General features: G+C 31.0%; 8 protein-coding genes across 15 annotated transcripts; 6 read left to right on the forward strand and 2 right to left on the reverse strand.

Moving 5' to 3' along the window:
- The first annotated feature begins 3,244 nt into the window (after positions 1-3,244).
- Positions 3,245-12,216, forward strand: LOC137808635 (protein STRICTOSIDINE SYNTHASE-LIKE 10-like). The gene is made up of 4 exons (XM_068609852.1): positions 3,245-3,542; positions 9,952-10,221; positions 10,977-11,196; positions 11,782-12,216. The coding sequence occupies exons 1-4, from the start codon at positions 3,292-3,294 to the stop codon at positions 12,073-12,075; spliced, it is 1,035 nt and encodes a 344-aa protein (XP_068465953.1). The 5' UTR covers positions 3,245-3,291; the 3' UTR covers positions 12,076-12,216.
- Positions 12,217-14,923: 2,707 nt separating this feature from the next.
- On the forward strand, positions 14,924-17,000 carry LOC137808636 (transcription factor bHLH91-like). Its single transcript, XM_068609853.1, has 3 exons — positions 14,924-15,919; positions 16,183-16,590; positions 16,676-17,000. Exons 1-3 carry the CDS (start codon positions 15,170-15,172, stop codon positions 16,766-16,768), a joined length of 1,251 nt encoding a protein of 416 aa, XP_068465954.1. The 5' UTR covers positions 14,924-15,169; the 3' UTR covers positions 16,769-17,000.
- A 713-nt stretch (positions 17,001-17,713) lies between these two features.
- On the reverse strand, positions 17,714-23,715 carry LOC137808637 (protein INVOLVED IN DE NOVO 2-like). 2 transcript variants are annotated; one of them, XM_068609854.1, is made up of 7 exons: positions 23,617-23,715; positions 22,176-23,110; positions 21,784-21,965; positions 20,095-20,184; positions 19,707-19,997; positions 18,999-19,208; positions 17,714-18,193 (listed from the first exon to the last, which is right to left on the reverse strand). In XM_068609854.1, exons 2-7 carry the CDS (start codon positions 23,095-23,097, stop codon positions 17,978-17,980), a joined length of 1,911 nt encoding a protein of 636 aa, XP_068465955.1. In that variant the 5' UTR covers positions 23,098-23,110; positions 23,617-23,715; the 3' UTR covers positions 17,714-17,977. The 2 variants fall into 2 exon arrangements, with proteins under 2 accessions (XP_068465955.1, XP_068465956.1); XM_068609855.1 differs by having other exon boundaries at positions 23,434-23,665.
- A 1,867-nt stretch (positions 23,716-25,582) lies between these two features.
- LOC137808638 (DEAD-box ATP-dependent RNA helicase 21-like) lies at positions 25,583-29,769 on the forward strand. Of its 4 annotated transcripts, none has more exons than XR_011080723.1 (3): positions 25,583-27,987; positions 28,196-28,301; positions 29,434-29,769. XR_011080723.1 is itself a non-coding variant. In XM_068609856.1 (2 exons), exon 1 carries the CDS (start codon positions 25,722-25,724, stop codon positions 27,936-27,938), a length of 2,217 nt encoding a protein of 738 aa, XP_068465957.1. In that variant the 5' UTR covers positions 25,600-25,721; the 3' UTR covers positions 27,939-27,987; positions 28,196-28,411. The 4 variants fall into 4 exon arrangements, 2 of the variants coding, with proteins under 2 accessions (XP_068465957.1, XP_068465958.1); XR_011080724.1 differs by having other exon boundaries at positions 25,600-27,987; positions 28,236-28,301; XM_068609856.1 differs by lacking the exon at positions 29,434-29,769 and having other exon boundaries at positions 25,600-27,987; positions 28,196-28,411.
- Positions 29,770-32,607: 2,838 nt separating this feature from the next.
- On the forward strand, positions 32,608-33,728 carry LOC137808639 (uncharacterized). 2 transcript variants are annotated; one of them, XM_068609858.1, is made up of 2 exons: positions 32,608-32,811; positions 33,070-33,728. In XM_068609858.1, the coding sequence occupies exons 1-2, from the start codon at positions 32,730-32,732 to the stop codon at positions 33,531-33,533; spliced, it is 546 nt and encodes a 181-aa protein (XP_068465959.1). In that variant the 5' UTR covers positions 32,608-32,729; the 3' UTR covers positions 33,534-33,728. The 2 variants fall into 2 exon arrangements, with proteins under 2 accessions (XP_068465959.1, XP_068465960.1); XM_068609859.1 differs by lacking the exon at positions 32,608-32,811 and having other exon boundaries at positions 32,934-33,728.
- Positions 33,729-35,041: 1,313 nt separating this feature from the next.
- Positions 35,042-35,750, forward strand: LOC137808642 (probable calcium-binding protein CML16). Its single transcript, XM_068609863.1, has one exon. It carries the CDS (start codon positions 35,042-35,044, stop codon positions 35,522-35,524), a length of 483 nt encoding a protein of 160 aa, XP_068465964.1. The 3' UTR covers positions 35,525-35,750.
- Positions 35,751-35,957: 207 nt separating this feature from the next.
- Positions 35,958-44,520, reverse strand: LOC137808640 (putative phospholipid-transporting ATPase 9). Of its 3 annotated transcripts, none has more exons than XM_068609861.1 (12): positions 44,299-44,520; positions 42,661-43,302; positions 40,648-42,005; positions 39,996-40,106; positions 39,631-39,907; positions 39,455-39,543; positions 39,061-39,169; positions 38,428-38,640; positions 38,201-38,326; positions 38,001-38,099; positions 37,704-37,895; positions 35,958-37,037 (listed from the first exon to the last, which is right to left on the reverse strand). In XM_068609861.1, the coding sequence occupies exons 2-12, from the start codon at positions 43,051-43,053 to the stop codon at positions 36,402-36,404; spliced, it is 3,603 nt and encodes a 1,200-aa protein (XP_068465962.1). In that variant the 5' UTR covers positions 43,054-43,302; positions 44,299-44,520; the 3' UTR covers positions 35,958-36,401. The 3 variants fall into 3 exon arrangements, with proteins under 3 accessions (XP_068465962.1, XP_068465963.1, XP_068465961.1); XM_068609862.1 differs by having other exon boundaries at positions 42,661-43,071; positions 44,299-44,422; XM_068609860.1 differs by lacking the exon at positions 44,299-44,520 and having other exon boundaries at positions 42,661-44,227.
- Positions 44,521-51,857: 7,337 nt separating this feature from the next.
- LOC137805995 (vegetative cell wall protein gp1-like) lies at positions 51,858-54,628 on the forward strand. Its single transcript, XM_068605868.1, has 2 exons — positions 51,858-53,048; positions 54,283-54,628. The coding sequence occupies exons 1-2, from the start codon at positions 51,870-51,872 to the stop codon at positions 54,361-54,363; spliced, it is 1,260 nt and encodes a 419-aa protein (XP_068461969.1). The 5' UTR covers positions 51,858-51,869; the 3' UTR covers positions 54,364-54,628.
- The last annotated feature ends 2,488 nt before the right edge of the window (positions 54,629-57,116 follow it).

Consider the following 57,116-nt stretch of genomic DNA (forward strand, 5'->3'; position numbering starts at 1 on the left):
TATTCAACCAGAGTCGTACTTCAAAATACAATTTATTCATTTTAAAGTTGTGTTTTTAAACACAATTGATCCACTTTTATAAAAATTTAAACTTTATTTAGTTCTATATAAAATGAAGATAAAAACTACACCATCTTTACAAGTTTCCTGCAGAAACACACTCCTGTTACTTTTACTTTACTGTTATCATTAATAGGAGTTGAATGCATCTTTTTTTTTTAATAAAATTGGTTAATTTAGACGAAATCGAGCAATAATAAACTTTATAAAAAAATTATTAATATTTTATTCTTCTATGAAACATTACACTCACTTCTGAATTCTTAAGTTTAATTACCATGCAATACCAATCAAATATCAAATTCACCTAAGTAGTCTTATTTTTAAGATAAAGTAAATTAGTTTTAATAAATTGAATAAAACCTAACCCTAAATTAAAAAAAAAATGGTATATAGAAACATTTTGAAATTCATCATATTTACAAAAATTGACTTGACATATATCCACCACGTGTAAGATTTAAATACGCGAATTTAAAATTATTTTTATAAAAAAATCATTAATAAAATACTCCAAAGTCACAATTGGTACAACAGCCATCTAACAAAGATCAATCACCAATAAACTCTTTTTAAAATAATACCCAAATATTATATCTATTTATAGCAAATACTATTTATGCAACAAGAAAAGTGCGTAACCTTATTTATTTCAAACCATTAAAAAAAGTGACGAAGAAAATGTGAAAGAATGCATTTAGACTATCTTTACATTTAAAAAAAAAGAACAACACTAACATAAAAAAAAGTAAATAATTACATATTTATTTTACAAATAAAAAACATCGTAGAAAAATTATATAACGTTATCCAACATAACATAACATAATACATGCGATTATATTATGTTATATAATATAATATATGCGATTAATATAATTAATTATATTACATAATATAATAAATAATAATTCAATTTTAAAATAATAATAAAACTGTTAATAATAAATTAGAGTAAATAATCATAATAAATTTACAAAATATAAAAAATTAATAAAATAATAATAATAATAATAAATATAATAAAATTATAATAAATAAAAATTATTATTAATAAATTTATAAAATTAAAAAAAATTAAAAAATTAATAATAATACATTAAATGTATCATTACTAGAAAATAATTGAATAGAAATTAATTTTAGAGACAAAAAATAATTATTTGTTATATTGACTTTAGAGACTAAAAAATTATTGGTTTCTAAATTAATTTATATTATTGATAAATAGTTTCAAAAGTGGTATCTAATTAGCTTCCCATGTTTTAACTACTAATTATTTAGATTCTAAATTTGGTAGCAAAAAATTTACGGTAGCTAATTAGATATCAATTTAAAAATTATTTATTAATAATAAAAATTAATTTAGAAACCAATAACTTTTTTTAGTCTCTAAGAGAGTATCTAATTTGGTCATTATAACAACTAATTATTTTTTGTCACTAAAATTGGTTTCTATTTTCTTGTAATGTATAATAATAAAATTATAATTTAATATTTATTAAAATTAATTTATAATAAAAAGATAATTTATTTATTTGTAATTTTTAAAATTCAGTATAAAACATATTTTTTTTTATTTATCTCCACTTTCTATTCTTTTCTCCTTAATCTAAATAATATCATTTTCTATTTTTTTTCTTTTTCTTTCTTCTTCACTGGTCCACACCTTAAAATTGAAAATATTAGTATGAACAATTACATTAAAATGACATAATTGTCCAACCGTTAACAATCACCAAAATCATCCTTAAATGGCAAACCAATTCATCCCACCCAATATATTTTAAGCACTCTCATACTCATTCTTATGTTTTTACCTTTTTTTTTAATCAATGTGAAACTTCGAATTATTTTAAATTCCTAAAAATTAATTAGTTTTAATTATTTATCTGAGTTGTTGCTTGGGAAATAAAAAAACTTTTAGGTAATAGGAGTTGAAATAAGATTATGCAATCATAGGATAATTCAATGAAAGTACTAAGTGGTAAGAATCCATGAAAATTTCTAACATTAAGTGAGGGTGAAGAGTCATTTATGCTCAATAAAATGTATAAAAAAAATATTTTGTTACATAAGTTTCTTGGATGAGATTTACATTGGAGAGAGTAATTTGGTATGCTAACAACACTAAGAAAATCATTAAATACCATTTAATTTATAAAGAAAAAATAATTAGTTATAAAATTATTGGTATTTAAAAATAATTCTTATTTATTAATATAAATTTATAAAATAGTTTCTAAATTAGTATATAATATTAACTATCAAATGTTTGATTGTTAATTACTTTAGATTCTAAATTAATGATTATTTTAGAATATAAAATAGTTTGTAACTAAAACTTAGTAGTTAATGTGAAATATCAATTTAGAAACTATTTTATATATTTTTATTAATATTAGAAACTATTTAGATATCAATTTTTTTAAAAACTTAATCAATATAATAATTAATTATTTTTTATTTTTAAAATTAATTAATATTTAATAATTATTATCCTATAAGACTAATCTTATATAGTCAATTGTAAAGTGTATGTATTATAAAGATAAAAGTAAAAATAATCTTTTATTAAAATATGAATCCATATATGAATCAGACCAAACTAATTAATGCTACCTAAAACAAAACCAACATGTATACGAACATTTGATCTATTTTTTCATAAATTCAAACATAGAAATCGATAAAATTTATAATTTATTTATAGAGAATTATTTTATTTGTATAATAGGTTTTAATCTAGCGTGCTCTTAACATTCTTTATGAATATGCATAGTCTATCTAAGTATCATTTTTGTTAGTACATGAGTTTTGGTCTAATTTTTTCATATTAACTTTTTAAATAATATTTTTTTCATGTAATGACAGATGATTGTTGTTGTTTAAGGTGTCAGCCAAATTGATATGTCAAGTTGCATAATAATACTTAATACGAAAGTTTTATATATAAAAAAAAGTGTGTAATGTGTGTTTCAGAAGTAAAAAAAAAGTGAATGTAGAGAAATAGAAATAAATTCTGGAGAGGGAAAGAGAGAGGAGAAAGTGAAGTGAGAGTGAAAAATGATGGGAAGCAAGTGGCTATAGTTAATGCTTGATTTAGACTTCACATAATGTTTGATGAAGTCCAGGTACAACACTATATATATATATATGCCAGCATTCCAATATAAATACACACAAACCTCAAATTATTATTCATGTGATGTGAATATTCTCACATTTACAATGAAACTATCACTTCTATTCCTATTCCTATTCCAGTTTCCTCATTTTCTTTCTTCTCAAACTCCTTCCATTCTAGATGGCCTCAAATCCTATTCCCAGCTTGATCTTCCTTATTCCGTTTTTGGTTCTGAAAGTGCAGCCTTCGATTGCCATGGTAAAGGACCATATGTCGGAGTTTCTGATGGTAGAATCCTCAAGTGGCATCCCACAAACAAACACTGGATTGATTTCGCAGTCACCTCTCCACACAGGTATATAATTTTCATGTTAACTATTATTATACAACTTGATATCTCAGTTAAACAACTTGATATATCATTTTTCATGTTAAGTATTATTATACAACTTGATATCTCAGTTAAACAAAGATATCTCAGCTAAACTGACACCTTATATAACAACCATCGTCTTCACGCATATATACATACTTATAATTTGCATTGCATTTGCATGAAACGACAATGTTAATTAAGGAAAAACATAACAGAGGAAAAAAAAACAGTGTGTTGTGGCGTGTGTTGTCAAGAATGTTATTCCTTAGGACGGTCCCCGCCTTAAGAATGTAGAGGAACTGTCTTGTCTCCAACCTGAGACCAATGAGGGTGCTGCTATGTGCAAACCACAACCCTTCAGTTTCAGACACATTCATCTTAATTCTTCATCTTTCATTGTTTTCATACACCCACTTTTTTTTTCTTCATTTGGACCACAACTCAACTTTTCCTCAACAGAATTCCTTACACCAGTTTCATCCTTCAAATAGATCAGATTGACTTCAACATGCCCTGAAAAACAACAACTGTTCAACACAAAATATAGGACTTAAAAGAAAATAACAAAATTGATAGAAAGTATTAGTTGCCTATTTTCTTCTATTTTCTTTAATTGTTGTTAATTAAGGTGTCAGATTTTTATAATGATAACTAATATGAAATTATTTATAAAAAAATATATTAGTAAAAATAAAATTGTTTTAAAAAAAAAGTATGTAAAGTATAAGAAATACTTTAAAAGAGATAAACAGAACAAAAAATTCTCATTTTTTTTTATGAACAAAAAAATAATAAAATTATATGACAAAATGATCCAAAATGTGATATCTATGAGAAGGGTAAAAAGGGTCTCTTTACCTGTTCACTAGATTCCCCTAAGAAAACTTTGACATAGCATTCTGACATCTAAACATAACTTTCTGGGTCTACCACATGTAATACAAAAGTTTTCATGTTATCTATATATAAATGGTAATTATTAGTTAACTATTTATTTTGAAATTTTATCTTCTAAAATATGCACAATCCTTATTGATGTGATATTCAATATATAATATAATGTTAAACTATCATCAATCTACAATAACTTTTTAATAATTTTATATTAAGTTTTTTCTTTATATAATATATAATAAGTAAATTATAATGACATGATTTGAAATTGTGCTGGATTTATTTTAATATTTTCCATTTTTATCTTTACATCAACTTTCCCTTCATTATTTGAAAAACATAACATGTTAACATGTTGTATCTTCATATAAAATAGGTTGTTATAAAAGATACACAACATTTAACACGAAGGTATTTTAGTTTTCAATTCTCATTCACACCATTCTTCATTTTTTACCTTCACTTTACAACTTTATATATTATTATTTTATTGTTGTGTAACATTTTATTAAAAAATTGTTGGAGATCACACATCGACTAGAGATTAGAGCCTTTCATTGTATATAAGTGGGTGCAAACCTCAATCCTATGAGCCGGTTTTATGGGGTTGAGTTAGGCTTAAAGTCAATTTTGTAATATGGTATCAGAGCCATTTCGAGTCTATCCTAGCAAGTATTTGTTGGGCCTATCGTGCCACCCGCTATTAGGCCGCTATCGGACCACCCATAATATATAGTCCCACGCACGAGTTGGTAGTCTCAGCGTGAGGGGTGTGTTGAAATTGATATATTTCATTTTCTTCATTAACAAAGAAAAATTAAACTATTTTTCAAGAATGTTAGAACCAAATGGATATATTTAATTTTTTATTAAAAAATAAAAAATAATAATTAAACTATTTGAAGAATATTCCAATATTGTTTAGACTTATCTTAGTAAACAACTTAACTGATAAGCAAAAGAATGTAGAAGCAGAAATGATAATGGCTTAAACAGTGCATTTTGACAGTGGCCAGAACACATCCTGTGTTACAGTAGATGTATTTAATGAATTGTGGTGTGAAAATATAATTTAAATTTTCTTCAGTTTAACAAAGGGTTTGGAGTTTAATTTGTACTTGGAGAGAGAATAATTTATATGAAATCATGTCCTTGTCTTGAGAGTCCAAATCTACCTATTAATTAGAAGTACTTTTAAGGTGTCAATAAATGGATTTTTGTTTGTTTTTCTAGGTATCGGAAAAATAAAAGTTGGTATTCATATATAACAAGTACAATAATTCTCTATATTTATTTATATATATATATATATTTAATAAAAAAAATAATGTAATTACAAATGATTGTTATGGTCAGATATGAAGTTGCATAATATCCCACCCACGTGAAGACTTTTATTTAAAAAATATAACAAGTACAATAATATTATATAGTAAAAGTTAGGGCAATTTTGAAGAAAAAAAGAGTTTTAGTATTCGAGTTAAAAAGTTTGGGGTGTAATATTTAATGGGTGTATAAGATCCATCAAGAAGTCCTAGAAAAATAAAGATTTTTTTTATCAATGAAGAATTAAATTAATAAAAAAACACTTAAAAAATTTCTAACTCTTATATAAATATGTCTTTATAACCACTATAAAAAAATTATTAATTAAAAACTAATTTTAAAGACAAAAAATAATTAATCACTATGTTAACTAAATTAGATGCTAATTTAAAGACTAAAAAATTATTCGTATTTAAAGTGTTTTCTATTATTAATAAAAATTTATAAAATAGTTTCTAAATTAGTATCTAAATTAACTACCTAAATTTTAGTTACTAATATTTTAGATTTTAAATTGGTCTCTAAAATATTAATAGAGACTAATTTAGATTTTCTTGTAGTGAATTTACGTATCATCATATGATTTTTTTTATCAGCAAAAAACGAAGTATTTCAAGAATATCTTAACCTTTATATAAAAGACCAGAGACCCTTATCTACTGATCTCCTAACAAAAATTGAAAAAACCTAAAAGCAAACACCTCATACTTACCTGTCTCCTAGAAACATTGACTGACATCATATAAATCATAGGTTCAAAACACCAATCTGAGAATGAAAAACTTACACCACACGTTTTAACCTAATTTATACTAAATCTAAAAAAAAGAAAGATAAAGATGGTGATGTTTTGTGTAGAAATGAGAGAGTGTTGTTTTTGGATGAAGATGCAAGTTGAAGCTAAAGCCAGGCTGTGTGGGTCAGGCTTAGGGTTTTGTTGTTGATAGTTAACCATCGTTTTCAGTTTTAGAAAATTACACAAAAGCTCATTTATTAGAAATGCAGAGACCAAGTTCCCTCTCATGGCTCCATTTCATTATTGCTCTGCTTTTGCCTCACCCTCTCTTAACCCCACTCATTAATGAATTCACTCTTCTACATTTTTTCACTCCATTGCTTCAATTCAAATATCACAATTTTTCAAAAAAAAACCCTAAATAAAGGCCACTCCCCATGCAAACTCACTTCTTCACTACAACCACAAGGGTTTATGTGAGCTTGTTCAATGTATTTTTTTTAATATTATAAATGTATATTACGAAGTGAACTTTAAGTCTAACTCAACTCCATAAAACCAGCTCTAGGGTTGAGGATTGCACTCACTTATATATAATAAAAGGCTATAATCTCCAGTCGATGTGAGATCTCCAACAATGTAATATGTAATATGAGAAGGATAATCTAAGATATAATTATTTGAATCCAACCTTAAATAAAGTGACCCTATTGTTTACATGATTTTATTATAGAATAAAATATAAGAATAGATAATAATATAATATAATAAAAATAAAAATTATAATTATAATTATAATTATGGTTATAAAAATAATTTCTACATTAAAGTAGTGCATTTTTTTTCATAAATTACGATTTTAAATAATTTTTTTATAAAAATAGATAAGTCGTATCTCATTAATACTTATAAGTCATATCTTATGAATAAAATTTCAGAGTGTGAAAGTCATAACAAAGTTGTATCTATGGTACAACTTCCACTTTAAAGTCTGTCCTTAAAATACTATTGACCAATTTTTGTTAGATAATTTTTTTTTTATTAAAAATTATAATTTTGAAAAAAAAAACTTAATGAAAAAATCATGAAAATAAATAGAATAAATAATGATAATATAATGATGCTTATAATAATGATAATAATAATGATTGTAAAAGTAATGAGAATAGTCAAAAAGAGATGGAGTAAGAGTATCGAGGATAATACATAATTCCGTTTAAATTAATTTTACGTAAACAAAGCTTTTATCAGATTAGTATATAAAATGAATAAAAATATTTTCTCCTAACTCTAATTGAAGTATAAAATATTTTCTTTTACTTCTTTCGAGATCCTTTTGGAATGTGAATTAAATATAAGAATTAGCATAAAATTTATTTGAAACACGTATTTAAATAATATGAAATTTTAATACTAATTTTAAACCAGTGCAGTTCAGGTTCTGAGATTAAATATCAGAATAAAAAAATAATTCACAAAAGCCTTCCGTATTTTTTCTTAAAAAAATATAGATAAAAAGTTTTTAAAGCATGCCTTAGATAATTTTTGAATGCTGAAAAAAAAAAAAAAAATTTGAACATAATTTTTAAGTATTATGATAATTCGCAATTAATAAGCGTAAAATAATGTTACTCTGTAAGTTCATCTAAACAAATATTTAAAAGTATAGTAATTTATATTAAAAATACATTTTTAGTAGTAGAAGTTCAGCTCCTTATATAATGCATTTATTTATGTATTTAATATATATATATATATTATTTTATTGAGAGCTCTAATGAAAATTATCTATTTCTTTTATCTTATTTTTTTTAATATTTAATATTTTGATTTCTGAGAAAAAAAATTTTAATATTTTAATACTACTTTAAATTTAATTTAACTCCATAAAACCAATTAATAAAATAAAGTTTACACTAAATATTTTTTTCTCTAAGATGTTGAACAAGAATTAACATTTATGATTTCATAAAACATAAACATTTCCTAATATTTTTCGTATCAATTAGATAATCTTTTTATCTATATTTACTTTAATGTTTTCTCACTTTACTGCAAATAATTAAGAACAGAATAGAAAAATATTTAATATTTATTGATATGACAGTAAAGTGGAACAACTTTTTACACCATAGCATCAAACAAAAAAGTAAGGAGGATCATTATTATTTCAGTAAACTTTTCGAGAAAAAAAGTAAAAACCAAAATAGATATTTCATGAATTAAAATAAACTTATATATATATATATTTATTTATTTCTGTTTACTTTTTATTTATTATATTTAATTGATTGAATGGGGACACACTCAGGTTAAAATAGACTAAACATTAGCTCACCTTTTGGAAAAGCATTTATTTCATGCACTACACATTGAAATTTATTAAAAATCTTAAAAAAAGATCTTATGGCTTAGTTAATAACTCTCTCATCTGATTTTACAATTTTTAGTAAAGTTTGACTAATATTTGAATTTTAAGAGAAATGTGTTAAATATTTTTTTTAAAGACTAATGGATAGAGATAAGATTTTATTTGTATATTTTTTTTTATTAAAGAAAATTATACATGTGATTGGAAATTCAAAGATAAGATAAATAACTATCTTACTTTATGGATTGATTGAGATAGATTTAAAATTTAATATAGTATTAAAATTATTTAAAATATAACTTTCCAAGAATCAGATCACCCATAATTTAAATACATAATCTTTATAAAAGTCAATCACCCATAATTTAAATACATAATCTTTATAGAAATTGAGTATTTATAATCTCTCGTACATAGAAATTGATAGGTCTAACATGAGGAAGTTATATACTATATTTTTTTTTATGAACAAAGAACAAATAAATTAATTAAAAATGACACTTTAGGAGCATCCCAACTCTTATAAAAAATCAAGAGAAACTCATCTCCTAGGTTCTGGTAACAAGCAAAAGGCCTAGATTCTTTAGCACTCCCCTTTCATACTAAGACAACTTCTTCCTACATAAATTTGTTGGGTGACAGAGGGAATGCAACTAAAGTGGCAACTCCATAAAATCGATTGATGAGGTGAGATTTGCATCAACTTATATACAAATGATACCGTATTACGGAATAGATTTAAGTCTAACTCAATTCCATAAAATCGAATCATAAGATGAGGTTTGCACCCATTATATACAATGAAATGTGCTAATCTTTAATCGATGTGGGATCTTTAACAAAAGGAACGTTCTTGATTCCGGAAAGAAACATGAATTAGACCAGCATACCTTTGGCTCCTCCCTTACTTGTATACTATCTAATGTATATCTAATGTAGTTATTTCACTTTACAAAAACAAAATTGTTCATTCTATCAGTGTTGTAGGAAAACATTGGCAATTTGTAACATTTTAGGTATAATTGATTACTAATTTCGTTAGTTATTATGAGATTATGCAGGGACAAGAAAGTGTGCGATGGGTTAACAGACGAAAGCATGGAATCAATGTGTGGAAGACCCTTGGGTCTGAAATTCAACAATGTGACTTGTGATCTCTACATCGCAGATGCATACTTTGGTCTTCTGGTGGTTGGACCAGGTGGTGGTGTGGCTAAGCAGTTAGCCACTTCTGCAGAAGGGGTTCCATTTAGGTTCACAAATGCCTTGGACATTCACCCCCAAACTGGTGAAGTTTATTTCACAGATAGCAGCATCCTATTCCAGAGAAGGTAATTCCTCGATGCATATTTAATTAGTTATCAAGATTTTAACTACCAATTATTTAGATTATAAATTTGGTAAGTTAAAATCTTGATAGTTAATTAGATACCAATTTATAAATTATTTATCAATAATAGAAACTAATTTAAAAATCAATAATTTTTTAATTTTTAAAATAATCTTTAATTTTAATTAATATAATAATTAATTATTTTTATTGTTTAAAATTAATTTTTTATTTAGTAATTTTTTAGTATTAAGTGTTTTTTAGCTATGAAGCTCGGACACTCTTCTTAAATGGTGTGTCGGTGTTCGATACTTGTATCAGACATTGACACTCGTATGACACACCTGTAGAACACGTATCCGTGAAGTGTTCATAATTCAAAAAGTATTTGTTAGATTTCTGACAATTCTAGTACAGTTCTAACACAATTTAAAAAAAAAAAATACATTAATTTTTTTTTAAAATTAAACTTTATTGTATAAATTGTTATTATGATTATAAAAATAAGAAACAAATCTTTGTGAACAAGTCATGAAAAACATCTTTCTGCTCAAAAAAATAATCTAGAACATACTTGTGCACATAAATCTTTATTGTCAATTTATATAATTCATAATTATATAATATATAGATCAGTGTCTCCGTATCCTATATTTTAAAGATTTTACGTATCTTCGTATCCATGTCCGTGTCGTATAAGTATGTGTTACATAGTTTTTTTTAGTGATTAGTGTTGTGGTTTTGTGAATGAAAAAGGGTATACTTGTCAATAATTCTGAGCGGGGACAGAACTGGAAGGTTGCTGAAATACGTGCCCAGTAGCCAAAGAGTGTACGTGATGGTCAAAGGTTTGGCCTTCCCCAACGGTGTGGCGTTGAGCAAGGACAACTCCTTCCTTCTGCTGGCGGAATCAACCACTTTCAAGGTTTTGAAAGTTTCACTCAGAGGCAGAAACACCATACAAACTTTTGCAGAGGTTATCATACCATTAAACTCAAAGTGTCATTACTTTGATTTTAAAATTTGAATAGATAATAATAATTATTTTTAATTTTGATTTTAAATATCATTTATACTATCATTTTAAATATAATTTTTATGAGAATTGGTATAATTTAATAATTATCACTACGTAAAAATCACTAAATAAAAATTAATTTTAGAGACAAAAAATAATTAGTTGCTATAGTGATTAAATTAGAAATTATTTTAAAGACTAGAAAAATTATTAGTTCTAAGTGATAAATAGTTTCTATTAGTATCTAATTAGCTACCAAAGTTTTAAATACTAATTATTTAGATTCTAAATTTGGTAGCAAAAACTTTGATAGCTAGTGGGATACCAATTTATAAACTATTTAACGATAATATAAATTAATTTAGAAACTAATTTTTTTTTAGTATCTAAAATAATTTTTAATTTATTCAATATAACAACTAATTATTTATTATTTTTATTCAAAATTTTCTTATAATATATATGGTAAGACTAGATTTTCTTATAAGACTATTTAGAAAGATTTTATTCTCATTTAAAATTATATTCTCTCTGTTCACACAGGTTCCTCGTTCCCCAGATAACATAAAGAGTAACTCAAAAGGAGAGTTTTGGGTGGCTCTGAACAGTGGGAGGGGAAGGATCAATGGTTTTGAAAAGGAAAGAGAAGTTGAAACAACAGTGCCATGGACAACAGATCCTGTGGCCATTAAATTTGACTCAGAGGGGAAAGTGGTTGAGGTGTTGGATGGAGGATATGGAACACAGCTTAACTCAGTGAGTGAAGTTGAAGAACATGATGGAAGTTTGTGGATTGGTTCTGCTGTTCAACCTTACATTGCTCTTATCAAACCCTAGTTTTTCTCTTTCTTTTTTCTGTTTCTTTGTGTTTTCTTTCTCTTTTTTTTTTCTTTCTATTTCAAAACTGTATTTACTTGGATTCAGTAACATTGATTTGTTCCAATGTACAATAAAATTCTATTAATGAGTTCTGCTCCAGTGGTTAAGTACTTCCTACAATTCAGCTGCCATCCATGTTCTAAATTTTAATTTTAATTTGAACCCACCTATCAAAAGACAAAAACAGTCCTTTCACAACTAATATATTAATATTTGTGTTATATTACTTTTATTATTAACTTAAAATACTAATATATATTATTATATTGTTAAAATGAATTGTAAAGTAATTTTTTTAAGATTAATGATATATTTTAATTTTATTAATATTAATACTATATTTTAATTTTAGTATAAAAAAATATTAAAAGTCATTATTGAATCTTGTGAAGATGCTATCAATTAAGGATTGTGAGAGAGTATCTTTTTGTACCTTCATGTATTTCTTCTTTCAACCATACTTCAAAAAAATATTCAAATTACTTTGTCATTGTGGTTATCCATTGTAAAGAGGTTTCATGAGATAATAGGTTTCTTTCATGATTTCTTTTTTTTTTTTATTTCACCCTTTTTCTGCATCTTTGGTTTACCTCTTTATCTTCCAACCTTTTGATTCTTGCTATGAGTTCTTACTTGGTTGACATGTGTTAGAGAGAGTTATTTGGTAAAGAAGTATTATGAATTGAATTTAAGTCTAACTCATCATCACAAAACTAGCTTGGAAGATAAGGTTGGTCCACATTTGTATATTATAAATCAGTCTTATTACTAGACAATATTTAGTCGATATGAGATCTCAACACACCTTGTCACGTCAAGACATAGACATATTGAGCGTGAGACTAGATATTTGTGGGTTCTCCAACAACAACCCACTAGTGGGTATGATAGGTACAACAAATCTGGTTAGAATAAACTTTGATGTCATATTAGTAAGTGAGTTTATGTCTAACCCAACCTCAAAAACTGACTTGTAAAGTGATGTTTGCATCCTAGTTATATATTACGATTTGGTCATACTTTAGTGGCTATGTCATTTCTAACACACATCCTCACGTCGAGGCATGAACATCTCAAACATGAAATTAAATATTTGTGGGTGGTATAAGAGAAGTCTACTAGGGGAGGAGGACATATCAATCCCAAATGGATTATTTTATTGATATCAATCACAACAATTACATTCTCATAGTTCTACTTAATCAAAACCTTAAAAAAAAAGGAATAAAAATATGTTGAAATGAAGGTGAAAAAATTGGTCAAAGAGTTAAGAAATTAAAAGAAAATTCAAGTTTGAATCTCTTCAAATCTAGACACCAACTATTCATACCTTCTATGTAATCTAGATGTGTAAAACACCTAGTGAATCCTAATTGGCCTGTCTTGCTCTCCTCATGATCGACCTAGGATTTCTCTTGGACCAATGAATACTCAATTGAAATTAATTGAAACCCCATCTAAATTAAAAAGGCAAATTCTTCCTACACTAAATCTTTTTGAACTTGCACCTAACATAATTTTAAATTTCTAAAAATACTCTTCATTCTGAAAATGAAAATCTAGAATTAAAAATAATACATTCCAAAAAAAATAGATCTAAAAGAGATTATTGTATTTCATAAATAAAAATCTGAAAACAAGAATCAAAATTTCATTTCAGATAAGAAAATCCACAAATAAAAAAAAATGAGTTGGAAAGAAAAATCCAGAAACTATTCTGGAAAAGGGGTCTAAATGTATTTTTATATGTACCCATTTTATTTAAGGGCATTTTCGTCTTTTCATATTGAAATTGGGTGCATTGACATGGTGCAGGAAGCAATTGCCAATTAAAAAACTATAATTCTAATCCTAGTTTACTATAGGCCCATATACACAAGTCCAAATAAATACTACTTGGCCTAACTACATGTCCAATTTATTTGATAAATACAAATCCAACAAAACCTGAGCTATTATATACATTTTGTACAAACTAAAATTTAATGGAAGATTATAAGAGTTTAACCAATCTTAACTCTAATAAATTCTCCTAACCATACTCTATGGTTCATCCTTTTAATTAGAGTTGTCATGAATTATAATATTCAAGACCATGCAATAACCTATATGCATATTATTCAGTGGTTGTTGCATATAAACCAACTCTTTCTCATCCTGACGAATGTTATTGTGCCTTTTATCTGATAAACTAAAATACGTTCTAAACAAACCTATTTAACATGGTTTAAGACCAGTTTAATGAAGTTATATTCGATCTAATAACTTAATTCAGGCAACCTTAAATCCGCAATCTAATCAAACAATGACACAACGATTAATTAAAGAGGACTCACAGTGTACAATTAAACTCAGAAAAGTTCCAAATTTCTCCTAGAATTGTGCAACTAGCACACTGCCACGTTAAGTTCATCATTCTCGTGGATCTATATTCACCACTGTTCTAAATCATGCAAATTAAATGTTACATTATCCATGTACCGGTGAACATAATCACATGGTCAAATTATGCAGATTGGCAAAACAGTGTCACATTCTTGCTTTCTTGTAGGTACCTCATGCATAAGGCATTGGCTATTTGTTTTAATATTGCAATATTAATATCATATATTCCATCAATTAATAAATTTTATATATTGGCAAAATAGAAAAGCTGAAGCATCTTTGCAATGAGGAGTAGAATAGCAGGGTGGTGCTGTCTGCATCTGAAACAGTAGGGAGGAGATCACTTGGTGGGGTCCACATGACGGGAATCTGCAGAAGAAGTAACAGAATGAGACCCCTTTTGGTCATTTGCCACACTCACACCATTCCATGTATGGCATCTGCTCAGTACAGTTGAAAAAGCCTTCACAGTCTGTGTAACCTCAAAACCACCAAGAGAATTACACGTCCCCCACACAACCACTCTTCTTGCAGAAAAACTTCTATCACTTTAATGAAGTTTTCTTTAACTTTTGAAGATTGAAAAACAGTTTTTTTTTGTTGACAGGGTAGGGTGCCCTTTTGTTTTCTTTATAGAGGCAAAGATCAATCACTGTGTGGTCCAAACATGTACGAAGAAAGTAGTTGCTTTGATCCCAATGGGATGGTGGCAGAAGACTGTTTCTCCCAGATGGTTTCAAAATCAGAGGCAGTTATGTCTGTGAGTAGCATACAGCCCCAAAACACCTTTGGGATGGAAAACTTAGCCTACACATATTCCAGTGGAGAAGATGCTTCAGCTGTTGCTATGGAAATCATTGCACACCCCCAACAAAACTCATACAATCAAGTCAATAACTTGAACCCCCAGTTTGTGCAAGTGGTGAACAACCATGCTTCATGTGAGGAGCTTTATTCTTTCCCCCCTCACTCCTCCACACTTGAGAGGGGTCACCATGATCACCAATTTCCTTACTCCACACCAACACCAGATCTCCTCAACCTTCTCCACTTGCCAATCACCTTTGAAAACCAAAGCAGCAATCTTCCAAAACCCTCTGGCCCTATGGGAACAGCGGACAGCACAAACGTCTCCTCTGTTTCCTATGACCCTTTCTTGCATCTCAACCTGCGAGCACCTCCCCCAGCTCTGAGAAATGATTTTGCCTTTGGAGGAGGAGGGGGTGCCATAGAAGGCAGTGGAATTGCCTACCAAGATTTTGGAAATGGGGTGGTGGAGTTAACTCAAGATGTTGGGAAAAAGAGAGGGGGGAAAAGGACCAAGCAGTTTACCAGTACTACTACTGAGAGACAAAGGAGAGTGGATTTGAGTAGTAAATTTGATGCTTTGAAAGAACTCATCCCAAACCCCTCCAAGGTAACATTTTGAGTAAATTATACTGTTGAGATTCTGTCAATTAATAGACATTTTTTTTCTACTTTTTCTATAACACAGTAACTCTACAACTGTTTAAAACACATGTCTTTTTTCTAAGAAAGGTTGTTTTAAATGTTAAAAAATTGGTAAACTTTGAAAAAAAAAACTTATATTTAAACCCAACATTGGTTAAAGCTAATGTTTTTGAATCTAAAGAAAAATTTTGTTCTCTTTTTGTTTTGCTTTTGGAAACCAAACCAAAGAGTGATAGAGCATCCGTGGTGGGAGATGCTATTAACTATATCAGAGAGCTTAAGAGGACAGTGGACGAACTAAAACTCTTGGTGGAGAAGAAAAGGCACGAGAAACAAAGGGTAGTAGTGATGATGAGGCACAAGGTTGAAACTGAAGGGCAAGAGGACTCGAATCTCGACCCAGATGATGGTTCCTACAATGAAAGCTTAAGAAGTTCTTGGATACAAAGGAAAAACAAAGACACCGAGGTTGATGTGCGCATTGTTGACAACGAGGTAACAATCAAGCTTGTTCAAAGGAAGAAGATGGATTGCTTGGTGCATGTCTCACAGGTTCTTGATCAACTCAACCTCGATCTCCAACATGTTGCTGGTGGCCACATTGGCGATTTCTGCAGCTATCTGTTCAATACCAAGGTTTGTGTCAAATGACTATTGATCATACATGTGTGTGTTTTAGTGTTAAAATGGTACATATGATTGTTTTTTTGTGGTGGTGCAGATGTGTGACGGTTCTTGTGTTTATGCAAGTGCTATAGCCAACAAGCTCATTCAGGTCATGGACACAAGTTTGGTAGCAGAGTCACTCAATTGATTATCATTGCCATGATTCAGGACCAATAACAGTGTTCTGTTTCTTAACGTATCACCAAGTTACTTACTTTTGGTTTTTTTCTTTTTATGTTCTCTTTTTCCACTCTATGTTTAGTATATATTTGACCTAGGCATATATTCAAATAGATGGAGATTGGAGCTATATATTGGTTTGAATGATGTTATATTCTACTGTTAAAAAAAATCTAAGAAATAATAGAAATATTTTGTGGAAATTAAGATTAAACGTGTACACTTTTTTTTTTTAAAAAAAAGAGTCCTTTTATGTTGGATGATTTTTAAAATAGGTGTAAGTATGTTTTTAGTAGAGATAAGACGAGACTAAGTGATTTATTTTTCATAAAAGTTAAATATTCTTTTAAAGTGGTTTACATTTATTTAATTTTTCTTGTTGATAAAAAATAATATTTAGTTTGAAAATTTTAAAATGAATCCATTTTTTAAATTTGAAAAAAAACTATAGATGTTAAATCTTGTTCCTCAAATTAAATATTTTGGAATTAAGTATTTTTTAATTTGAAATATTAAAATCGTACTTTTTAAAAAAAATGGATGGACCAAAATTTGATTAATCATAAATTTTATGAACTTGAAATATAATTAAGAATTTTTAAACTTGGAATGCCTTTAAATAATTTCACTTTAAATTCGAATTGAATTTTAATTTTACAATCTAGGTATAAAATAATATTTAATTGATAAACATGGATATTATTATTCTTAATTTTAACAATTCACAAATTTTACAAAATAACAAAAGACTTAACACATCATTTCGTAACACTTAAGATGCTATAACACTTCTTTCAACTTATGTAAACAATAAAACAAGCTAAAAAAAAAGAAGATTAAACCAAAGTATTTAATTTATCAGATATCCAATTTAAAAAGAAACATATATAAGGAGAGATTAAATTTACAGAAGTAAAAGTTAATGAAATTATATTTATAATAATGTTTTTCCGAATGCAAATTTAATCATGTATAGAATACAAAATCAAAAACATTGGCAAGTAGATGCTTTAAAAAAAGATGAAGAAAATAAATTTTATACCATAATGCTTGCCAATAACTGGAAAACATACTAAAATTGGAAGTGGAGTATAAAGGAGTTCAGGAAGTAACTAAGCAGCATAAGAATAAGAATAAGAGAATAAGAATAGGTTATTAAAAACCTTTTTCATTCTCTCTAAACCCTCTTCAGTTTATTCAACAGAAGTTGTAGTCCTTCTTTCAGAGTTGCTCTCCTTCCCTCTTTGTAGTTCCATAATACTGAGGTTAAGTATCGCCCACTGGGATTATATTCATTTATCTCTGACAATGCCTGCACCACTGCTTTATATGCCCCTTCACCCAACTCTTTTTTCAACTCTTTCAGCTTTTCATCGTCATCTTTAATAATTTCCTGAAATCAGTAAATGCATAATCTGGTATCAGTGCCAACGGAGGGATTCAAAACTGCATCTCTAATTCTCTCAACAGTATCCCACAATCCTTGTTAGCTTGGTATACACTTATATTCTAAACTATCAGCATGAAATTCCTTTTATTTCACATTGTATCCTCCTTTATCAACCATCCCCTTCTTGTAAATACACTTGAGTAGTAAGGATCTATAAAGAGGATAGAAGTAAAGTACTCACCTCCCATGTTACACGCACCATCATTTTTAAATTTGAACATAACGCAGTAACAATATTTTTTGCAAACAAGTTTACAAGGAGAAAATGCCATCAAGGGTGGAAATGAACCAGGTTTAGCCTATTAACGTAGTTTCATTTTATAAGGGACCTTTAGGCTTTTTATAAAGGCCTGACTGTTTAACTCTGTGACATGGCGTACAAGGTTGTTTAAAAGTTTAAACCATTAGCAAACTGGCCTATATTCTTAGTTGTCATGTCATTCTTTTTTCAAATAGACTCATAACGATTTTAAGAAGTTGACTTTAAACCTAACTCAATCTTATTAAATCAACTAGATGATTTTTACATTCACTTATAGCATATACTATAAATTGATTTTATTTCTATTTGATGTGAGATCTCCAACTATCCAAAGAGTTTATTTGAAAGTTGGTTTTGGATGAAGAAGACATGTCTAAACAATTTTACGTATTACATTAGAAGTTATGTAATTTTATAAAAATTCATACAAAATTAGGACATCAAGTTTATGCCAATCTATTTAATAACTTTTAAAAAATTAGGGACCTTTTCTTTCCCTTCAGCCATGATAACTTTGAATGGATGCCAATTTGGGTTCTTTAGATGCTCTTCCCACAATGAGCACAGTTCTGAAGCTCTCTCTTCAACTTCCTCCTTCTTATATCTTTTCTGAATTGCTTTAAGGAACGGTCTAGTGTCAAGTTCTCCCATTCTCTTCAAACGGATGTTTCCTCGAGATGCTAGTTCTTTAATACCCTGCCAGTGAGAAAAAAAATGATTAAATCTTGAAAAGCAATACCAAGAAAGCTTTAAGAATTGCAAAATATTTTCAGAAAAAACACCCACGATAAAGGTAATGATGACATATAAGCAGAGAATGTCCACACAATGACAGTTATGTCTTGTCTGCATAATTAAATGAAGTAATGAATGGTGAAAAGCATTTCGAGTATTATGAGTCTATTTGATGAATAAACTGATAAGATTTTAATTTTACTCAAATCACTTAGCTACCTTGCTATGAATCATAAAAGTTAACAGCATGGTTAACCAGATAGAAAAAATGGAATGTATAAGAGCACATGTATTTCAATTCAAACGACACTTTAGACAGAAAATTAAAATCACCAAAAAAACACCCCCAGCCGTGAGCCAACTGAGTTAATAATGATCCTGGAATGGACCACATTGAGATGCTATTGCAAATTAGTTTGAAGAATCAGAAGAAAGATATATTTGAAAAAATATACTTACATTAACCAGTGCTTGTCGAGCTTCCTGCAGTTCATCATTACTCACACGCTCTCTAATAATTAATGTTCGGTTCAACTCATCTAAATCTTCAAGTGACTCTTCCTTGTCTATTAAATCCTTTTGTAAAGAATCTACCTTCTTCAGAAATTCTACACCATCATCATCATCTTTCATGTGCTTCAACACATTTAATGAGCCCTTTAATCGCTGAATCTCCAACTCCAGCTCTTGTTTCATATCAAGTTGTTTTTGAAGGCGAAAGATTTTAGCATGGAGCTGTTCTTTTTGTCTCTGTATAAATAGGAATTAAATAGCATTAATACTATCACATTCTGGTGTGGCACACATATATGTTAGGTTATTAACAAAGCTAAAAGGTAACACACACCCTTTGATCTTCTGCCAATTTCATAACATTTTCATTAGCTTTCTTGTGCTCCAGAGTAGCCATATGAACAGAGCTATTTTTCATTGCATTCTGCAAATCCAATAAATGCGGGCAGTGTTACACAAAGTCTTCCACAAGCCTTTTAAGCGCAATATTATTTTAGATGATTTCAAAAGCACAGAAAAAACACAGGTTATGTAAAAAAATTGATTTACATAGTCCTTAAGGAAAACCATTAATGGGAGTAAACAAATTAATAGAAAAACAGAAAACCCATTGCGTGAATATCTATGGGATACAACTGTAGATTGACCACTCCTATCCTCTCTAGCTTCTCAAAATTCCATCTCATTAATCCATGGCCTTTGCCACATTACCACTGAATGGATCTCATAATTTTAGTTATTACAAACACTTGCCAATTACTGTTTGATGTCAGGGCCATCCAATATACAGTGTCAGGTGATGCGCCTGTGACTTAACAAGGGGCACCATCACTTCATAGATCAAAATCACGGACACACAACACACAAATTACGAACTCCCATCAAGGATTGAATCATTAAATAGTATACTTTAAAAGTAAACACACCAGCAATCTTTTTTTTTTTGTGGGCAACCAGCAATCCTGATATTAACATGTTTTGGATTCAGGGCGTTCATCAGCATGAATATCAAATAGCAAACAGTTGATTTTTGTACAAATTTTATTACCCAAATGAGATTGGTTTCAAATAAGTAGCGAAGGATCACAACTTTGGTAATGTCAAAGTAAAATCATCTCAATCATGTCAAACTAAAATTATGTCTGATGATTTTGATTAGTGGATTCTTTTTAAGGTTATACCAAAATTGTGTCTAAGTGACACGACTATCAGTTTTATTAAATTTTAAAAAAAAATGTTTGTTTTTTAAATTTGAATATTGAATTATTAATTTGAATTTTTTTATAAAATTAAATGGTCATAGAGTTTTGTAAAAAGAAAAAAAAAATTATATAAAGAAAAAAAATTAAAAAATGAATTTTGTTCAAAATGAGGTAAAAAATTTAATGACCAATTCTGGAAGAGGATTGGATTTACCAAAATTTTAAAATATCAACCATTTTTTAATTAATTTTTCAGTTAAAAGATAACTAAATCTTTCTTAATTTTATAAAATTTGTCAAATTAATAATTCAATAAATTATTTCATTTTTGAAAAAAAAAGAATTTAAAAAATAAATAAATCAATAATCAAAATTATACAGGATGACACAACTTTATTTTGACATCATCAAAATCGTACAATTTTGACAACTTATTCAAAATGAATTGTGAGGTTGTCACAACTTTCTCAACCTCATTTTTTTCAAAACCAACTATTTTGGTAATAAAGGAAAAAATTGTTCCCACCAAAACAGTTTCATTTTATTATGTTCACAGTGATGTCAGAATATTTTAACCACACATTCATTTGAAAACAATTTTCCAACCTATAAATTTTCAATCATTAAACCCAATAAGTAAAATCTGAAAAATTATTGACCATGGTAACTAAGTCCTTCCTTGAAAGCTCTGGAAAATCTAAACATCAACCATAAAAATCAATCTACCAAAACAAAAATTGTATTTCTTCACTTAATTTCACATAAATTTCAATCATAGTATAACATATGAGACGTAGCAAAATGAGAAAAAAAAACTATACCTCCCTGATTTCTTTTTCCAGCCTTTTTCTTTCACTTTCATTCTGTGCCTCGCGCTTTTCTAATTCGATATTCCGCAGCTCAAGTTCCTTTTTCTGAGATTCTAGTTGCAATTTAAGCTTTTCATGATCAATTGAAATTTTTTTGAGGTTATTCATTGCACTTGACTGTATTTTCTTTATCTCTGAAGACAAGGAATCATATCATAAAACAATGTTGTTACCACAGACCAGCAGCATTTTAAAATAATAATCAATTGTTAAAAATATAAAATTGTATTCCAGCACAATGATCTTAAGAAATTGATATAGCAATGATAAATACTATGGTGCTAACCACTACAATGGTTCAAGTATATGCGTATTAGGTCCTAAGGCTCAATAAAAATATATACCAGCATTATAAGCTTGAAAGAGTTTATCTTTTTCCATCATCACAGAGTTTATTTTGTGTGTCGCCTCATGGCATCTCACTTCTATCTCTTTTAAGTGCTGGTTCTTGACCTGAATAATATTAGTCAAATTGGAGACAAGTTTATCCTGCCTTCGAGATTCTTCTTCTATAAGCTCAGATATTGTTTTTACATCAGCAATCGTTTGCAGATGTTCTCCATAGATACTGTTCCTTTTGAAGTCATCTGCTCGAGCAACCCATGCATAAAGGCCAAACTTCTGCTCCGAATTAGCAAACCAATCCTTTTTGCCATGATGATCTAATTCATATGCCCTTTCAAAAGCCAACGCATTATGTAAGCCTGGCCAGTCTTTACTAAATTCCACAAGAGCAGTTCCAGAGTGACCCCGGTAATTCCATAGAGCATTGACTCGAACAGGATTGAAACCCCTGCTTCTGTAGTCATCCCTCAACCTGGAACCACTTTCCCCAACACATCGCCCGTCAACTGTCTGGCTAGTTGGAATATTTACAACAATTCCAATCCAAGGCCACACAAATTGCTCATCACAATTAACAGAGGAATCACTTTCATCAGTCGGTTTAGAATCTTTTGCTGGAGCATCTACATCCACGAGATCCTTTTCCAAATACTTCACCAGAGCCAAATGATTAGCCTTGTCTCTTGCCTTTCTCTTCTTTGAACTGCTCTGACCCACCCCAGAAGCATGTTGAAGGAGCTCATTGTACAAATAATCCTGTTTCCTCTTTCTAGGGCAGTACGGACAAATGAAAGTCCCATTCTCATTCGAGGTTTTCACATTCTGAACTCCATTTCTCAGTTCTTCATAAGTCTTATCTTCATACTCACTAATTTCAGATTCACTCATATCAGTATCCTCATCAGAGCTGCTGTGAGACATCACAGTTCCTCACCTGAAAAAAAAATAAAATCAGTGAATGCTGTTCCATCGCTCCACAGACAGAATATTAAATATCATATTCACATCCTGAGATAAGCACTCGACTATAACAGAACTTTTATCACAATACATCATAGTTCATGCAATCAAAACCTCTATTACTTGACACATATAACATCATAGTTCCTTGAAATACGAAACTGAAAACTTAACACTGTAAATCTGAACAACCTGAAACTATCGCAAGTAAGAAAACAAATACAAGAAAAAAAAATGAATGCAGAAAGTATCATAACAAACCAAACCACTAAGATTAACAAGATGTAATAACTTCACCTCACCAAAAAACGGAGCATACAATATTCAAATGGAGCAGCATCGAAACATTGAAGTATTGATTACAGAAATTCCGAATATGCATGCGAGTTGATACACAGAACACAACGAAGAAGACATGAATGAGATGAATCCAAATATAACGAAAACAATTGGATGAAAATGCAGATACAAGAAAGTGACCTAAGAAATGAAGCTCCTTCGAAGTAAAAGGTGAAGAATGAGAAATGGTAAGAACAAAATGCGATTTGGGGGTTTTATACTCAACATCTTTTACTTGCTACTAACATCTATAAAAGAAAATGCAATTTATAATTTTGAATCATATTTTTAGGACAGTATTTGAAATTTATATAAATAAATTAGAAATATGAACTTATTTTATTTTATTAATCTGAAATTTTGAAGCTTATTTTCAGGTTACTGAATTCATTTTATTATGTTATATAAATATTTGTGTTGGTTTCTTAAATTGTTGTTAAATTTCGTTCTCAGTATTTTTTTACATTTTGTGTGTGCTTTTGTAAAATTCTTTTATTTAATTAAAGAAAAAAAAATGTGACAAAAACAATGTTGTTTCCTTTTGAACGTTTCCAATTCTAGGGTAAAATTCAGAGAGAGATGAAGATATATATGTATTGTGTTTTCTTTACAATCTTCATTTTGCTTGAAATAACATTGTTGCATTGTATTTAATTTTTTTTAAAACAATTTTTTTTTTTTTTGTAAAAAAGACACATAAATTTTACTCAGTTACTAATGATTGCTAAATTAATTAGTCATAAGTTAAAAGGAACCAATAAATGATAGATATCTAATCAAAAATAAAAATTTCGTAACTAAAATGAAAAAGAAGTTATTAGGGACTACGAACAAATTATGTAAATTTATTAAGACTAAAAAAAGAAATACACATGTCAGTTTTACTTAATTAGTAACTTATCACATAACAAACATGTCATTACTTTACATATGTCAATAAATAGTAGGACCAAAACGATTTTTTTTTGTTAAAAATCAAAAAAGAAAAAAATTGTATGAAAAACAACATAATTTTTTTACAAATTTATGTACGTAAAAGAATATCTACATCATACAAAAGTAATGGAGTGAACTCTTTATTCTTAGTTGAAAAATTATAATAATTTAAAATATATTGTTGTTTGTTATGATTAATTTGCATTGAAAATCTTGTTAAATGATTTTTCATCTTTCACATGTCAATTATTATTTATATTTTAGGTTTTTTATTAGAGAGGAGAATATTGACAAAAGATCTTTTCACATTCAAGTCATTAATGTTTGTTTTGGTATATGATGGTTGAAAATTATAGTACATTTGACTTGTTATTGCATGTGTATTTATAAGGTGAAAATGGAGATACTTGTATAAGGAACTCAATTTGAAATAACTTATCAAGTTAATATAATGATTAGAAAAAGATTTTGTAATCATTTAATGTTAAGCTCAAGTGGTAGTGAAGATGGTTTAGGTTGGGTGGGATGGTGGTTAAAGGATTGACTAAACTTTCTAGCTATGGTAGATGGTCTTGGGATTGGTGATGAAGTGAGAGGTATGTCAGGAGGTGGTGGTGGTTCCACAGGAAGGCGACTAATGCCTAGAGAGACTTCAACAACCTGAAATTCATTAGAGTTAGAATATTTTAGAACATCAGACAATATAAACTCATTTATCTCAACGCCTGTCCAACCAATTGAATATGAAAAATTACAGTCTCCTAAAAAATCCAACACATTATCATCCAAAATGTAAAGATGATACACAAAGTGATATTCAATCAGGTGTTTCATAGCGTTTATGATATTGAACTGGACTAGAGTGTCTTCAAACTCTATAGTCAGTGAATGTGTCTGCGTGAACATCAATCTTGACGCGGACTATCTTCAGGTAAGATTTGCCAAGATGATGATGGTTATTGCACCAAAATATGAATTTTCTCCACCCATGTTCAAAAGGTAGAAATCTATAAAAAAACAAATTTATTTACTTGAATAAGAACATATTCAAAAAGCCTTAGAAATTGAATTGTGCTTTTATTAACCTTAAATCGTAAACTCTAAATTTTTATTAACGAATTGAAAGACTACATTTATGAGTTTAAGATGACGAATAGAGAAATAAGTAAACACAACAAAGACATTGGCATAAAAGTTAATTTTAAGATAAATATGATTATTTATACTTTAACATCTAATATTTTAAATTTTATGTTGTGCCCTCACTCTCTCACTCTTTCTCTCTCGCTCACAATTTCAGAATTGCCACCATGAAGCGCCCAAACGACGACGTCGCCAACACCTCAACGGCGAAGCCAACATTCCTAACCAAATCCCAACGCGAGCAATTGGCCCTCCAGCGCCGCCAGGATGAAGTGGCGGAGCAGAAGCGGCGCCAAGAGCAGCTTCTCTCCCGCAACCACTCCTCCGATCCCAAACCCTCCTCCGACCGCCAAAGAGACAGAGACAGAGACAGAGAAAGGGACAGAGACCGCGACAAAGACAGGGACAGGGACCGCGAGAGGGCACGTGACCGAGACCGGGACCGCGAACCAGAACGCCGCAACAGAGAGAGGGAACGCGAAGAGGATAGCCGGGCCAGAGAGCGATCTCGTTCGGATAAACTGCCGGAGCGCGAGAGGACACGTGAGCGGGACCGCGAAGCCGAACGGCGCAACAGAGAGAAGGAGCGTGAAGAGGAGACCCGGGCACGCGAGCAAGCTCGCTTGGAGAAACTCGCGGAGCGCGAGCGCGAGAAGGAGCTTGAGTCTATCAAGGAGCAGTACCTGGGTTCGAAAAAGCCCAAGAAGCGCGTGATCAAGCCCAGCGAGAAGTTCCGGTTCTCCTTCGACTGGGAGAACACGGAAGACACCTCGCGCGACATGAACGCTCTTTACCAGAACCCCCACGAGGCTCAGCTCCTCTTCGGCCGCGGCTTCCGCGCCGGCATGGATCGCCGCGAGCAGAAGAAGCTCGCCGCGAAGAACGAGAAGGAGATGCGCGAGCAGATCCGCAAGAAGGACGGCGTCGAGGAGAAGCCCGAGGAGGCAGACGCCCTGCGCCGCAAGGAGGCCGCCGCCGATCTCTACGACACCTTTGACATGCGCGTGGACCGCCACTGGAGCGAGAAGAAGCTGGAAGAGATGAGTGAGAGGGATTGGCGCATCTTCAGAGAAGACTACAACATCTCCTACAAGGGTTCCAAGATTCCTCGCCCCATGAGGAGCTGGATTGAGAGCAAGTTGAGCCTGGAGCTCTTGAAGGCTGTGGAGAAGGCTGGCTATAAAACCCCTTCTCCTATTCAGATGGCAGCCATTCCCCTTGGCTTGCAGCAGCGTGATGTCATTGGCATTGCCGAGACTGGTTCCGGGAAAACCGCGGCGTTTGTGCTTCCCATGTTGAGCTATATCACCAGGCTTCCTCCCATTAGTGAGGACAACGAGGCTGAGGGTCCCTATGCTGTTGTCATGGCCCCCACTCGCGAGCTCGCGCAGCAGATTGAGGATGAAACTGTTAAGTTTGCGCAGTATTTGGGCATCAAGGTGGTGTCCATTGTTGGTGGACAGTCCATTGAGGAGCAAGGGTTTAAGATCAGACAGGGGTGTGAGATTGTCATTGCCACTCCTGGACGTTTGATTGATTGCTTGGAGCGACGCTATGCTGTTCTCAATCAGTGCAATTATGTGGTTCTTGATGAGGCGGATCGCATGATTGACATGGGGTTTGAGCCCCAGGTAATGGGTGTCCTTGATGCCATGCCTTCCAGCAATCTGAAACCGGAGAATGAGGATGAGGAACTTGATGAGAAGAAGATTTACCGGACCACTTATATGTTTAGTGCCACCATGCCCCCTGCTGTGGAGAGACTTGCCAGGAAATATTTGAGGAACCCTGTTGTGGTCACCATTGGCACTGCTGGAAAGGCAACTGATTTGATCAGCCAGCATGTGATCATGATGAAGGAGTCTGAGAAATTTTACAAGCTCAAGAGATTGCTTGACGAGCTTAACGACAAGACTGCGATTGTGTTTGTCAACACCAAGAAGAATGCAGATATGGTTGCCAAGAATTTGGATAAGGAAGGGTATCGCGTGACCACTTTGCATGGAGGGAAGTCGCAGGAGCAGAGAGAGATTAGTCTTGAAGGGTTTAGGACCAAGAGATATAATGTTCTTGTTGCCACTGATGTTGCTGGACGTGGGATTGACATACCTGATGTCGCTCATGTTATCAACTATGATATGCCGGGGAATATTGAAACGTACACTCACCGTATTGGGCGTACTGGTCGTGCAGGAAAGACGGGTGTGGCTACAACATTCTTGACTCTTCAGGACAGTGATGTCTTTTATGACCTCAAGCAGATGCTCGTTCAAAGTAACAGTCCTGTTCCACCGGAACTGGCAAGGCATGAAGCTTCAAAATTCAAGCCAGGATCGATTCCTGACAGACCACCTAGACGAAATGACACTGTTTTTGTGCATTAGAGAACTTTTTTTTAGGTAGCCACTTCTTTAGACGACATCAACATTGCAGGTAATATGAAATTTTCTGGTTGGGGTAATGAACATTTTGCCAGTGAGACACTAGCAGCCTGATCTGCTTAGTATGGTTATATGATCCTGCATAAAATTTATTTACAGCAGTCCTTCTATTCTTGTATCGCTGTCCTTGCTTGTATTCTGTTTAGCTAGAGCTACTATTCTGCTTATTAATTATTTCTAACTGGATTGATACTTTTTAGGTGACTGATGCGGTCTTCGGGATTTTGTCTGTGCCAACAGGTGTATCCTCCAAATATTTTAAGCTGAACTATTATCAGGCATCCTAGCTTTCATAGACTTGTTCAGGTTTAAATATTCTGCTACCTCAAATATTTGAAAAGATTTTGGTTTCTGTAACTTTTTCTTTCATGAAGTAAAAACGAGAAGCATGAAGCAAACATATTGGTGTTCATAAACATCCTGGAAGCATGCTCTTGGTGTTTTGCTAGATTACGAGTTATCTTAATATACTAGGTGATTTTGCATGTTGTTAGATGCAAGAATTATATGTAGACTTGCATTGTACCTAGCAGCTAACGATTTTAGAGTGAGGTTACTTTATATAATATGAAACCTTCTTGTGGAAGTGGAGGAGAATCTGATCCATGCACTCTCATTTCTAAAATTGAGCATAGCTTAGTGATGACTGATAATTGTTCAACTTATGCTTTGTCTATGTGTTGGTGGTGTTATTTTGTTGACTTAATATGTTTTGATTTCAAATCTTGAGGATGACCTTCCACTTTTGATTCTAATAAATTATTTTTTAAAACTTGTTAGTTCTTTTTGGTAAATTCAACCATGGTTAACTTTCCAGTGAAAGGCATGCAATTATGTCAAAATCTCAATTCAATAAATTCTATTGATACTTTGATTATAACCTTGACTTTGTGGTTATAAGCATAATTTGAATAAGTTTCTAGATAACCCTCCCTTGATGGAATCCTAGAGTGTTACCTTTGACGACCTTCATTCCATTAACAGCCTGACTTGAAAAGAATAATTTACTAATTGAGCTACGCATGTTATAGCTTATTGTGCATGCCAAGTAGCCATCAACAGGCTTCAACATTCATAACATGCCTTAAATTTTGTTTCTTAATGTTAGTAGAAATAAGTTAGTTAGTTCAGTGTTTACAGCTGTCAGCTAGTTCAGTTTGTACAGCTGTCAGTCTTTTAAGCTGATAGCTTATATTAGTTAAACCGTGCCAAGCAAAAGCACATAGTAGTTAAACGGTTAAGCGGTGCCTATAAATACATTGTTTTACTCGTATTATTGAGTATTGTGAAATTAATAAAATCTCAGTTAGTTCTTCAGTTAAGTTTCTCCAAGACTTAGATAAATTGATTGACATTATAAAATATTAGGCAACATGACACTGTCAAATTGTTTTATTTGGCGCTTGCAACTGCTAAATTATCATTGATGATCATGCAGAAGACAAGTCTATTGGATGTCAAAACAGATGTTACAACTAGTGATGGAAGATGCAATTGATGATTGGCTCCTTAGACAGATACATTGGCTCCGGAGAGAGGAAACAGTAGCCCAGGATGTAAGCATTGAGCCTAAACTTTATAAACATTTAGAGGACATTGTTTGCCAACTCAGAAAAATGAAGCTTTTAATACAAATAAAGAGTAGTGAAACTAGACTTGGTTGTCCATGGCCTGATTAAATAACCATTTCTCTGTTTGATGGTGTATCTAAAGCACTGGATATAGTTATAATGGGCTAATTGCTGTTTGTTAATAGATACCATGATTGGACAAAGTATCTGTCATATCCATAGTACCTCAATAGAGCCACGATGACAATGTTATACTAATTAAAGAATAGTGTAATCAAATAAGCCTACTTTAGAACTGGATTTCAAAAGTTCCCCTTAAAAATCTGAGCTTTTCATTCCATTATTAAAATCTACTGAACTGCATAAGTTGTGCATCATAAAAGCTTTTACCATCTAGGCTCTTGCTAATAGCTCTAAAACTAGTTGAAACAAATTGGTCCAAGTTTTGAGAGCAACTGAATTGTTTGTCAATGACCAAAGGGTACTCTGGATGTGGTTGATTTCTGATCAAGTAGTGTTTTGTTAGACATGCAGAACTGAAGAGCTATTTTACATATTTATGCCATTTTGTTCTTATAAGATTATTACGTAGAATGGCATTTGGTAATCATCAAGATTACAACTCTGAATTTTTTAGCCACACAAGTTTGAATACGTAAGAGGTTACATTGTATTGTGAAATTAAGTTTTATGGTTGGTTATAAGGTCCTGATAGAATATTTTGGGAGCTGTTGAATTTTTTGTTTTTTTTTATGTATGTTGAGGATTGGTTTATTGGTATGTATAGTTTGTTGGATAATAGGTTGGGGGTATTGTTTTTTTTTTATATATTAATAAAAAATTCATAAGATGATTTCTAACTTAGTTAATATGATAATTAATTATTTTTTTTTATCTAAATTTAGTTTTTATTTTATAATTTTCTTTTGTAGCAGAAATAATTAAGTTTTAACTTGTTTAGGTAATTTTAATTGAATTTTTTTTGTAAAATATTTGTATTTTATTAAGTGTTTAAATTTGTTTATATTTTTTAATTAAGTTAACATTGTCAAGTTTTTTTATTATTGGCAAAAGAATAATATATTATAAACTAAACATTTTGGATACTTCAACCTTTTAAATTCAAAATATTATTACCCTTTTCATTTTGTCCTCAAGTGAAATGATGTGTTGTTTGATTTTCTAATTTTAATTACAATATCATCAACTTAGATAAAAATAATGAAGTAGTCTCTAAAATTATCTTTATGAAAAAAATAACTTGTTTCATTTTTTTAAATTAATAGCGAAACAAGACACAAAACAATGTTATTTACTAAAGATATTTATATTATTTACTAAAGATATTTAAAGTTTCAAACTTTCATTTATTTTTTAATTGTCCAAGTTCGTTGATTGATGTTATACTTGAGAGTGAAAAAACAGATATTCATATTTTGAAAAATATAAATATTTTGAACACTCAATAAAACAAGATATTTTAATAGGAACTTCAAGAAATTTTTAGCATAAACTCAAATAAAAATATATAAATTTATAAGGCACTTAAAATTTAAGTATGTGATTTTATATATTTCATGGAGACATGTAAGCAATGTCAATGTAAGATAACCGTGAGTCCATTTGATGACAAAATCAAACAAAAAAAAGACTTAATATAACAACTCAAATAAAAATATTCGAAAGTAAACTTAAAACTTAATTAAATATTTATGTTATAACAAAACACATAAACCCAATAACAATAAATACATGACTCAAACAGAATCATTATTAAATATAATTTTATTTTAGAAACAAAATATAATTAGTTGTTTTTTTATTAAAATAGATACTATTTTATAGACTTAAAATGTGGTATATAAAATAAAATAATTTTTTAAGTGATATTTAATTAATATTTAACTTTTAAATTTAAATAATTGATAGCTAAAACATTTGTAATTAATTAATTAAATATTAATTCTAAACTATTTATCAATAATAAAAACTATTTTAAATATTAGTAATTTTTTTAGTATTTAAAATAGTATTTAATATGAAAGCATAACTCATTATTTACTATTCAAACTATTTTTTTTATTGGTTCAAATTATTTTTATCTTATCTCAATTATAATTATTTTGTTTAACATTAGTTATCTTTTGAATTTTCTTCTCAAAGGTTATTTTTTATCTACTACTAAGAAAAAAAAATTGTTCCCATTAACATTGACAAAAAAAGTGATCTTAATTAAGATTTATTGAAACTCCACATTTGAATATTAAATATTAACTTTAATTTGAAAGAAACTCTGTCTCAAACTTACCAAGCCCCCAAAAAAAGTATATAAAGGGAATAGAGATGCGAGAGAGAGAAGAGAAAAAGTATAAAGAATTTAATTTTTTAGGTGAAATTTTAAATTTTAAATAATCAAAATACTTGTGAAAATTTCTATAATTTCAATTTAGTAATGTTTAGGTGAGAAATTCTTACAATGTAATATTTTTGTAGAAAACTTGAAATATTTTATGAAAATATGTTATTTGGATAAGTAATTTTAAAAAATTAAAATCATACAAAATTATGAAATTAATTTGATTATTTAAAATGGGATAATTTAAGATGAAAGGAGAGTTTATGGTGAGAAATAAAACATGCCAAATTATAAACCCTAGATTAAAATAAAAGATACACATATATATATATAATTGAAAAGTTATTGTGCAAGCTGAAAAACAAGAAATCTCACTCCCAATCTTTTCTACCTTTGTGACCTATTAGTTTAGCAAACACAATTCATGCATCCAAACATATTGAAGAGTAGAAAGAAAGCAACATCTTCTTCCATTGAAAGTGAACTCATATGAATACCTTGCTAATAAATTTTGACAATGTCGAATATCATGCAAGCACTCAATCATTTCTTGGCACGTCATAGCTTGATGTGAATGTAAATTAATTATACTTTATTTTAATATTCATATGTCATCTGCACAACAACATGATATAATCTTTATTCAGAAGCTATAGTTTGCGTTTGGTCTTCAACCAAATAATTAGAAGCACGAAATCACCAAATATATCTTAGCTTTTCCTCATCAAATTCCATTGCTTCCTCCCTACCAAGACCTCATCATAGGGGAGAAGGAACCTCTTCTTTAAACATGCATGCCTTCTTTTTATGTTTCGTTTCTTCTTCTCTAACTGGTGTCTACAACCTCTTCCTAGAACCTGGTGTCTAGAACTCCTTCAAATAATCTTTGGTATGTATGTATTCGATTTAATGAACTGTAAGGGTAGTAGGAGGATAGGTTCTTGATCTTTCTGTTTCTCTGTAGTTGGGTGTGTTGGGGTAGATAGTAGGTGGTTCCATTCGGGTTTTGCTGGATATGTGGAAAGGTGCTCTTTGATATCTCTTTATATGTACGAGGGTTTGATCACCCTTAAGTGGTTCTATTAAGTTTGCCGATAAAAGAATATTGATCTCCTTCTTCACCACCACCCCTCCTTCTCTTTCACAGCCATGGAAGAATGGAACATGCTTGGAGCTGATTGTGTGGTCATATCATGCTGCTGCCAGTGCTTGGTGCTGCAAATTCTTGTCTTTCTCTTGCTGAAGCTTCCCTGGAAGGTGATAAGGAAAACAAGGGAATATGCTAAGAAAAAGCTGAGACAAAGGAAGGGAAATGATGAGAGAGCTAAGATGAAGATAGAATCTGGTTGTTATGAAGATGTTCTTGTGAGAATTGACCATGAACAATCTTTTAGAGATGGTGAAGGATTCAGCTGTGGTGGTTGCATGGAGGAAGTTGAAAAGATGATGGAGGAGTTCTATGAAAAGGGAGAGTTTGGATTTGGGAGCTTCTGGGGGAGGGAATTAGGAACATGTGGATGTGGTGTTCCTGCAATAGTCAACCATCACAGTGATGATAATTTTGTGAGATATCAAATTATTGATTTGGTTGGTTCCTTAAGCTGTGCATAAACTTCCAACATTTATGATTCTCATGCTGAAGATTCTATCACAACAACAAATGACTTTCACCAAAACTAATGTCCACTTCATAGATTAGGTTAATTTACTTAATAAATCACCTTTTGTTAATGCTTCCTTTGTTACATGTAAACATTCTCACAAGTACATAATCCATTTTGCAATACTAATTCAATCATTATTTTATTCTCTTTGCGTAATCTATTGTACTTTAGTTGATGTCATTCATACTCCAAAAACCATACATATAGTTAAATATAAACTAATATAAGTCATGTACAAATTCATGGAAACTATAAAAAATAATAAAATTGTAAGTATATTTTTTTTATAAGCATCATAATCAACTTGTAGATAAAGTTAATTTATACATAACGATTAACCTAATCACAAAACAAAATCTCACACCATGCTTTGAGTATGAAAATGACAACTTTAACAAACATCACATTTATGTTGGCCATAGGGTTGAAAAAGGGAATGAGTCAAGGTTTTTCATTCCACATTTATGAGCTTGTAAGAGTAAACACAAAAATCTAACATGGTTGTGTTTAGAAAAGCATAAGTGTGCTATTTGTACTACTGGATGACAACAAAGTCGACTAGATGACAAAATGCAAAGTTAAACACGTAATTAGGTATAAACAAGCCAACTTAAGTGATAAGCACGATTAAGTCGTTTGGACCCTAAACCAGACCCATAGCAGCCATAGCCCATCTAGAGCAGTATAAATAGGAGAAGAGGCACAACACCCAAGGTAACTATTCACTCCCCACTTTTTTCTTTTTTTTTTAACCCTAAACCCTAAACTTCCCACTCTTCTGGTACTTAGCTATCGGTCTAACTTGCGTCGGAGTGTCTTTGCAGGTACTCCCCCATCGTGTCCAGACCAAAAGAGATCCAGCTGAAAGAAGACTAACCGAAAGGTCGGAAAGACGAGAAGACCACCACAAGAGGAAGTTCTGCAGGGTTCAGATCTCGTAGGAACACTATTTTTTTTTTTTTAATTTTTCACATAAGGAGATTAACCTCCCTATGGATTCACACATTCCTATTATTTTAATGTTCTTTACTTTATAAAAAATAATAAACTTTATAAAATGACATAAAATAATAAAGTTTATAATAAGATAATATTATATATATATATGTGTGTGTGTGTGTGTAGATTCTAATAAAAGAGGTAGAAAACTGTGAGTGTTTCCACTTCTTCTGATGTTTCTGTTCTCAGAATTTAGAAAAAAAAGTTAGTTTTGTTTGTAGATGAGAATTCCAACCAGACATAAATTAAATATAGGAGCAATTTGTTTGAATTTGCAGAGACTTTGCATCGAACCGTTATTTATTTCGCAACCGTTTCACACGCGCTTTCCATCTACCTTTGAACCATTCCAATCCAAATGCGAAACCCAAAAGCCACCATTCTTCTTCTTCTTCTTCTTCTCTCAATCCAAAACATTCTTTGATCAACAAAACAAAACAACGTCGTTTTCGTACGATGTCAATGCAGCAAACCGACCAAATCAAGCAGCTAAACGACATATTCAACCGCTTCGACATGGACTCCGACGGCAGCCTCACGCACCTCGAGCTGGCGGCGCTCCTCCGCTCCCTCGGCATCAAACCCACCGGCGACGAGATCTACGCGCTGCTCTCCAACATGGACGAGAACGGCAACGGATACATCGAGTTCGACGAGCTCTTGCACGCGATCATGCCGGACCTCAACCAGGACGTCCTCATCAACCAGGAGCAGCTGCTCGAGGTCTTCCGCTCCTTCGACCGCGACGGCAACGGCTACATCACGGCGTCGGAGCTCGCCGGCTCCATGGCCAAGATGGGCCACCCCCTCACCTACCACGAGCTCGCCTCCATGATGGCCGAGGCCGACAGCAACGGCGACGGTGTCATCAGCTTCAACGAGTTCGCCGCCCTCATGGCCAAATCCGCCGCCGATTTTCTCGGCCTCAATGTTGCCTAAAACCTCCCTCCTCTTCTTCTTTTTCTTTGCTGTAAATTTTTAGGCTACGTTCGTTTTTGGTGTGAACAAGGACACATGCAAAAGGCAAAACAGAATTAAGGGATGCAGATTTTTCTTTCTTCTTTCGCTAATTGTTAACTTCTCTGTATATATAATCACTTCTTCGGACGTGAAGGCAGATTCTTGCTTTGTTTTTAATAAGAAAAAATTACAAATTAGTCAGCAATTTTTTTGCTTTTTTATCTTTCACCAATCTTCTTGCACATGCTACATCGTGGAAACTGGTGTTTGAGTGGTGAGGAAATGTAGAAGATGAGATTAGGTTAATGAATTAGTGCAATCTGATCTTTTTTGTTTGATTTATTCTTCAGGGGATCTTCTGAACTTCGATCAATGGAGCAAAGTTGGTAGCTTCTGATACTGTACAAGTAAGTTGACAAGAACAACAAGGAGCTGATATAGATTCTCCATTGGAACCAGAATTAGTACATGAACAAATTTACAAGGTTGCTTCACACACAAAAACTTTCTCAGTAATAGGGTAACTTTGTTTTCTACAATAGCAAGCAGCTATATCCAATCTTACAAAGAATTGGTCTGTCTCTATACAGTAAAGACTATGATACAAGTGGATAAATGAATTCTTTCCAGCAGCAAATGGCCGAAACAGATATACAATTTTATTTTTCTTTCTGGCATGGCATCAGTCACAAATATTGGTCCTTGCACCATGCAATCACCTTGGAAGTGGATCGAACTTCTAAGCAACATTCTTCTGGTTTAGCAATTCCATGATCACAGGCAAAGACACAAAAAATACATATTTGTAGGAAGCTGTACACAACCTAAGCTCTGATGGTAATTTGTCAAAAATATCTTATCTACCGTTTTTAACATTTCTGTCTCTTACGTGGTGAGCCGTGGCAGCTAAGCGTGCTGTTGAACCTACGGTTGTTGGCCGCAATGATATCTGCCGCACCATATCACAAAACTCAGGATCCTTAATATTCCCTTCATATCTTATCCATTGTACTATTTCATGATACATGGGAAAGAACCGCATCTGAATTGCTGCGTAGGAGAAGTATGGTATGAGGGTTGAGATCACCACAAAGAATGTCACAAGCCAATAGGAAGGAGAAGGAGCAAGTGCTTCAATGAAGACTTTGTAAGCATTTGTAGAAAAGTGTGAAGGCATTGCTCCATATACCATGAGAAAAAGATACCAGAAAAAAATGGAACCCCAGATGAAAAAATGTTGGATCATGGTGAAGTAGCTTATAGCTAGTGCCATTTGCAAGTTTACAACCCAAACTACACAGTTGTACATTGTTACCCCCAGTATATCCTTTCCAGCAGTTCTCCCCTCTGCATCGAAGGCTTGGAGCTCCATCGCTTTTGTGCAGAAGAAGAAAATTATTATGGCACTGATAAATCCATTAAGCATCCAGCTCAGTATTCTACGCCAGCTGAACAGAACATTCTCTACTCCTTCTTGATATAACAAAGGAAACTGCCATATTAACAACAAATCATCATCAGAGAAGCAAGCAAAGGAACCCCAAATCAATTCTAAGCTTATTTTTCTTCAGATACAACCAGGGGGGATTTACCTCTACGCTTTACTATGTGACAGATGGGTTTCAAAAACTATGGCCAACCTTTGGAACTGAATTTGATTGTTATCCAATAAAAATCAATTAAATAGAGTAAACATAAATTGGACTCGTTCATTCAGTGGAAGGTCAAAGTGGCTTCAATATGAATGCTAGTAGATAAAGTACAAGGCCGTGATTTGCTGTGTCCTGGTATTTCGTCCTAACAAATATTCTCCTAGTATTCAATATGAAATTATGCCACATGCAGCAAAATAAACTAGCAGGAGTTCATAAACTAGACAAGGCTCAACTATGTTACCAACAGTATGCAGATGAGCTTCCTAAGTGATGTAAATATGATGAGATGAGACGAAAAGACCAAACCAAACAGCCAAAATAAAGAGGCCTGAAGCTAGTTCTGAGGTAGGTATAATGCAATCATGAGTACTATGTAGATTTTTCATTTACTTATTTTATTTTTCTGTTCTATGTGCAATCTCTTTGATGACAGAGCAATAGTGAATTTTCATTTCACGCTCATTAGCAAAGATGACTCGAATCATAGGCTAAAACAAACTGACCTTGAGGCAGTACCGAGCGGAAACATCCTGATCAAACACCCCAAGTGCAACCACAGGAAGTGATGAAAAGAAGACATTATAGAGAGACAACAACCAGTCATTGTATGCGGGTTGTCCAGAGAATGATGCATACACCTCATATAAGAATAGAGTGAAACCAAATGTGATATTCTTGTAGAAAAAGTAGCATATCTGCCAATGAAAAAGTTAATAGAATATCAGAGCCTTCCAATATATTCTACAACCTCTATCTACAATATTTAGAATATAAAGCTAAGATACAAGTGTTGTAAATACCATAGACGAGATTCTTCTGTAACACCAATGTCCGTGAACCAGAAGTAATCGTTCCAAATACCGGAATTGTGCAATTGCAATATCACTAGACATAACTGCCTGGGGAATTGGGAGAACAAGACAAAAAATGTTGTTTAGAAAATCACATGAATAAAATCAATAAAGAAAACGAAAGAATATTTTGTGAAGCTTTGCATTACCTGCATTCCTTCAACACCACTTATACCAACTCCTATATCTGCTTCTTGAAGCATTCCCACATCGTTAGCTCCATCCCCAATGGCTAAGGTTGTTTTCCCAGTTCCAGATTTGACCAATCTAGTGACCTTTAAGAGAGGAACAGACTAATCAGGTTCTGAAAGCTTAGAAGTAACCAAAATTACCATCAAGATTAGCATATTACAAACAAGAAAAGGTTGAAAATTACCAGTGCCTTCTGCTTTGGGGATGAGCGACAACAAATAACAGATGCACAATGAATCGCTAGCTCCAGAAACATGTTCTTCATATTGTCTTCTAAAGCATAAACAAGTGATTTTCCATCAATAATCAGAGCAAATGCCTTCTGAGAGCTCCCTCTGTATGCAACAAGTTGTGCAGCACCTTCAGATATCTGAAGGAGGACACTTTGCCTTGATGCCTAAAAGATCAATCAGCAAAAAGAATATCAGCAAACAAATTTTAAAATCTACGGTATCAGTACTACAAGTTTTGAGGTGAAAAAAACAAATGGAAAAGAAACAGAGTGATAGAAAATTTATAATTATAACAGCATAGGGCTTAAGTCCAACAATTAATATCATACAATACTACTCAAAAGTACACAGCTATGCATGGCATTTCTTATGAAATGTTATGCAAATGCAGTTACTGAAACTTTTAATAACACATTTTCAATCTGTTCTGTTCAAAAAACAGAATGAAACATAAGTTCAAATCGTCAGCAATATAAAAAAGCAGGTCAAGCTGACATGTTTGCCAAATGTGATGTTTCATTAGAATATTGCAACGTTGAAGAAAACCAACTTAATAGAATATTGCTACATGAAGTTTATTTGACCTTGGCAATGGCCATCTTGTCCCCATCTTTCTCTAGTGCTTGAATTTCTGGACTATCCAAATTAATTATAATCTGCTTCATCCCTTGTCTAAGTAAACTGCAGGCAAAACTGCAATGGAATATTTATGTCAGATTATTTTAGAGAATCTTAAATTATCTCTTAGGATTTTTTCTTCTTTTATATTTTATTTGTTTCCTTATTTAATTAGGATCTTCATAATTATAGGAATAGGAATATTTATTAGAATATGATCTATAGGCATATCATGATATCATGTATTTATCGTCATCACAGTTGATATAAAATGGAATCTGTTCTCCAATCCTTATACACAGTTTTCAGCATCTATTCAACAAATACCATAGTTAAAAGGGCATAATCAAAATATAATACCCAATATTGATTGCAGTCTCCATTTTATCCCCAGTCAAAACCCAAATTTTAATTCCAGCTTGAGCAAGCTTGTCAACGCAATCAGGAACCTAGCAACAATACAGAGGCATCAGTTCCCGTGCTGCTCCAATGAACAAACATTAACAAGTAAAACATGTATTTTTATTCTAACTTACCCCATCTTGGAGCTTGTCCTCTACAGCAGTGGCACCAAGAAGGATCAGGTTATTCTCAATCTTATCTGATACCTCCTCAATCAGTCTCTCCTGATCAGCACTGACTGAATTCTTGGCCTTAGAGAATTTATCATCGAACTCCTTGTACTCTTCTGTGCCAAGTTCACGATAAGCCAGTATAAGGGTTCTCAGACCTGCATCAGCATATTCATGCACATGCTCCATGGTTTTTTCTTCAAACTCCCTCCCATTCTTGGCAAGCCTTTCAAACATGATGCTGAATGAGAACAACACTCAAGGTGGGTCAATAGGGTGAATCACAGGATAAATTTCCGTTTAAGGTTATAGACAAGTTTATCACAAACCTGTCTGCGCCTTTGCAGAGAAGCAAAATTTTCCCTTCTTCATCTTCCACTATCACTGACATTCGCTTCCTTGAGCTATTGAATTCTAAAACACTGAGAAGCTTGTATTTCCTGCTAAAGGAAACTAGTTAGTGAAAATATGTATCACAAGTATAAAAGAAATCCTGAAACATTACAGATATAAACAATAAATCAGTTGGGTACAGAGCAATTTTGAAATATTAACATTAGGTAGGATGAATAAAGTGAAAACAACATTAAATAGAACAAAGACTATGCAGAAAAATATGATGTGGACATAAATTAAATATTCTTTTTTTGTTTTAGATGTTTGAAAACAATTCAATGACTTCAGGAAAAACAGGTGAAAGTGTTGAGAACAAAGTCACCTACTATGAGCAGCTACAGTAAACTGGCCATGTGAAGATAACTATGACAACATCGTAGTAAAAGGTGCCATTTAAAGCTCTTTTTATTGAAAAGTACTTACTGTCATCACAATGAAAGTTACTATCAAATATCATGTTCCCTTCTTAAACAGTAACCAGACAAAAGCTTAGCAAATCGATATGCAAAGATAAAATGTAGCTGTAGCAGTCAAATTGAAGAGTTATTAAATAGACAAAACAATTGATAGCTTGAAACAAGTTACCTTTCAACTTTATTTCTAGAAACTGGATCCAACTCAAATGTCGATAAACTAGTCTGACCCCTTCCATAGAATTCAAAACCAAGTTCTCTTGCAGCAATTAGAAATGCAGCTTCATCTGGGGATTCAGCCTCATATGAAACCTTTCCGGTGTCATCATTCACTTCTGGTATGGCTGTATGACAGACTGCCAACACGCGCAAAAACTTCTGGATAACATCTGCATGAGGCTCATTAACCCAATGTCCATCTCTTATTCTTTCGTCATCAAAGTTAAAACCTTTAATAAGTGTTTTTTTATCTAGCGAACCCCTTATATTATGCGCTTCTGATTCAATATCATGCTCATGAATTCGTGGTGAACCTTTTCTTCTGCCCATGGCCTTCTCAACCTCTGTAGCACCACAGCCATATGCTACCCCAGCTATAGAACATTTGATGAACTCCATTGAGTTGCAGGTCAGAGTTCCAGTCTTGTCAGAAAGTATTGTATCAACCTGCCCAAGCTCCTCGTTCAAGTTTGAAGTACGAGCTCGGGCTGGTTTGTCTGCTTCCTTGTAGTACATATGGATATCTTGATTGATGAAAATACTCTGAAGAACTTTGACCATTTCTATTGACACATACAAAGAGATGGGAATAAAGAACCCATATAACATTAAGGCTGTCAAACAATGAAATAAAGCAGCAGCAGTTGGTCTTTTTGGGTCAAAGAAAACAGTAGAATCATCAGGTCTTAAATACCATCTTTTCATCAACCCATTTTGGAAGTCATCTTCAGTTGCAATGCCAAAGAAAATAGATCCAACAAATGCCATTAGAAACAAAATACAAAACAAGAAATAGATGACTTTGTCCATCTTCTTCTCGATTCTGCTTCTTTTTGAAGGTGGGTCAGTAGAATTTTGAATGACCTTAGTGTCATGACCAGTGAAAATGACAGCTCCAAAAATGTAATCTGTATTACGAAGTTTAGAGTCACGGAGAAGAAGTTGCTGAGGAGAGAGGGCATAGTTTTTCTCTTCAAACTCCATGCTTCCAACAAATGAATACAAATTTGCATTGGGGTCTTCACATTTGACTGTAGCTTTAAAATTTTGGAAGTTAAGATCCTCCTGTAAGGAAGATGTTATCTCTAACCCTTGTTTTAGCTTTAAATTTGTCTCCCCATCCAAGTTCATTGTCTCAACATAGCAAACTGCATCCTCATAACTGGATGAAAGCAACAGGAGGTCACCTGGGAAGAACTCATCCTTCTCTACCTTCACTATATTCCCCACCTTCAGATTCTTCCATGCAGTATGTTTAAAAATGCCATCAACACTATGAACTTTAACTGTTCTATTGTTCACCTCAGTATCCTGCAGAAGTATTCAACTAGAAAAATTATTTACACTGCCGTCATAGCTTCCCACAAAAGCATTCTTCTTCCCTTTCCTCCTCTTTTTGTTTATCACATGCACAGCAGTAAACTATCGTTGCATTACTACATTGTTGTATTCTTTTAATTCCATGGTAATAGAGTGGGGGGTAAATTTTAGGGGAAAAGTAAAAAAGAAATTGACGGAGAGAAAAACATTTTAGCACTAAAAAACTTAGCATCCCCCCATAAAAAAAAAAACATAAGATCCATTTTCCTTTTCAACAATCTGGTAACAATGTGAAGTTGCATATTATTTTTTGTCATATGCAAGATGCATTTGAGGATAAAGTTGAATGTTGGTACCATTGATTAAAAATAACACTTTAGAGTTTGATATAATACAAGAAAACACACTACGGGTTCCTTTGAACTGAATTCCTCCAATAACACTTGCAGTTTAATTTAAAAATTTAGAGGATTCAATTCAAACCCTTTAGCAAAAACGGGAATTGTACGAACAAACAACTTTGGTAACTGCTTCTCATCCCTTCCAAATATTACCAAGAAACTAAACATAAGGGCAAAAAGTTAAGAAAATTCACATTATAAGAAGAAACTAACAAGAGGACAAATAGGTAAGCAGAATATAGCACCTGTTTTTTCCTGCGCCAGTCTTCGATACCTTCTTTCACCATAGTTGCCCCAATAACAATAATCAGTGGAAGGATAGCACTGACAGCAGTATATGGAGCAAGTTTTGTGAAGGCCAATGTGCCAGTGACCAAAAAATAGAAGTTTGCCACCCTCCTAAACTGTTCAAACAGAGATTTGGGAAAGAAAGTTGCAGGAGTATACTTTGTAGATCTGACAGAATTATCTGCAAAATTCCTAACACCATCCTCAGAGATATCTGGCTCATTGCAGAGCACTACCCTGGAATAACCTTTTCCTCCAATCTGTGAATCATCTCCCTTGAAAGATGCCTTGCAGCATGCGAATGAGTAGATCTTACTTAAACGCAGCTTCCTCTTCCTGTCACCACTCATTCTTTATCCTTTATCCCACTGATTAACAAAATTTAACACAACATCAGGAGACAGGAATGCCCTCCGTGAAAATAGCTGTTCTTCCTAGGAGCAACACTCTTGTGTCATTGCTAAAACTAGGAATCAAATTTGCAACTTGCCCCAACCCCAAATCTCAAACCAGGATCAACTCACTAGAACACTTGCTAGGGAGCTCAAGTTGAAGTGCAAAATAATCCTCAACGCTTCAAAAACTACCACCATTAAGAACTGCACAAATATCCCGCAACCCAAAATTTGGTGGTAACTCATCAGCACAAGTACCTAGTAAAAACTAAATAACAAATAAAGCAAGAAACAGATACTAAACCCCAGAAAGGTTCCCACCAGAAGATGCTCAAAATTCCAGTAATTTAATAAGCAATGAACATAAAAGAAACTAACCAAAATAATAAAATAAAACCAATAATTGAGGGAGAGAGAGAGAAATTAAGAGGGGGAAAAGGGACAGCTAGAGTAACTTAGAGAGTATTGAAGAAAATGGTGACACAAGTTGAGACAAAACCAAGCGATAGACACAACCCACAGCAGAACCAGGCCTGCTTACTGTAACAACCAATGTGAAGTCTACAATGAAAAAACACAGAAAAGGAAACACCCCAGTGAGCCCAAAACACCAGAAATTATTGGGGAGGCACGGAGAAGAGACAAGAAAAAGGGATAATAAAAAAATCTGCAGATTTGAAGCTCCCTGAAAAGGTATCTGGAGAAGAAGAAGAAGAAACTTTGAACAGAGACTTAAATTATTAGATCTCGCATTTGGAGTCTGAAAGAGACAAGCATTTCCCTTTCCCAGCGTGACCAATTCAAACTGGCTTAGATTTTTTCAGATAGTTCAGTGCCATGTCAAAACCTTTTTTCTTTTCCGAGAAAAAAATAAAACGCCAATCACAAGCACAATTTCTTCTCTCTATCTATGTTCCGCGGGAAACCTATGAGTGAAGCTTGTGTTGTGTTAATGGTGGCAACTAAGTGTCTGTTTCACTCACACCCAATTTCTCGTTATATTCTTTCTCAGTCATGGCAATTTAATAATGAAGAGAGAAAAAAAAACATTTTTTGATAACAATAATGTGGGGAGAAAATCGAAACCAATGAGAAAGGGTCATCTCCATAATACTTGCAACAAAAAGACAGAAAAAAGAATGTGGGTTTTCCAAATTTTTAATTTTTAACTTCTTGTTAAAGCGATGATAATTGACCTACCTGAATGAAGCACAACCGATGTACCCTTTCAACTGCAGAAGCAAAAAGAATCTTCTGCGCCAAATAACGTTTGTTATAGTATCACTGTGATAAGCTGAAAAAGAAAATGAAGAAACAAAAATGGCATGTGGTTAAGAGAATGGAAGAGGTTTACTTAAGCTTTTTACTTGTGTGATATGCAGCATCATGCTATATAGAAATTCTATGTTGGATAGATTCCTTAAAAAACATATATGTTTTTCAGTTCTGATATATACAGTTACAAAATATGGAATCTAATAGTTGACTGCGTTACATATTCAACACTCTTTCTAGATGACGTATCAGTTAAATATACATATCAGATACCAACAATTGTATAAATATTTGTTGGATTTCTGATAATTCTAATACGTTTTAACACAATTTGAATTTTTATTATGACTATAAAAAAAATAACAAATTTTGAACCAGTATAAAAAGTATCTTTTTCTTTAAAACAAAACTTGAAGTCCGTGTATATACATGTTCGTATCAGCCTCCGTTTTCGTGTTTGTGCTAAATAGGTTACAATTCATATAATTTAAACAAAACAAAAATTAAAAATCCAATTTTTTTATCTACGGTTGCATGCAGTGACAAGCCAAGCAAGGAACCAGGAAGAGAGACTAACCAGGGTAAAGCATAAAAGGAATGAAGGAAGAAGAGAATATATATGTTATTTCTTGTTTTATTTGTTAGGAAAAGCAACGAATATCTCAGAATTTTGGTACTTAACGAAGCAACCCAAATGAAACATTGCAATAACTTCTTTTTTTATGCAGTAATTGAACACTTCACATATAAAAAAATCCAAAAAACTCATACTTTTAGTATTTATTTTTCTAAATGTGTTTTCTATTTAACATGATAACTGTAAAATTAAACTTTTAAAAAATACCTGTTAGTTTTATCTTATTAAGAAGGTTCTTTCAAGCGAAAATATATATGAATACAGTAAACATTTTTTTTTAAATCTATTTTTTCTAAAACTAAAATAGTTAATAACTTGTTTCTCTTGGTTTTCATAACCATAATAAAAAAAATATTAAATATATTTTTATGTACAATTAGAACGATTCATTATTAGTTTGTCTGTTGGGTAAGAAAAAATACTCATTTCAATTATTTCTTTACTGCTTAAAAATTATAAAATTTGAATTATAAATAAAAATTAATTTTACATAATAAAGTTAAAGAGACCAAAATATATTTAACTCTAACAAAATCATTCTTATTTTTCCTTTAAAAACATATGATGCACATCAATAAATATTCAGATTATTGGAAGTTCTATAACATTATTATAAGTTTGAAAATTACAATAACAAATTGTCTATGAAAAACTACACAATCACAAAAACAAAGAAATAACACTAAATAATACTATGATCCACAAAAATCTACTCCACTAAATAAGAATAACTACATTAATATTAAAACCATTGTACCTTAAGAAATTAACTAAAAAAAGTTAGGTAGACCAAGACCTTCCATTATTAATGTTGACCTAATATTGTTGATGTAAGAGTGATATTTATAGAAATGTTGATTCTATAATATCATAATTCTCTAGGACTTCTGAAAAATAATATTGTGGTCCTTCTATAATAGTGATAATAACTTTATTCTATAATAGTATATTATAGTGTCATGATGATGACATTGATTTGGATCAACATGTGATATAATAATACCTTCATTATGCTTTTAAAATCCACAACTTCTATCTATCAAATTATTTAAACTTTGGAATAAAATATTAATCACAAAATACGAGTTTCGTACGTTTCATTTACTAAGAAAGAAGACAAAAATCTTACTTCCAAAACATTAGAAAAGAAAATGAAATTGTTATAGTGATTAAATTAGAGATATTTTATATATTAAAAATTTGTTGATTTTTATATTAATTTTGTTACATAGTTTTTAAATTGGTATCTAATTAGCAACTAAGGTTTTTCTACCAAATTTAGAAACTAAATAATTGGTAGTTAAAATCTAGATTGCTAATTAGATATCAAATTAAAATCATTTAATAATAATATAAACTAATTTAAAAACTAATTTTTTCTACTTTTGAAAATGTCTCTAAAATTTAGTTTCTATTTCATATTTATTACTTCAATAAAAAGAGTAGAAAATTGAAGAAACAGTTACAACAATTAAAAATTATAGTGATTTAGAAAAGTTTAATTGCATTTACTCAAAAAATTATAAAAAATCACTATAAAATAAAATTATTAATAGATATTAAAATAATTAATTACTATATTAATTAAATTAAAAATTATTTTATAAATTAAAATCCACGAGTTTTATCTCTCAAATTAGACTTTGGAATAAAATATTAATAAAAAACGAATTTCGTACGTTTGATTTACTAAAAAAAAGACAAAAATCTTACTTCCAAGTCTAAGTCCAAATAATTTAATTAATTACTATATTAATTAAATTAAAAATTATTTTATAAATTAAGATCCACGAGTTCTATCCATCAAATTAAACTTTGGAATAAAATATTAATAAAAAATGAATTTTGTACGTTTCATTTACTAAAAAAAAAGACAAAAATCTTACTTTCAAGTCTAAGTCCAAATAATTTAATTAATTACTATATTAATTAAATTAAAAATTATTTTATAAATTAAAATCCACGAGTTCTATTCATCAAATTAAACTTTGGAATCAAATATTAATAAAAAAAGGGGTTTCGTACGTTTGATTTACTAAAAAAATACAAAAATCTTATTTCCAAGTCCAAGTATAAGAGTATTAATCATTGAAATGAGAAGAAAATTGAAGAATAACGGGTTACAGCAATTTTAATTATTATTGTAAAAAATCAGTAAATAATAATTAAATTTAAAAATGAAAAGTAATTAATTATTATGTTGATTAGATTATATATTAATTTAAAGACTAAAAATTTTTATATTTAAAAGAGTTTATATTATTAATAAAAAAATAAAATATTTTTTAAATTGTTATCTAAATTAATTATTAATATTTTAAATTTTAAATTAGTTTATAGAATATTAATAAATATTAATTCAAATATAAAATTGTAAGTAACTAGATATTAATTAATGTTTATATATCAAAATAAAAATTATTTTATAAATTTTTATTAATAATAAAAACTATTTTAAATATTAATAATTTCTTTTAGTTTAATTTAGTCAAATAATAATTAATTATTTTAATTTTTAAAATTATTTTTTTATTTAATGAGTTTCTTTTAATATTGAAAAAGTTTAAGTGCATAAATTAAGCGGAGAGTTAAATTACTTTTGGCAAGAAAAGAATTAAAAACTTTTGAATTGGTTGTTTTAAAATAAGCATCATCATGATTACATGAACAAAAAAGCTGGTCAAGATTCTTATCCATTACAATAGAATCATGAATTAGTATTTTAATGTTGTGCAGTACACAAAAATTAACCAAAACCAATGTTGCAGATACCAGCACATCTTTCAGAGGACCACTGTTATAGTGAGACAAAACATCATACACCACCATCTATATAATACTAAGAATCACCATTTTAGTTGCCAAAATCATCTCAAAAGATAGAGAGAGAAATAAACTCAAATGCACTGAAACAAAAAATCCTATGTACTTTCTGATTCTGCAACACTATATATTATTATTATTATTATTATTCCTTGTAAAATATATGTTTATTATAGGGAGATGATCTAGAGAACTATTGATGTCTTTTCCTTTTTTCTTTGGTCGGGTAGGTGACTGGGTGATGAGCTGAGATTCTTCTCGTTCTCCTACTTCTCCTTCGGCACTCGGTCTTGGGTGAACACCGGATGGTGGGTACCTGCGAAGGCACTCCAACACTCAAGTCAGTAAAGCGGGTGGTCAGCTCTTAGGTAGGTGAACAGTAATAAATGACATACCTTACTCCTTAGAATACGTGCTATTTATATTATTCTAATGGGCCTACCTTGTTGGACCCGTTTATCGAGGTGGATACCGGTTAAGGTTGCATTACCTAATTCTTAATGATAGATTAACTTCACTGATCTTGGTTTGAGCGTTAACTGTATTAGGGGTCGGCCGGCGGCCAAGTACCCATGGTATGTGTCGATCGTCCCGGCTAAGCCTCTTAAGGACACGGCCAAGTCTTCCAAGGTCTCGGCCAGACAGGCAGTCGGCCTCGTCATCTCGACCAAGTCTCTCAGGTCTCGGCCGACTTTCCTTTAATTTTGGTCAGGTTGATCAGGTCTCGGACAGGGTTAGCCTCGCGGATACCGGTACAATATATATGCACTTGGTATGTAGCTTTCTGCACCCTTCTGAAATCATGCAAGTTTATACTATTCATTTCATGTTTATATATAGAAAACAAAAAAAAAGATTTGAATTTGATTAGTCTGAGCTACTGCTATAGCAGTGTTGTGGGGTCTGAGATTTGTTTACTGGTTTTGGCTTGTTGTAGGATATTCTGAGAGAATATTATACAGAGAAAATGAGGAAAAAATGATGGTTTTTGTCATCATGGTTTTAAGATTTTGTGTTTATCCTTTTCAGCCTCATGTTTTTCACCAGAGATGGGAAAAGTGATCTCAACAACACCATTATCTGTTGAACTATTCTTCCTTATAGCAGAGTTGCAGATATTTTAAGAAGTGAAAGTTTGAGAAGAAGGAAAAAACAACAAGAGTGGTTGAACAAGAATAAGTGGTCCCATTGTTTGATTCCCAAGTTTGACAAAACCATTATAGACAATCGCATGATTTCAAAACCATACTCTTATTTGGAGTGGTTATTAAAGAGGATTTCATCAGAATTTTCATTACGTTGTATATCTCCATGTTTATATTTTATTCCATTAAATTATTATTTTTTGGTACTATAATATATATTAATATGAAATTGATTTTCGTTTTTATCTAAATTTTAGAATATTTAGATGTTTGGAATATAAAAATAATTGAAATATGTCATATTTTTTATGGGAAATGAATCAATGACCAAAATCAATTTGGTGTTATAGTTCAAGAAAAAAAATATTTAATCTTATTATATATATATATATATTTTGGAAACTCTATATCGGTTAGAGATTAAGACATTTCATAGTATATGAATGAGTGCAAATCTAATCTTATAATTTGATTTTATAAGGTTGACGATTTTGAGATTGAATTAGGCCTAAAGTCTACTTCTTAATATGATATCAAAAGTCATTTCGAACTTATCATAACGAGAATTTGTTGGACTTAGCAGGTCACCCGCTATCGGACCGTTATCGGACTATCTATAATATATAGTCTCACGCACGAGTTTGTAATTTCAGCATGAAAGGGTGTTAACAATTTCACATCAATTAGAGATTTTAACATTTTATAATATATAAGTGGGTGCAAACCTCACCTTATAAGTCAATTTTATGAGGTTAAGTTAGACTTAAAGTCCACTTCTATTACATCCTAAACCAATATTCTCTTAAAAAAAAATTGGATCATGGTAAAACGCCAATCGTTATTTTGTGAAAACGTTTATGCCTTTTGTTTAATTTTATATTATTTAATACATAGGAGCTTAAAATTTAAACTAAACTTTAAGCTACAATCTAAAAGTTCTTTTAAACAAAAATTGACTCATGAATGAATTGTGTAATCCATAAGTTAAAAATGAATTTTAAATTGTACAAAACTCTTTTAAATTGTACAATCAAAAACACTTTTAACTTAATGGATTGTACAATCAAAAAAACAAAATGAGAATTTGCGTATTTATGGAGTGCAAGACGAAAATATGGAGGTGGAAGAAGAAATAGCCCCTTTTGCTAGTTTGTTATGTGTAAAATAATAATTTTTCCTTTGTTAAATTTATTGGGCCGAAAACTCTTAATCATTGGTGGCCCAAAATTCATTTTTGTAATAATATTGAGGCTGAACATGGACGAAGATGACAGTGTGAAGATAATATACTTTTAACCCAAAAACAACTAAGTTCACCATCATGAAAATCTTGATTAAATTGAGTGATAATTAAACCATTAATGTTACCAAATTACTGGATTGTTGATATTAATATTTGTGTAGAAAATAATATTGTATCTAATAGTAGAATTATTTTAGAGATATAAAAATAATAATGATAATATCTTAGTACAATCTTGATATGAGATAATAATCGTTAAAGAAAATCAAATGGTGTTGTATGATTGAAACTGAATTTAACTTTATACATGAAGAAAATGTATTAGAGAAGACATGTCACTAAAAATAGCTAACTATGTTATTTGATTGAGATTAATTATTAGTAAATTCAATTAATAGTCACATCCGATTATCCAAAACACCTACAAATGTATAATTTAATTAAGAAAATAAGAATATTTAAAATAAATTAATTATATTATATATTGTAATAAGTTGATAATTATAAGACTCTTTCTAAAGCCTTTCACAACTATAAGTATTAACTAAAATTAAATTTTATAATTAAATTACTCTTCCTCCGTCCCAAATTACGCGATTTTAATATTTATAATTTGTTTAAAAGAAAATATTGTTCTATTAATTATTCTTTTCTTAAGTTTCCCTCACCTCAATCTTAATGAGCATCGTGTATTTATGAGAGAATGATTAAAGAAAATGTAATGTATGAGTATAATACTATTTATTAAAAATCTATAAAAAAAGTATATATTTATTGTTATTCTCAATCTATGCTTAAAAATCTTGAACAGTGAATAATTTGGAAAGAAGAACAATAAAGATATTTGCAATAGAAAAAGAGTCTAATAGATGTACCATCATTTTATCAATAAAAGTTTGATAATAAAAACAACTTGATATCTTAAAATATCTATCTAAAATAATTACATTTTTTTTTTCAAAAACAACATATTTAAAAAAAATACTTGGACATTATGCTTTTCTACTGGAACATGTATTCCTAAACTTTTAAAAAAAAAATACCAATAATAAAATGAACAAATTCCTTACATTTCTCTCCTATCTAATTTTGTTTTAAGGTGAGATAATTTTTAAAAAACATTAACAATTTGTTAAAATAAATACAGTAATATTTGGAATCATTTATTATATTTGAGGACAAAGTAGGATTTCAGACATATAACATCAATTAACGCATCCTTATATATTGTCTGCTTTAGAGATTAATGTTCTATTTTATCTCTAAAAAACGTAAGTTGGATATTGTCCGCTTTAGAGATTAATGTTCCGTTTTATTCTTTAAAACATAAATTAGAAAAAAAATCAGTATATAAATTATCATTAACCTTAACTCATTAGTTATATATATTGACGTTATCAAAACAATTACATTAAAAATTATTTCCAAATATGTTGAAGGGTCCTTAAAAGATAATTTTGTAGTGAGGAGAAAACATCAGCTTGGTATGTTGGTTCATCAGATATTAACAGAACATGAGACCTGGTACTAACATATAGGTCACATGTAGATATATGAAGGTAAAATTGTACCATAATTCATATACATGCACCATACCCTATAAATAATTAACAACCTAACTCTTTCTACCAAATCATATCCAACAACAATGGCTGCAATCTTCTGGGCACTTGCTTTGGCTACCCTTTGCTTCTCACTACCCTCAATAAGTGCCCAGCCACAACCATCAAAGTTCCCAACTGCACAATCCCCTTCTTCTGGGACACCATCAAGGAATCCACCATCTTCTCCCACTTCTTCTGCCAACAAACCACCACCAATTGTGGCATCTACACCTGCTACCTCAAAGAAACCACCACTGCCAGCAGCCACCTCTCCCTCTTCTACCAAACCACTACCTCCTGCAACTGCTGCTGCACCAGCAACTCCAAAATCTTCTGTTCCTGTTAAATCACCACTTCCTAAGGCTACATCTCCAACATCTGCTCCTGTCAAAACACCAGTTCCTAAGATTGCATCTCCAACATCATCTGTTCCTGTCAAAACACCAGTTCCTAAGATTGCATCTCCAACATCTGCTCCTGTCAAAACACCAGTTCCCAAGACTACATCTCCAACATCTTCTCCTGTCAAAACACCAGTTCCAAAAACTACATCTCCAACATCTGCTCCTGTCAAAACACCTGTTCCTAAGATTACATCTCCAACATCTTCTCCTGTCAAAACACCAGTTCCTAAGATCACATCTCCAACATCTGCTCCTGTCAAAACACCAGTTCCCAAGACTATATCTCCAACATCTGCTCCTGTTAAAACACCAGTTCCTAAGCCTACTTCTCCAAAATCTGCTCCTGTGAAATCACCAGTTCCTAAGCCTACTTCTCCAAAATCTGCTCCTGTGAAATCACCACTTCCCAGAGCTACATCTCCAACATCTGCTCCTGTGAAATCACCTCTTCCCAAGGTTACATCTCCAACATCTGCTCCTGTGAAATTGCCAGTTCCTAAGATTACATCTCCAACATCTGCTCCTGTTAAATCACCACTTCCAAAGGCTACATCTCCAACACTTGCTCCGGTGAAATTACCAGTTCCTGAGGCTACATCTCCAGCATTTGCTCCTGTTGAATCACCAGTTCCAGTGATTGCATTTCCAATATCTGATCCTGTTACATTCCCTGATCCCATAATAGTTACAACTCCAACATCTGCTCCACTCAAACTACCAACTCCCCGAGTTAAACCGTCATCTTCTCCACCAAAATTACCAGTTGCCAAGGTTTTACCACCACCGTCTGCTCCTTTCAAAGCACCACCTCCCATTGCGGTAATCCCTTCAACTTCAACTACACTATCCATTATCGTCTCACAAAGCTCATTACTTCAACACATTTTTTCATTATCCATTAATAATACCTTTCATTAAGAATAAATTGCACACATTTTGAAAATAAAAAGAAACTGTCAACTAACATAAGCCAAACATAGACAAAAAAAAAAACATTATGGCCTAAAACAATTCATGTTTTGTTTTACTTAAATATGCCATGAGTCTCTTAAATTTAAAATAAATTTGTTTTTGTTGGTTATTTTTTTTTTTATAGTTTCTTGTATAAAAAAAATAAACTTGTTTTAGTCTTTTTCTTCTTAATATCATACATTTTTTTATTTATGTGATTAGTGAATTACAAACATGATACTGAACTTCAATTTTGCTTTCTTCTATTGACAAAATTATATATTTGTTTTATTCTAAAACTATTCATTGTAAAGTCATTTAGGTAGAAGACATAGTACAAAGTACTAACATGGTTTTTTAAAAGTTAATTTAAAATACTAAAAAAAAAATTATCTTGATTCATATTCTTTTATTTCTTATGACCATCAAAATAGTTTCTTGATGAAGTAGATAGTAAGTTTGACCCATTCCTCTCCATTATTCTATATACAAATTTAATTTTTTCAACACAAACCAAAATTAAATCTGTGTGTTGGTTATGCTTCTTGAGGCTCAAAATTATTTCTTTTCAGTACAATGCGACTCGAACACTTATTTTAAATGGACGTATCTGTGTCGGACACACGTATCGGTGTCGACACTTGTATCGGTGTCGACACTTGTATCGGTGTCGACACTCGTACGACACTTGTAGGACACTTATCAGTGAAATGTTCAATTCAAAAAATATTTGTTGGATTTTTTAAAATTCTAACACGGTTCTAACACAATTTTAAAATGTATAAATACAATAATTTTTTAAAAACTCAAATTTATTATATAAATTTTTATTATGATTATAAAAATAAGAAACAAATTTTTTTAACCAATCATGAAAAATATATTCCTGCTCCCAAAAGAATCTGAAACATACTTTTGCACATAAATATTTATTTTTAATTTATATAATTCAAAATTATATAATATATAGATCCGTATTTCCGTATCCTACATTTTAAAAATTATACATATCTCCGTATCTGTATCCATATTTATGCTACATATAAGTTAACATGTAAGTTAACTATGTTTTTGACAGAATCTTTATGTTTTTTTTTTACAGAACCATGCAGCATTGCAAGGGAAAAAGATATGGTGGGGTACTGGACTAGCTATTTCCATTTTGCTATCTGTCACCATTTGACACTTGCAACAGCTGCTAGATAACATGAATTCACCCTAAATGACCATTGGGTTTTGCAAAAGTGGAAACATCTTTATTTATATATAACTCAAAAATGATAATTTATGCTCATATTGTTTATTTGTTCTTTGCTTAAAAATACTAATTAATGAAAAGACTTTCTGAATTATTCAGGAAATTCAGCAACTTCTGAGGGCATTATTTGTGTTTGACCAACAACTGTTATGTGATTATAAGTTAAAATTATTGGATTTCACACTGCAAAGGAGATCCACAGAGGAACTCTAGAAATATTCCATATATAATGTTATTATATTGCACCTCTTCACTATTTTACTAGTACAAGAAAATGCTATTTACTCACAGATAATTATCCTGGTTCTAACTAATTTAATATTATTGACAGATTTATTTCCAATCAAATAATAGTTAAAATGCATCATTGATAAAAAAAAAACTCAATAAATCAGTAAAAAAATTGGTACTTTCTAGCACGAGCATTTGCAAAAGTTTTCTTTTTTTTTTCTATGGTTTTTAGAAAATAAGAGAGTTGTTAAATATTAGCATTACTCTTGTTTCACTCAAACTTGTGTTAAGAGGAAAATTTTGTAAATGTAAATTTCGTGCATATATAACTTTGTATTATGTGGTGAGATGATTATTGATTTAGTCTTCACCGATCTAATTGAGATTTGAGTGGAAGCAAAAGAGGCTATTAAAAATAAAATTGGACTTTTTGTTTTGAGGGAAAAGTTAAACATTACTTAAAAAACTGTCATCCTTTTCCTACTTTTTAAACAAAGTTGTTTTAAATTTTTTGGCAATTTTTTTTTGGATGTTAAGTGTTAAGTATGTCATACCAATCCTAACACAATCCAACTCTTAGAAGAAAGTCTTCTTAGACTCCTCAAAAATCCAAAGATACTACTTTAACACAAATATTAACCACCTACAATTTCTTAAAAAACAAACAAAATCATAAGAATGTTAACACTTTTTTTTCATCTACCAAAAGCTGACAAAATGGATAGTTTGTTTACTTTGAATCTCCCATCACACCATTATACATGGACAAGCTATGAATAACACTAATAAAAAACATTATTTTACTAATAATATAATATGATAGTTGTTTTTTTTTTTATAGAGAGGGTCCTCCTCACAAATTTGTCTATCTACACTACAAGAAAATCATGAAATAGAAATCAATTTTTAGACACCAAAATAATTAGTTGCAATGGTAATTAAATTAGAGACCATTTTAGAAACCAAAACAAAAATTGGTTTCTAATTTAGTTTCTATTATTGTTAAATAGTTTTTAAATTGGTATCTAATTAGCAACCAAGGTTTTAGAGACCAAATTTAGAAACTAAACAATTGGTAGTCAAAACCTTTGTTGCTAATTAGATATCAATTTAGAAACTATTTAACAATAATAGAAACTAATTTATAAACTAATTTTTGTTTTAGTTTCTAAAATGGTCTCTAATTTAGTTATTATTGCAACTAGTTATTTTGGTTTCTAAAAATTGGTTTCTATTTGATGATTTTTTTGTAGTGCTAGTCTTTAATTCATGTCAAGTTTTTTTTTTGGATGATCTCATTGCTTCACTCCAAAACTACCATTTTAGGTTCAAGATGAGAGGGTTTTACTTGCAAAGAGTTTTTTAACATTCAAGTCAGTTTTGCTAGTTGAAAGTGATAAATATTATTAGAATATAATATTTATCTGTCTCAAGTCAACCTATTTATAGATTAATCACTACAAATATTATAATTAATCTTGTATTAGTTTTGACAATACGGTCAATTCATGAAGTTGATTTAAGATTAATGTTGTTGTTAATTATGTTGTCTCGTCTGTTTTTCAATGTCTTTAACATTACTTCCGAGACCATTTTAATTAATTCTATTATCATCGACTAGATTTATCAAAGTTATCTCAACTATCTAATTTAGTTATATAACTTCGTTCAAAGACCATATGATACAATAGTTATAATTAATTCGTCATAATAAATAAGACACTTTATATTAATTATAATTTAAACATAATAAATACTTACTATAATAGTTTTAATTCAACTCTTATATTAAATAAAGTCACTTCCTATTCATTAATATTTATTAATATTAAAATTGTTATAATGTAAAATAGAAGGTTTAAAAGTAGAAGTTGATGTTTTCTCTCTCTTGAAAATAACTTTTATTCTTATCGTGGATGAGTTATGATATCTAGAACATATCTTTATACAATTTAAAAAACATTAAAATACATTTTCAAAAAATAAAAGAAGATGACTTAAAGCAAATAATTCCTAATTTATTTTCATAAAATTATTATTTAGTTGTATAAAAGAAGAGGAGGTAAAAAACTCAATCCCTAATTTATTTTCAGAAAATAATTATTTTTGGCCTACTCTTAATAAAGTTTTTTCAAACAAGTAATTTATTTATTTTAAAAACAGATATTCTAAACATTTAATAGGTTATCTTACTAATTCCAAATCCAAGTCAATTGTCACATACTAATCAAATACGGTTTTTCTTAACATTAATCTCTTTAAATTCCATGGTAAATGAAATTGTGCCTTTCAAGTTTCAACCATTAATTTTCTTTCTGCACCTTTTCTCTAATCATTGATCAATATACAGTGTTAGGTTTAGTGGGATAGAGTGCAAGAATCAAATACTCTTATTTAATATAAGAAGAAGAAGAGGAGGAATTGTAACGTAATTTACAACTATCTTT

The sequence above is a fragment of the Phaseolus vulgaris genome, chromosome 3 (assembly GCF_000499845.2).
Source record: "Phaseolus vulgaris cultivar G19833 chromosome 3, P. vulgaris v2.0, whole genome shotgun sequence".
In the NCBI taxonomy this organism is placed as follows: Eukaryota; Viridiplantae; Streptophyta; class Magnoliopsida; order Fabales; family Fabaceae; genus Phaseolus; species Phaseolus vulgaris.

Coding starts and splice junctions, on each gene's coding strand:
- LOC137808636 (XM_068609853.1), top strand. CDS start 15,170: ATGTACGAAGAAAGTAGTTGCTTTGATCCCAATGGGATGGTGGCAGAA. Junction 15,920..16,182: donor TCATCCCAAACCCCTCCAAG/GTAACATTTTGA, acceptor ACCAAACCAAAG/AGTGATAGAGCATCCGTGGT. Junction 16,591..16,675: donor GCTATCTGTTCAATACCAAG/GTTTGTGTCAAA, acceptor GTGGTGGTGCAG/ATGTGTGACGGTTCTTGTGT.
- LOC137808639 (XM_068609858.1), top strand. CDS start 32,730: ATGTTTCGTTTCTTCTTCTCTAACTGGTGTCTACAACCTCTTCCTAGA. Junction 32,812..33,069: donor ACTCCTTCAAATAATCTTTG/GTATGTATGTAT, acceptor TCTCTTTCACAG/CCATGGAAGAATGGAACATG.
- LOC137808640 (XM_068609861.1), bottom strand. CDS start 43,053: ATGAGTGGTGACAGGAAGAGGAAGCTGCGTTTAAGTAAGATCTACTCA. Junction 38,327..38,427: donor CCCCAAAGCAGAAGGCACTG/GTAATTTTCAAC, acceptor CCTCTCTTAAAG/GTCACTAGATTGGTCAAATC. Junction 37,896..38,000: donor ACAGAAGAATCTCGTCTATG/GTATTTACAACA, acceptor TTTCATTGGCAG/ATATGCTACTTTTTCTACAA.
- LOC137808635 (XM_068609852.1), top strand. CDS start 3,292: ATGAAACTATCACTTCTATTCCTATTCCTATTCCAGTTTCCTCATTTT. Junction 3,543..9,951: donor GCAGTCACCTCTCCACACAG/GTATATAATTTT, acceptor GAGATTATGCAG/GGACAAGAAAGTGTGCGATG. Junction 11,197..11,781: donor CCATACAAACTTTTGCAGAG/GTTATCATACCA, acceptor CTGTTCACACAG/GTTCCTCGTTCCCCAGATAA.
- LOC137808637 (XM_068609854.1), bottom strand. CDS start 23,097: ATGTCTCACAGCAGCTCTGATGAGGATACTGATATGAGTGAATCTGAA. Junction 21,966..22,175: donor CTTTCAAGCTTATAATGCTG/GTATATATTTTT, acceptor CCTTGTCTTCAG/AGATAAAGAAAATACAGTCA. Junction 18,194..18,998: donor TGGCTGAAGGGAAAGAAAAG/GTCCCTAATTTT, acceptor TACTGATTTCAG/GAAATTATTAAAGATGACGA.
- LOC137805995 (XM_068605868.1), top strand. CDS start 51,870: ATGGCTGCAATCTTCTGGGCACTTGCTTTGGCTACCCTTTGCTTCTCA. Junction 53,049..54,282: donor AAGCACCACCTCCCATTGCG/GTAATCCCTTCA, acceptor TTTTTTTTACAG/AACCATGCAGCATTGCAAGG.
- LOC137808638 (XM_068609856.1), top strand. CDS start 25,722: ATGAAGCGCCCAAACGACGACGTCGCCAACACCTCAACGGCGAAGCCA.
- LOC137808642 (XM_068609863.1), top strand. CDS start 35,042: ATGTCAATGCAGCAAACCGACCAAATCAAGCAGCTAAACGACATATTC.